Genomic DNA, 72,089 nt, shown 5'->3' with positions numbered 1-72,089 from the left:
CTGCACAGGACCAAGCATAAAAAAATCTAAACTGAAATTTAGATTTTTCACTTCAAAGTCAAAAATGTCCTGGACTAAATGATAAAAAATTCTGATGAATTTAGTTGGAGGCAGTTATTCTCATTTATTGTATAATTTATCTCACATGTGGTAAGTTGCAGGTGCCTACAGGGGAAAAATAACAATTCAACCAGTTTTGAAAAGAAAAAACAGAACATTCTGCTCCATTGAACCTCATTGTAAATTTCAACTGTGCCAATATATTTGACCGCATCTATCTGTAAATAGCGATTTCACTGTATATTTCATTTATTCAAACATATTTTAACCAACAAGCTGTCAATGTATTATTTAATTTAATTTTGGATTTAATTTAGGATTTTTTGTTCAAGCAGGTAGCCAATTGTTTTTTATAAAAAGGCCAAACGTTGTCCAACTTACTTTCGGTCTTGCTGTATTTGTTTTGAGGGTGGAAAAACATTAACGTTGATCATTGGCTAGGCCTACTTCTTACCTGATAATGTTAAAGGGAAAGAAAAATTCTACCATTTGTACAAAAAATCATGAAAAATAAAACACTAATATATCTTGATAAGATAAGCATTCTTACTTACTTACTTGCTTACTTACTGACTTTCAACTCCCTGAGTCAATACATGTTAGAATGACCTTTGGAAGGGATCACAGCTGTGAGTCTTTCTAGGTATATCTCTAAGAGTTTTCCACACCTGGATTGTGCAACATTTTCCCATTATTTTTTAGAAAATTGTTCAAGTTTTGTCTAATTGGTTGTTGATCATTGCTAGACAACCATTTTCAGGTATTTTTTTAGATTTTCAATCAGATCATAACTGTAACTCGGCCACTCAGACACATTCACTGTATTATTGGTAAGCAACTCCAGTGTAGATTTGGTCTTGTGTTTTAGGTTATTGTCCTGCTGAAAGGTAAATGAATCTCCCAGTGTCTGGTGGAAAGAAGATTGAACCAGGTTTCCCTCTAGGATTTTGCCTGTGCTTATCTCCATTCCATTTCTTTTTTATCCTGAAAATCTTCCCAGTCCTCAACAATTACAAGCATACACATAACATGATGCAGCGACCACTATGCTTGAAAATATGGAGAGTGGTACTCAGTAATGTGTTGTATTGGATTTATCCCAAACATAACACTTTGTATTCAAGCCAAAAAGTTTGTTGCTTTGCCACATTTTTTGCAGTATTACTTTAGTGCTTTGTTGCAAACAGGATGCATGTTTTGGAATATTTTTATTCTTTACAGGTTTCCTTTTTTTCCCTATGTCAATTAGGTTAGTATTGCGAGTAACTATAATATAGTTGATCCATCCTGTTTTCTCCTATAGAAGCCATTAAACTCTGTAACTGTTTTAAAGTCATCATTGGCCTCATGGCGAAATCCCTGAGCGGTTTCCTTCCTCTCGCAACTGAGTTAGGAAGGATCAGTGGTGTAAAGTACTTAAGTAAAAAATACTTTAAAGTACTACTTAAGTAGTTTTGGGGAGTATCTGTACTTTACTTGACTATATTTTTTACAACTTTTACTTCACTACATTCCTAAAGAAAAGGATGTACTTTTTACTCCATACATTTTCCCTGACACCCAAAAGTACTCGTTAGATTTTGAATGCTGAACAGGACAGGAAAATGGTCCAATTCGCATACTCATCAAGAGAACATCCATGGTCATCCCTACTGCCTCTGATCTGCCAGACTCATTAAACACAAATGCTTAATCTGTAAAGTATGTCTGAGTAGTGGAGTGTGCCCCTGGCTATCTGTAAATTAAAAGAACATGAACGTTGTGCTGTCGGATTTGCTTAATATAAGGAATTTGAAATTATTTATACATTTACTTTTGATACTTATTAAGTATATTTTAGCGATTTACATTTACTTTTGATACTTAAGTATATTTAAAATCAAATACTTTTAGACTTTTACTCAAGTAGTATTTTACTGGGTGACTTTCACTTTTACTCAAGTCATTTTCTATTAAGGTATCTTTACTTTTACTCAATTATGACTATTGGGTACTTTTTCCACCACTGGGAATGATGCCTGTATCTTTGTAGTGACTGGGTGTATTGGCACATGATCCAAAGTGTAATTAATAACTTCACCATGCTCAAATGGATATTCAATGTCTGCTTTTTTGTTTTTACCAATCTACCAATAGGTGCCCTTCTCGGAGGCATTGGAAAACCTCCCTGGTCTTTGTGGTTGAATCTGTGTTTGAAATTCACTCCTCTACTGAGGGACCTTACAGATAATTGTATGTATGGGGTACAGAGATGAGGTAGTCATTAAAAAATCATGTTAAACATTATTATTGCACACAGAGTGAGTCCATGTAACTTATTATGTGACATGTTAAGCACATTTTTTTACTCCTGAACTTATTTAGGTTTACCATAACAAAGGGGTTGAATACTTATTGATGCAAGAAATGTCTTTTTTTCCCTCAATTTTTAAAATAATTTGTAGAAATTCCACTTTGACATTATGGGGTATTGTGTATAGGCCAGTGACAAAAGAAATCTGTAATCTATTTAAAATTCAGGCTGTAACAAGACAAAATGTGGAAAGAGTCAAGGCGTGTGAATACTTTCTGAAGGCACTGTACTTAGGCCTATTTCATGATCTCTAGCATTGTCTTAGGTCAGATGGCACGATGCCTTTCACGTTAGAATAACACCACCTGTCAGAAGACAGTGGATCTCTAGCTTATTCGTTTTTTCCCTTAATGTTGCATCATTTCAACTGTCAAGTGGTGAACCACAACATTTTTCTTTACAGGTTGACAGTTTGTTTTTTCTCTTGAAAGAAGAAGTCTCAAATCTGTCTTCAATGGAAAGCCTGACCAAAGAAATAACTAGCCAAGTTTGTTGTTGCTTATCAATCTTCAGAGCACATTCATTGTAAAGAAAAGTTTGTGATCATATGCTCTTTCTTAAAAAAAGTAGGTGCCTGGCTAATGAAGTATACTTAAAAATAACAGAAAGTCCTGCACACTGTGTATGCGTCCAATTACCACCTTTATTGATGATGTTTCCATCCACAAAAATCTTCTACAGGTCAAACGGGCTGAGTGCTCACATAAACAAATATACACATTTCACCCATAGGTTAGAGTGTACAAGGTGGAAAATTGATCAATGTGCCCTTGAGCAAGGCATTTAACCCTAATTTGCTCCAGGGGCGCCGTACTATTATAGCTGACTTGTAAAACAACACATTTCACTGCACCTATCCGGTGTGTGTGACAGTAAAACATCATATTTGTTTTCATTCAGTTTAACCTTTACATAAGAGAGAAAACATGCAGCTTGCCAAAGTAATACAGACAGAGATGTTTAATTAAATGACGAAGGAAAATCTCCATGTATGTTTTGCAGCTGACATGAAAAGAATGATGACCCCCCCGAGCGATGACAGTGACGTCAGCGATCAGCGCCACCCCATGAAGTCACGCTGCGCTGGTGGCCAGGGAGGAGACAGCCCCGGCATGGACCCGAAAAAATGGATCACCTTCAAAGACCTCCATGACCAGGTCACGCAGCTGCTCTCCACTAAGCTCAACCCCTGTAACATCAAGCAGTGCAAGTCCAAACTGGACATCCTCAATAAGTGCTCCTATTACCTGGAGGTCATGCGCCAGGACACACTCCACCAACCAGACCCACAGCAGCAGCAGAACTACCTGTCCAACTCCACCATCCTCCACCTCATCGATCCCTGGAAGTTCCAGCGGATGAAGAAGCTGGGCCACAGCCAGGTGCAGATCCAGCTGAGCCTGCTGGAGGAGCTCTACGAGCAGTTCTGTAAGGGCAAAGTGGAAATGGAGGCCATAGCCAGCCAGAGCGACTATGGCGATCAAGAAGTCGCCCACATAAATGGGAGGATAGCGCATCTCATTAAGGCGTTCACGGACTTTGACTCGACACTGATGCCCGGGGAGCTGCACACAAAGCACCGGCTCATCTCCGAGACGGGCAACGCCAAGGTGCCCCAGATCCATTTGAGGCTGTCCGTCAAAATGCCCGTGATGTTCGACACGTCACGCTCGGAGGCTCTGACCGACTGCGCCCGGCTGCACTGGGAAATGGCCGGGCAGGAGCAGCAGGAGCCTGGGGAACAGTTTGAGATCCGCTACAAGCTCCTCCAGCCGACCAACACGGAGGAAGGGAACCAGCTAGGAACGGTGACCTGCAACTCCTACTGCATACAGGTCAACAACCTGTTGCCGCAAAGGTGCTACGAGTTCACAGTGAAGCGGGCTGACGCCTGCTGCCTGGTCTACGGGCTCTGGAATGACACCATGGTGCTCAGAACCATGCCACTATCCCCAGGGGGCTTCACCGGGAGCCAGGAGAAGAGGAGGAGGCTGTTCCCCTGGTAATGGGCTAGCGTGGCGTGAGTGCATAGCAATATGAAAATAAAGACATTTTAATTTTTTTAATCTCTCTAATAAAAGACATTGTCAAGATTTTGGGGATGCGAGCCTAGTCCTTTAATCATGATACAGAGCAAAACAAATATTGTTCTTGAGAATGTGTCTGATATGTTGTTATGGCATTGTTATGTCTGCCACCTAGCCATATGGCCATACCAGACATAACACCTACAACTGTGGAGAGAGTGAAGAAGGTTTTACATTTCCAATAGCAGCATAAACATAGACATTTCAATACAATAGCGGATGTCCATAATTATGGCGGCCCCCATGCACTTGTCACAAATGCCTTGTTCGCGGTATTGTACATTGATCTCCTTTTTTTTTCATTGCATTGTCTTTAGCAGAGTATACTGTACATTATCCCAATTTTAGCTCCAAGACCGTGGAAATTTGGAAAAAAAACGATACAGTATTTTGGCATATTGAACCATGTTGTACACCGTAGTTTCATAACTCTGTGGATTGTGCTAAAACAATGAAGTCATATCTGAATCCCGCCATCTTTATGCAATTTTGCAGATGAAATACATTGTTGATAATTTGCGTTCAAGCAGTGCTTTGACGGTGAAGAAAACAATTTTTTTGTGCACTGTGTGTGGTATAGCATCTGTGTGGTCAGGGTTACTCACAATCAAACAATCTGACTGTCACGTCCTGACCAGTGAAAGGGGTCATTTGCCATAGTAGAATGGTCAGGGCGTGGCAGGGGGGTTGTTTTGTGTGTTTTGGTGTTTGTTTGTTTCTAGGGGAATGTGTTCTAGTTTTCATTTTCTATGTTTCGTTTTCCAGGTTTGGCCGAGTATGGTTTCCAATCAGAGGCAGGTGTCTTTCGTTGTCTCTGATTGGAAGCCATACTTAGGCAGCCTGTATTTTCTTGTTTTGTCAAGTGTCGTCATTAAAAGCATTGAAAATGAGCACTATCCACGCTGCGTCTTGGTCTCCATTTCACGACCCCTGTGACACTGACGTTTAACTTAATACACTGATGTTTAACGTAATACACTGTTTAACTTAATACACTGATGTTTAACTTTAATACACTGACATTTAACTTAATACACTGATGTTTAACTTAATACAATGATGTTGTCACGACTTCCGCCAAAGTTGGTGCCTCTCCTTGTTCGAGCGGCGTTCGGCGGTCGACGTCACCAGCTTTCTAGCTGCCAACGATCTACTTTTCTTTGTCCATTTTTTTTGTCTTGATTGTACACACCTGGTTTCCATTACATTATCATTTATTCCCTATTTAACCCTCTGGTTCCCACATGGTTTTGTGCGTATTTGTTCTTTGTTAAGTGGTCGCTCTTTTGTGTTGAGCTGGATTGTTTTCCCTGTATGGAATTAGTTTGTGATTTATTTCGAGTAAAGTACGTTTTTACTCAGTTCTGTGTCCTGCGCATGACTCCGTCCTACCCGCTGCACACTGACACTTGACTGATGTTTAACTTAATACACTGATGTTTAACTTAATACACTGAAGTTTAACGTAATACACTGAAGTTTAACGTAATACACTGAAGTTTAACGTAATACACTGCTGTTAAACGTAATACACTGTTGTTTAACTTAATACACTGTGCTTATGCAATTGTCATGACGTTGGCCTCTTTTGGTACAGGGAGGACAGTTGACCCCCTTCCTTTTGCACCACCACCCAACCTACCTTCCCCCCAATCCACCCGGTGTGTAAAGGGTTGTAAAAACTCTAAAATTCCAGGAGAGTCTCTGGCCGCATGGCCCATAGAGAGACAAAGGAAATTCTTCCAACTCATAGAATTGGAGAACCGAGCGACATGTGTGTGCTGGAGAAGGTATGGAAGATTGGTGAAGAATCCAGCTACGAACTGATCCGCTTGGTACAATTTTGTGATACTCAGAAGAGACAATATAGCCATATTACCATAAAACTGTTTATATAATAGCATCAGCTTGAGACATGCAACATAATGGTTGTATAGAATGTATTAATAAGGATAAAGCTTTTATAATACACATGAGATGCTATTGTACTGATGTAATGTGATAGAATTGTATTTCTGTAACCAAATCTAACTCAGTCATAGGCACGCCCCCAGGGACCCATACAGGACCAGGCGTCATTTGACAAGCCTGTTCTATGGGCACTATAAAACACCCCCTGATTTACATTTCTTCAGACCAGGCCTACACTCCGTGGCCACATAGGTTTTACCATCTAATTCCTCTACTGAAAGTGAACCATACCACGTGGTTAACTTTTAGACTATTGATACCGACAGAATAAGAACAAATCTTTGATATTAATTATTAGTCTGCAGCTAAGTAAATTATATCATCGAACGCGAAGACCAACGAAACAACCACTCTATGACGACATTAATGAATGTCGCTCTGAAAGATCCATTCTAACCGAGAGAGAGAGAGAGAGAACGCGGACAAAACTCCCCAACAGAACAGAACTCTCGAACAAGGATCACGACGACACATGAGCGTAAATATGTATTGATTGCAATTGTTCCCGAATGAGTGAGCCTTCAATTGTCAATTGTTAATATTAATGAACTCTGTGTAACTTCTCAGCTGACCGTTTATGACCCATTGTCTAACAGACCAGCCATGCTTGTTAGCCATTAGGGCACATTACTATACCAATCCTTTGTGACGATAATTACTGTTTGTATGTTTTCTGTTTAATTACTTAGTGTAGTAAATAAATGATTTTAAGACAATTGATGTATGGATGATTTTAGTAAAGACTGGGTTCGTGCAGATACAACAATTTACGACGTTTGGAATGAGACTGGACTAGAGGTAAAATACACCAGAAGATAATCGGCCTATACTATAATAGAATATAATATTATAGTGCAGGAAAGTTATATTAGGAAAATTATAGTTTTGTAATCTGAATATTCTCCTTGGTGCCCCGATCTCCTAGTTAATTACAATTAAACGATTAATCAATTTAATCGCGTGATAATAATTACAGGGAGCTAATTGATAAACATATCTAAAGTTTAATGGTAACCCCCAAAGACACGACACAATCATATAGGTTATTGTTGTACTAACAATGACCTATATTAATTGGGTAACTAATGACTATGACCAGCTCGCTCAGCTACTCACTGGACCCAATGATCACTCGGTTACGCATGCCTCTCTCTAATGTCAATATGCCTTGTCCATTGCTGTTTTGGTTAGTAATTATTGCTTTATTTCACTGTAGAGCCTCTAGCCCTGCTCAATACTCCTAAGCTAACCCTTTAGTTCCACCTCCCACACATGCGGTGACCTCACCTGGTTTAAATTATGTTTCTAGAGACAATATCTCTCTCATCGTCACTCAATGCATAGGTTTACCGCCACTGTATTCGCATCCTACCTTACCTTTGTCTGTACATTATGCCTTGAATCTATTCTACCGTGCCCAGAAACCTGCTCCTTTTACTCTCTGTCCCGAACGTACTAGATGACCAGTTCTTATAGCCTTTAGCCGTACCCTTATCCTACTCCTCCTCTGTCCTGGTGATGTAGAGGTTAACCCAGGCCCTGCAGTGCCTAGCTCCACTCCCATTCCCCAGGCGCTCTCATTTGTTGACTTCTGTAACCGTAAAAGCCTTGATTTCATGCATGTTAACATTAGAAGCCTCCTCCCTAAGTTTGTTTTATTCACTGCTTTAGCACACTCTGCCAACCCTGATGTCCTAGCCGTGTCTGAATCCTGGCTTAGGAAGACCACCAAAAACCCAGAAATTTCCATCCCTAACTATAACATTTTCCGACAAGATAGAACTGCCAAAGGGGGCAGAGTTGCAAACTACTGCAGAGAGAGCCTGCAGAGTTCTGTCTTACTCTCCAGGTCTGTGCCCAAACAATTTGAGCTTCTACTTTTAAAAATCCACCTTTCCAGAAACAAGTCTCTCACCGTTGCCGCTTGCTATAGACCCCCCTCAGCGCCCTGGACACCATATGTGAATTTATTGGCCCCCATCTATCTTCAGAGTTTGTACTATTAGGTGACCTAAACTGGGACATGCTTAACACCCCGGCCATCCTACAATCTAAGCTTGATGCCCTCAATCTCACACAAATTATCAATGAACCTACCAGGTACAACCCCAAATCCGTAAAAACGGGCACCCTCATAGATATCATCCTAACCAACCTGCCCTCCAAATACACCTCTGTCTTCAATCAGGATCTCAGCGATCACTGCCTCATTGCCTGCGTCCGTAATGGGTCTGCGGTCAAACGACCGCAGACTTCCCTGAAAAGATGAGGGGTCATCACTGTCAAACGCTGCCTAAAACACTTCAGCGAGCAGGCCTTTCTAATCGACCTGGCCCGGGTATCCTGGAAGGATATTGACCTCATTCCAACAGTAGAGGATGCCTGGTTATTCTTTAAAAGTGCTTTCCTCACCATCTTAAATAAACATGCCCCATTCAAAAAATTGAGAACCAGGAACACTCCAGACCTGACTTCCCTTGACCAGCACAAAAACATCCTGTGGCGTTCTGCATTAGCATTGAATAGCCCTCGCGATATGCAACTTTTCAGGGAAGTTATGAACCAATATACACAGGCAGTTAGGAAAGCAAAGGCTAGCTTTTTCAAACAGAAATGTGCATCCTGTAGCACAAACTCCAAAAAGTTCTGGGACACTGTGAAGTCCATGAAGAATAAGAGCACCTCCTCCTCTTGGCCAGGTCGCAGTTGTACTTGAGAACTTGTGTAAATGAGAAAATGGAAAATGGAAAATGCTAATATTTATGTGTTTATCTACGAAAACTCGTGTGAGGCCTTAGTAAGCCCTAGACAAAACAATGTCTGCATCCCAAATGGCACCCTATTCCCTATAGCTCTCTATTCCCTATACTGTTCCCTATAGCACTCTATTCCCTATACGATTCCCTATAGCACTCTATTCCCTATACTATTCCCTATAGCACTCTATTCCCTATACTATTCCCTATACTATTCCCTATAGCACTCTATTCCCTATACTGTTCCCTATAGCACTCTGTTCCCTATACTATTCCCTATAGCACTCTATTCCCTATGCTATTCCCACTCTGGCACTCCAGACTGAATTTACGAACGCACCCTTAAACTGAACATGCCATTATTGTACTAAGAATGACCTATATTAATTGGGTAACTAATGACTATGACTTATGATAACCAACCAATAACAATTCTTATGAGGCCTTAAGAACACAAACTTTCATAAACAGCATAATACTGAAGACACTAACACTTAGTAACAAAAGCAACATGTACAGGTATGCTGAGACAGAAGACCAAATTGTATAAAATAGGCAGAAAGCAATATAAACAGATCATTGATATGCAATTCACTCACACTGGTGAATCTCAGAGAATGTATCTCTTCACATACTGTATATTTCCCAGAGCGAACAGACTTGTTTTGAAGATCCTTTAAAATACTCCATTGGTCATTATTATCAAGCAGCTGCAAACTGCTTTTAGTTTTATTCGACAAATCCCATGGTTTAGCCTGCCTGTTATCAGACAGCTGCAAGATTGATTCGTTTCAATGATTCATTTTCCAGACATGATCAATCTTCTCCTGTCTATGTAAAAACATAATTTCTATTTTGCATACTGTCTACCCACCGTTCTATATTAACCATTCAAGTAGCAGTCTTGTGTGACAATCAAAGGAGGAACTCTCTACGACCTTCTCCTTAATCTATGGGTTTATAATACTCTGTCATATTCTCCTGTGTACATCATGACATTAAAGAAGTTGAAGTGAAGTTTCAATTGTCGCCCTCTCCATTCTTTCACAGCCAATCTTATATCCGGCCTCCCACGTACCAGACAGATAGATGGTATTGTGAAATACGTGCATGTTTATAGTGCATAATAACCTTGCAGCATTAAGCCCAAGAACACACCCATACTTCCTAGTTTTTACATTGTGTCATATTGGCTATGTGTCAATTATTTGACCAGAAGGGAGCTGGGCACTAACGCAGAGCATTGTGGTGCGGACATGTCTCCAGTTCATTTGAAGTTCAAGTTCTTGAGTCCAGGGGGTTACTCTGTCTTTCCCTAGCCTGATCCCATATCTGTTTGTTCTATCATATCACATCCTCCTCTTCAACTGTGTAATCCTGTTTACTGCTGTGTTATGAGCCAAAATGCAAACCAGAGAGGAAGTGCTGTGTGTCATGGACTCCAGATTAATGAATGAGCAGCTTCCAGACCCTGTTGATCACTGCAAAGACGGGACAGGTTGACCACAAGGGGCCAGAGCTGGTTGTGACTAGATGGAGTATAGCCAAGACCAGAAGTACATTTACGTAGCAGGTTAGGAGACCATTTTAACTCATCCTAACCCTAATTCCCCTAACCTGCCATGTTAATTCTCCTAACCTGCTGCGTAAATTCTCTTAACCTGCCATGTTAATTCTCCTAACCTGCTCCAAAAAAGTAACTTTAGGTCATAGCTGTATACCACATACAGATGTAAGATCTTGATTTGAGCCAGTTTGCTACAGCAGGCAAATAATCCTGCAGCAACAGGAAATGTGAATTATTCTGGGGATTGTAATTAATAGACATTTTTGTAGGGGTTGATACATTTTTCATTAAACCCTTAAACCCTGAATAGAAACACACGGTGAGGCGTGGTTTAACGTGACCATGCCCCCATGTAGCCTACAGCCATAGGGTACTCCTGTTACTCCCATGTAATTAGCCTAACTTTGGCATCATCTTAAACTGGGACTTTTTTGTTGTTGTTTCAATAAATGCTTTCAGCTGCTTCACGCGTCATTATTAACATACTTGGATGTTACAACAACAAATTATTTGGATGACACTAATTTGTTACCCGACCTGCTAACACTGACAGTAAAGCTGTCGCATTATACTGACGTCACTGTTTGTTTACCTGTAGCTTTTTTGCCGATTAGCTGACGTTAGCTAGAGAAGTTAATCTTGTTCTAATTCGTGTAACTACTTGGATCTCGATCAACTGGTCGATCTCCAAGCCATTCCTAGTGACTCATCAAACATTTCTGTAAAAACAACGAAAAAACCTTGCGTCCCTATTTATTAAAATGTTTTCTGCTGTTGGTGGGAGGGGCGCTTGATTCAGCAGCCATAGTGCTGGGAAGGCGAAGTATTCCCATTTTGAACCATTTCATGTGTCTTTGTATTTATTTTATTTAACCTTTATTTAACTAGGCAAGTTAGTTAAGAACAAATTCTTATTTACAATGACGGCCTACCAAAAGGCAAAAGGCCTCCTGTGGGGACGGGGGCTTGGATTAAAAAAAATATTATAATAAATAAATATGGGACAAAACACACATCACGACAAGAGAGACAACACAGCACTACATAAAGAGAGACCTAAGACAACAACATAGCAAGGCAGCAACACAACATGACAACAACATGGTAGCAACTCAACATGGCAGCAGCACAACATGGTAGCAGCACAACATGGCAGCAGAACAACATGATAACAACATGGTAGAAACTCAACATGGCAGCAGCACAACATGGTAGCAGAACAACATGGCAGCAGAACAACATGATAACAACATGGTAGAAACTCAACATGGCAGCAGCACAACATGGTAGCAGAACAACATGGCAGCAGCACAACATGATAACAAATGGCAGAAACTCAACATGGCAGCAGCACAACATGGTAGCAGAACAACATGGCAGCAGAACAACATGATAACAACATGGTAGAAACTCAACATGGCAGCAGCACAACATGGTAGCAGAACAACATGGCAGCAGCACAACATGGTAGCAGAACAACATGGTAGCAACTCAACATGGCAGCAGCACAACATGGTAGCAGAACAACATGGCAGCAGCACAACATGGCAGCAGCACAACATGGTAGCAGCACAACATGGCAGCAGCACAACATGGTAGAAGCACAACATGGTAGCAGAACAACATGGTAGAAGCACAACATGGCAGAAGCACAACATGGTAGCAGCACAACATGGCAGCAGCACAACATGGTAGCAGAACAACATGGCAGCAGCACAACATGGCAGCAGCACAACATGGTAGAAGCACAACATGGTAGCAGCACAACATGGCAGAAGCACAACATGGTAGAAGCACAACATGGCAGCAGCACAAAACATTGTACGAACATTATTTGGCATAGACAACAGCACAAAGGTCAAGAAGGTAGAAACAACAATACATCACACAAAGCAGCCACAACTGTCAGTAAGAGTGTCCATGATTGAGTCTTTGAATGAAGAGATTGAGATAAAACTGTCCAGTTTGAGTGTTTGTTGCAGCTCGTTCCAATCGCTAGCTGCAGCGAACTGAAAAGATGAGGGACCCAGGGATGTGTGTGCTTTGGTGACCTTTAACAGAATGTGACTGGCAGAACGGGTGTTTTATGTGGAGGATGAGGGCTGCAGTAGGTATCCCAGATAGGGGGGGAGTGAGGCCTAAGAGGGTTTTATAAATAAGCATTAACCAGTGGGTTTTGCGACAGGTATACAGAGATGACCAGTTTACAGAGGATTATAGGGTGCAGTGGTGTGTCCTATAAGGAGCATTGGTGCAAATCTGATGGCCGAATGGTAAAGAACATCTAACCGCTCGAGAGCACCCTTACCTGCCGATCTATAAATTACATCTCTGTAATCTAGCATGGATAGGATGGTCATCTGAATCAGGTGGGTTGAAAGAGGAGCGATTACGATAGAGGAAACCAAGTCTAGGTTTAACATTAGCCTGCAGCTTTAATATGTGCTGAGAGGACAGTGTACCTTCTAGCCACACTCCCAAGTACTTGTATGAGGTGACTACCTCAAGCTCTAAACCCTCAGAGGTAATAATCACACCTGTGGGGAGAGGAGCATTCTTCTTACCAAACCACATGACCTTTGTTTTGGAGGTGTTCAGAACAAGGTTAAGGGCAGAGAAAACTTGTTGGACACTAAGAAAGCTTTGTTGTAGAGCATTTAACACAAAATCTGGGGAGGGGCCAGCTGAGTGTCTGAAGGTAGAACTCTGCCTACCCGGCAGGCCAAGAGGACAAATCAAGTGCCCCTATAGGCCTACCGCTGGCCAATCAGATAGCTGTCTGCACAGTTTCGTCACACCATAGACTTTGAAAATAAGTCTTGAACACACAGGAAACTTTTAAAACCATGAATAGAGAGAGACTCAATTAATACAGCATCGAGCTGCTGTTTATATGAGTAAGTTAATATTTAACTTGTTATTCAGCACTGTCAACACTTTGTTCAACAGTTTTATAAGCCATAAAATGCGTGTTCTCCCTTCTTCCATTCACGCTACAACTAGAACTGCAGGTGCTATGAATAATAGCAAAGTGTTTCAATAAGCTTGCGTTGTTATTATTTGTGTCTTGTCTTTTTTTATATCAAGGAATATTTTACTTTCTCTGGTAATAGGAGTAACAACATGAATTGGTGCACGAGGCAGAAATAATGCAGCGCGACTAAGTTTCGCTATCAGCTGGGAGACTGTGTCCCTTCAGCGGAGGGAGGGAGAGAGGAGGGGGTCGGTGAGTGGGATGAGAGGCAGCCCCACCGCTGCTCCCTGCTCCCTGATGCAGGCCATCAGTCCAGTAAAAAATAAAGGGAACACTTAAACAACACAATGTAACTCCAAGTCAATCACACTTCTGTGAAATCAAACTGTCCACTAAGGAAGCAACACTGATTGACAATACATTTCACATGCTGTTGTGCAAATGGAATAGACAACAGGTGGAAATTATAGGCCATTAGCAAGACACCCCCAATAAAGGAGTGGTTCTGCAGGTGGGGAGCACAGACCACTTCTCAGTTCCTATGCTTCCTGGCTGATGTTTTGGTCACTTTTGAATGCTAGCGGTGCTTTCACTCTAGTGGTAGCATGAGACGGAGTCTACAACCCACACAAGTGGCTCAGGTAGTGCAGCTCATCCAGGATGGCACATCAATGCGAGCTGTGGCAAGAAGGTTTGCTGTGTCTGTCAGCGTAGTGTCCAGAGCATGGAGGCGCTACCAGGAGACAGGCCAGTACATCAGGAGACGTGGAGGAGGCCGTAGGAGGGCAACAACCCAGCAGCAGGACCGCTACCTCCACCTTTGTGCAAGGAGGAGCAGGAGAAGCACTGCCAGAGCCCTGCAAAATGACCTCCAGCAGGCCACAAATGTGCATGTGTCTGCTCAAACGGTCAGAAACAGACTCCGTGAGGGTGGTATGAGGGCCTGACGTCCACAGGTGGGGGTTGTGCTTACAGCCCAACACCGTGCAGGACGTTTGGCATTTGCCAGAGAACACCAAGATTGGCAAATTTGCCACTGGCGCCCTGTGCTCTTCACAGATGAAAGCAGGTTCACACTGAGCACGTGACAGACGTGACAGAGTCTGGAGACGCCGTGGAGAACGTTCTGCTGCCTGCAACATCCTCCAGCATGACCGGTTTGGCGGTGGGTCAGTCATGGTGTGGGTTGGCATTTCTTTGGGGGGCCGCACAGCCCTCCATGTGCTCGCCAGAGGTAGCCTGACTGCCATTAGGTACCGAGATGAGATCCTCAGACCCCTTGTGAGACCATATGCTGGTGCGGTTGGCCCTGGGTTCCTCCTAATGCAAGACAATGCTAGACCTCATGTGGCTGGAGTGTGTCAGCAGTTCCTGCAAGAGGAAGGCATTGATGCTATGGACTGGCCCGCCGTTCCCCAAACCTGAATCCAATTGAGCACATCTGGGACATCATGTCTCGCTCCATCCACCAACACCACGTTGCACCACAGACTGTCCAGGAGTTGGCGGATGCTTTAGTCCAGGTCTGGGAGCAGATCCCTTAGGAGACCATCCGCCACCTCATCAGGAGCATGCCCAGGCATTGTAGGGAGGTCATACAGGCACGTGGAGGCCACACACACTATGGAGCCTCATTTTGACTTGTTTTAAGGACATTACATCAAAGTTGCATCAGCCTGTAGTGTGGTTTTCCACTTTAATTTTGAGTGTGACTACAAATCCAGACCTCCATGGGTTGATAAATTGGATTTCCATTGATTATTTTTATGTGATTTTGTTGTCAGCACATTCAACTATGTAAAGAAAAAAGTATTTAATAAGATTATTTCTTTCATTCAGATCTAGGATGTGTTGTTTAAGCGTTCCCTATATTTTTTTGAGCAGTATATATTAATATATATTATGCTCACTCAGCTGTGCCTCACAAGTAATATAACAAATGATCTATTACCAGTGTGATCATATACCTAATATTTTTAAATATCATTTCAAAATGGTCTGAGAATAACAACATTGGCAGGGCAATTCAAGCATAACCAATATGCAGTGATAATGTAGTGATAGCCTACTGCGCAAACCTCATTGCTGCAGAACTATTTTTAATTGGTTAATGTTGCATAGGATTACATTTTTTAAGTCCTCTTTTTAAGAAAATCTGAGCGATAGATCTCGGCTTGCATTTTGACCCAGAAAGTGATCTTAAATCAGAAAAGGTTGGTGACGCTGGTCTATGTACAGTCATTTTAATATTTTTTAGAATAAAACAATGGCCAGTTTGGGTCGCAGTTGCACATTCTTTTGTAAAAACAAATAGGCTATGTCTGGCCCTCGAATTAGTTATGTTTTTTTCAATATGGCCATTGGACTGATTGAGTTTGACACCCCTGGGCTAGCGTATATATTTATGTATCAAGCTATTTATTTAGCAAGCTAAAAACACAGAGCCTAACATTAGCTAGCTTGCTATCTGCTGGGAGGATGTCATGCCATTGGAGGAGTGGGTAAGTGACCGACTTTTTCTATGGCGCACCGGTCTGCATAGACTCCTGTCCTGGACAAGACCAATGTTTTTATTAGGTTTTATTTACTGCGGTGTCTATTAATTGTCCAAACGCACAGCCACTTTCCCACTCTATATTGCTATAGAATTTTCACAAATACCTTACTATACATCATTCCCAAACATTCTATGAATTCATAAACACATGAAAATGACCAGATCTCAGTTCTCGCTTGTCAGAGAATGTAAAAAAAAGGTGTAATATTCTTCCTGGGGGTGTAGTGTTGCTAAAACCCTGTCAGTTCCACTTTAAGACGAAACAGAAGTATGTTAAAAATTACCAACCAAGCATATCCAAAATGTTTGACAAAATGACAAAATGAATGACAAAAAAAAGAATACAGACATTGTTCGGGTTATGAGTAAAGTAGGAAATTTAACATTAGATCCCTACGGCTGTACCCTACTCGGGGGCGTGATCACGTTAAGTCACGCCTCGCTATGTGTATCTATCTATACACTACAAATTTGCATTTCCTGCTGTGCAGGAACATTCTCAGCAACAAAAGAGAGAACAAATTAAGATCCTACATCTGTAGTCAAAACTGCCAGGGCTGGACATCAGACCTGGGTTCAAATACTATTTGAAATCATTCAAAAACTTTCAAATACTTTAACTGTGCTTGATTTTCAAATAGCATTTGAACCCAGGTGTCACGCCGTGTGTGTAGGTGGTAGGGAAGTCAGGCGCAGGAGAATCAAACTTGGTATAAATGGAGTAGTTTAATAACGTAAAACAAAATCTCCAAAACCAAAGTACATAATAAAATAAACGTGGGTAGAAGAACCCGTCGCGCACCAATCGAATATCACGAGCATAACAACAAACAATCTCTGACAAGGACATGAGGGGAAACCGAGGGTTAAATACACAACATGTAATGAATGTGATTGGAACCAGGTGTGTAGGAAGACAAGACAAAACCAATGGAAAATTAAAAATGGATCAATGATGGTTAAAAGACCGGTGACGTCGACCGCTGAGCACCGCCCGAACAAGGAGAGGCATCGACTTCAGCAGAAGTCGTGACTCCAGGTCTGCTGGACGGGACAAAGGATATGAGGTATGAGATACTGTAGAAGTCAAAAACAATTAATGAGAATTTTGCAGTCATTGTGGGTTTCCCCCCTCATTATCTCCACACACTTTACTGTTTTACTTCGGGTGATTAATGGGTTTTGGAGGGAAGGGTGGGGTTGCTTGTTTTATTTACCAGAAACAGCTGTTGTGAGGGGAACAGATTTGATCAGGTCTGTTCTTGTAAATGGTGGGTGTTTTAGTTTCAGATGAAATGAAAATACCATCTTGACTTTTATTTACAGTCACCGCTAGAGACAAGCAGGTGTTTGGAGTTTCCCTTGTCTTGCATGGCCAGCCCTGATCATGAAGCACGTAGAGTCATAACACTGTACACACTCTACAGCATGCATCTGTCCTTGGCACTTGTCCAGTGTATTATTGAAATTGGTGTATTGTGGTAAGGCTTTAAAAGGGCAATCAGCAGTTGCTACATACATTTCTGGACTTAAATTAACGATATGTAGCCACCGATTCTTGAAGAATATAACTTATAAATGCCTCATGAGCTTAGTTCAACTGTCGAACCCCGTCAAAACCCCAAATATAAGCTTCTTACTCCAATGTTTACACCAAGTAAATGTAAACAATCACAATATAGCCTCAAACATGGTTAAAAAGACAAGTTTGATATCATGGATGGTCAGTCCTTGCATCCATAGCTATGTCTATGAATTTAAGAGTGGTTACAGTAAGTTAAACATTTGACTTAGTCTACACCTGTTGTTTACGAAGCATGTGACAGACAAAATGTTCTACAGCAACATCCCTCAGCTTTTTACCAAAACAGGGGCGTGGAGTACGCTTTGTTATTGTTTCTACTGCTGATCGCCACTTTAACAAGTGTTTTTTAGATAACTGAGTACATTGAACTCTGTTGTACAGTAGAAGTTCCTTAGCCTGGTCACAGATCTGTTTGTGCTATCATGTCAACTCCTTGTCACTCATTGTCATACTGTTATTCTTAGCTGATCTTGTGTACATTTCCTTGGTGTACATACAGTATCAGTCAAACGTTTGGACAGAGAGTGTGCAAAGCTGTCATCAAGGCAAAGGGTGGGTGCTTTTGAAGAATCTCAAAAATAACATCTAATTTGATTTGTTTCACACTTTATTGGTTAAAACATGATTCCATATGTGTTATTTCATAGTTTTGATGTCTTCACTATCATTCTACAATGTAGAAAATAGTAAAAATAAAGAAAAACTCTGGAAGGAGTAGGTGTGTTCAAACTGTTGACTGGTACTGTACATGTATAGTATTACTGCTACAGTGTATTTGGGTTGTTAATCAGCTTGGTCCTTCCGTTTTTGATGTTTTTCCCCCCCTTCATTTGAATTGTTTGACATTTTACTGGATTGTTAGCAGATAGTAATATAATCATTTTTCTGCACCCGCTATAACACCTGCAAAACTGAGGACACAACCAATAAACTTTGATTTGATTCAATAGCAAATCGTAGGTTGACGGTTTTCTTAAACTGCTGACCTCAGCGGAGTGCCTGGTGAGGTCATTCCCTAGCTATAAATGATCAATGCCGTAGATTCAACTCATTGCGCTGCAGACTTAAAATTAAATTAGACTTATTTTGGCACCGTTTTCTCATAACACAAACAGTCATCCACTAGGCCTGCACTAATGTCAACCCCAGCGTCCTCAGAAATTCTCTCAGTGGTCTGTGAAAGTAACAGAGCGGAGAGAAATATCACTGCATGCTTTTGCTGCTGGAGAATGAGACTTCTGAATACGCCTGGGTGAATTAAATTAGATTATTTATCATCAATCTCTAACTTTGACTTGGAGGATTCAGTCATTCCCTATTTACTATTACTCCTGCTCGTAAGTCTAAGTGGACGATGCCACTAACATTAGCCTAAAAAACAGACTTGTTTTGTGCTGATAATCCACTCCTTGTACTCGAATGCTAGCAGACTTGTGGTTTGTTTTGTTTTTATCAACTGTTCTTACATGAAAGTTATTTAGCCAGGGTATAAACTGCTATCATCCTAGCCAGTCAAACAGTCCCCCTCTTGTATGTAAGGATGAGAGAAAATGTTTCTGTGTCTGCTAAGAGAGAGTAGACAGATTTTTATATAAGATAGGTCTGGAAACTAGTAGTTGTTCTCTTATTTTCACTGCTCTATTTGCCATTAGGTTTTAATTTTTGTCCCAAAGGGCACCCTATTCCCTATTTAGTGCACTACTTTTGACCAGAGCCCTATGGAGGAATAGGTTTCCATTTGGGACGTAGCCCTATGTTTGCACAGTCCCGTTCTGTGACCTGCACCTGAAAAGCAACTGACCAGTCATATGACATTAATAAACATATATATATATATATGACATACATTTCCAGTGTATGTTTGTGTTGAGGGATTGTTCCCCTTAAGGGAATGAGTTCAAATCTTCTGTTTCCCCTGGGAAGACAATAAGTGTGGAGGAGTAGATATTATCTCAAGCACAAGGTAAGATGGACAGTCCTTTGAGCTTGATACCTTTTTATTATTTATGGACAACAGAGATAAATAATTCAGCTAGTAGGCTATGTGTAATAAGCTGCTGGAATGCCTGTAATTCTTATGCAATATCTGAAATGCATATTGAGTTTATGTTTGTTTCAGTAACATAGCCCTGCATATCACTCACTAAATGAATGGAACAGTATTTCACTTTACACATGGGTATTTACACATTTTTTATCTAAGATAGTTCTGGAAACCAGTAGTTAGCCCTGCATATCACTGACTAAATGCATGGCACATTATTTCACTTTACACAAGGGCATTCAACCACAAAAAGGATCTCACGTTTACACAATAAAATACTCTGAGAATGATTCATAAAGTGTAAAGAATAGCATATTTACATACTTACAGGCCTTTGGTACAATAATGGCGTAGACAACATCAAATACTAGAATAGCTGACAGTCAAGTTGTGGGTTTAAATAACTAGCTGGTCAAAGTTTACTGGTTAAGATTCTTCTGTTGCTGGATCTGCCTCCGGTGTATTGCGGTAAATCACAGCACCAGTCCATTGTACAAGAGACATCCTGGCTTGTTTGCTGAGATTGTGAAATCGCATGATGAAATCATCATTTCCAACTAAGTAAATTAACGGATTGATTGCGCTATTCATGCAAACCAGGCCGCGGCTGATTTGATGAGCAACATAAATATCATCGAAGCTTGCTTTGCAGGTGCCTTCCATTTTCAAAATCCTTATTTTCAAATTTAGATTTCTCAAAACATGGTAAGGGATAAAGCAAATTGAGAACAACACAGTCAAGATGATGACTAGTTTTAGACATCGTTGTTTCAACAAAGTATTGACATTGGCTTTGGTGGCAAGGACCACTACTATATGTCCATAGCAAGCCAGAATGATCAGTAATGGTATAACGAATCCGGTAATGGTCCAGCCAATACTGTACGAAAGGTAATCCTTGATAAAGTCGTTGGCTGTTGAGTCATAGCACGAATATGGGGAATTTTGCGCTGTCTTGTCAAAGAACATATCAGGAAGTATCTGAATGAAAACCAAAATCCAGACAAGAAAACTTATTGCCACGGAGTGGCGAGTGTGGATTTTCCCCATCACTTTCATTGGGTGCACAATACCGAGGTATCGATAGATACTGATGCATGTCAGGAACCCAATGCTGCAATAGAGATTCAAATTGAAGCAGAATCTGGTGATCTTGCAGAATGTTTGTCCAAATATCCATTTACTGTTTAGCGCGTAATAGACAACCAAAAATGGTAAGGTAAATAAGTACAGCAAGTCAGCTACTCCAAGGTTGAGAATGAATATGTTTATACTCCCAATTTTCTTCCAGCTTGTACAAACAGTTTTTAACCCACAGAAGTTTGCAAATGTCCCGACGACAAACACCAGCATGAACACAGCAGGTAAAAAGCTGTGCGTAAAAGGAAGGTTAATTCCTTCACATGCGGTCATGTTGAGAACGTGTGTGCTGTTGTCATCTGACATTTTCCCCGTCTTTCTTTTTGATCAGTGAAGTTTAAACACAAGCTATAGAATATGAATCGATGACGCCCAGAAGTGAATGAAATCAAACTTGGTCATGGAAACACATCGTAAATCGCAGCCGTCCACCATCATGTTGAGCATGGTGAAACCAAAGATATACACCCAGTGAGTACAGAAGTCCATGGACGTTGAAAATACATAGACATTTGGTCCGTTGGCCCTGGCCTTGATTTTAACGTCCACAAATGTAGTTTTTTTGGTCCGGACCGGCCTTGATTTCAAAGTCCACAGCCTTCCGGACAGGACCAAATCTGAAACCAATTATAGACGTCTATATTTGGTTCAAATTTGGTCTGGACCAGCCTTGATTTCACCCACTTGGGAGCAAGGCTCACCCACTGGGGAGCCAGGCCCAGCCAATCAGAATAAGTTTTCCCCCACAAAAGGGCTTCATTACAGAGAAATACTCCTCAGTTTCATCAGATGTCCAGTTGGCTGGTCTCAGACGATCCCACAGGTGAAGAATGTGGATCCCACAGGTGAAGAATGCGGTTGGGAGGCCGGTTGGATGTACTGGCAAATTCTCTAAAACGACTTTGGAGGCAGCTTATGGTAGAGAAATTAACATTAAATTCTCTGGCAACAGCTCTGGTGGACATTCATGCAGTCAGCATGCCAATTGCATGCTCCCTCAAAACTTGAGACATCTGTGGCATTGTGCTGAGTGTCCCCAGCACAAGGTGCACCTGTGTAATGATCATGCCATCTAATCAACTTTGTGATATTCCACACCTGCCAGGTGGATGGATTATATTGGCCTAAGGAGAAATGCTCACTAACAGGGATGTAAACAAATTTGTATGCACCAAATTTGAAACAAAAAAGCTTTTTGTGCATCTGAAATATTTCTGGTATCTTTTATTTCAGCTCATGAAACATGGGACCAACACTTTACATGTTGCGTTATTTTTTTTGTTCAGTATAGATATAAGTGAATGTATGTATGATTTAAAGATGGCCATAGAAACAATGACCAAAAAAGGACGTCTTTGAACATCCGTAAAATACCTATTTTCAATGTCTGTAAAATATGTCTCTTCAACATCAGTAAATTACATATTTTCAATGTCCGTATAACATTCAGAACCTAAAATGAACCTGATTCAAAATTCTATAAATTAATTCTAAAATATGTATTTTCAATGTAATTTTGCTCATTGAGCGCCCACTTCCTGCGTGGGCACTTCCTTAATTCCATAGTTTACTGGAATCAATGTGATACTGTATCCAAAAGGAAATTAGCAGAGATAGAGTACAGTTATTACTGCAAGATATAAGTAACAATAGGCTATAAAGGCTTGAATGTGAGACTTTCAATATTTTATTGGTGATGTTTTAGTTATTATCGATACCGATCTACAAGACAGTAATCCAGGTGTCTTTTTGGTCATTGTATCATAACATAATAACAATATTACTTAAAATATAATATACAGTTGAAGTCAGAAGTTTACAAACACTTAGGGTGGAGTCATTAAAACTTGTTTTTCAACCACACCACAAATTCCTTGTTAACAAACTATAGTTTTGGCAAGTCGGTTAGGACATTTACTTTGTGCATGACACAAGTAATTTTTCCAACAATTGTTTACAGACATATTATTTCACTTATAATTCACTGTATCACAATTCCAGTGGGTCAGAAGTTTACATACACTAAGTTGACTGTGCCTTTAAACAGCTTGGAAAATTCCAGAAAATTATGTCATGGCTTTAGAAGCTTCTGATAGGCTAATTGACATAATTTGAGTAATTGGAGGTGTAACTGTGGATGTATTTCAAGGCCTACCTTCAAACTCAGTGCCTCTTTTCCTGACATCGTGGGAAAATCAAAAGAAATCAGCCAAGACCTCAGAAAGAAAACTGTAGACCTCCACAAGTCCGGTTCATCCTTGGGAGCAATTTCCAAATGCCTGAAGGTACCACGTTCATCTGTACAAACAATAGTACGCAAGTATAAACACCATGGGACCACGCAGCCGTCATACCGCTCAGGAAGGAGACGTGTTCTGTCTCCTAGAGAAGAACGTACTTGGTGCAAAAAGTGCAAATCAATCCCAGAACAACAGCAAAGGACCTTGTGAAGATGCTGGAGGAAACAAGTACAAAAGTATCTATATCCACAGTAAAACGAGTCCTATATCGACATAACTTATAAGGCCGCTCAGCAAGGAAGAAGCCACTGCTCCAAAATCACCATAAAAAAGCCCGACTACGGTTTGCAACTGCACATGGGGACAAGGATCGTACTTTTTGGAGAAATGTCCTCTGGTCTGATAAAACAAAAATAGAACTGTTCGGCCATAATGACCATCGTTATGTTTGGAGGAAAAAGAGGGAGGCTTGCAAGCCCGAAGAACACCATCCCAACTGTGAAGCACGGGGGTAGCAGCATCATGTTGTGGGTGTGCTTTGCTGCAGGAGGGACTGGTGCACTTCACAAAATAGATGGCATCATGAGGCAGGAAAATTATGTGGATATATTGAAGTAACATCTCAAGACATCAGTCAGGAAGTTAAAGCTTGGTCGCAAATGGGTCTTCCAAATGGACAGTGACCCCCAAGCATACTTCCAAAGTTGCGGCAAAATGGCTTAAGGACAACAAAGACAAGGTATTGGAGTCGCCATCACAAAGCCCTGACCTCAATCCTATAGAAAATTTGTGGGCAGAATTGAAAAAGTGTGTGCGAGCAAGGAGGCTTACAAACCTGACTCAGTTACACCAGCTCTGTCAGGAGGAATGGGCCAAAATTTATCCAACTTATTGTGGGAAGCTTGTGGAAGGCTACCCGAAACGTTTGACCCTGTCACATCCTGACCATAGAAAGATGTTATTTTCTATGGTAGAGTAGGTCAGGGCGTGACAGGTTTTCTTCTTCTATGTTTTCTATTTCTATGTTGTCAGGTTCTAGTTTTGTAGTTCTATGTTGGGGTTTTGTTTGGAATGATCTCCAATTAGAGGCAGCTGGTCCTCGTTGTCTCTAATTGGAGATCATACTTAATTAGGTTTTTTTTCCACCTGGGTTTGTGGGAGATTGTTTTTGAGTACGTGTATGTTAACTCTGCGTCACGGTTTGTTGTTTTTGTTATTCAGTTTATTTATATGTATTGCATAGTTTCACAGTGTAAATAAAATGTGGAACGACACACACACTGCACTTTGGTCCGTTCCTCATTTCGACAACCGTGACAGACCCAAGTTAAACAATTTAAAGGCAATGCTACCAAACACTAATTGAGTGTATGTAAACTTCTGACCCACTGGGAATGTGATAAAAGAAATAAAAGCTGAAGTAAATCATTCTCTCTACTATTATTCTGACATTTCACATTCTTAAAATAAAGTGGTGATCCTAACTGACCTAAAACAGGGAACTTTTACTAGGTTTGAATGTCAGGAATTGTGAAAACTGAGTTTAAATGTATTTGGTTAAGGTGTATGTAAACTTCCGACTTCAACTGTAATTGATAACATTTTATAGGAATTATGACTCACAGCTTGCAGACAAAGGTCATTTGGAATTCACAGTAACCTATTCTTACTTACAGTAACTACCTACTGTAGTTTCAGTTCCATATTTACTTTGAGGTAACTGACACAGCTGCAATAGACTTCCACCTCAGCATCCACCACCATCAATCAATTAGTTGTCCTCCCTATCTCTCTCTTTCTCTCTCTCTCTCTCTCTCTCTCTCTCTGTCTCACTCACACACAAACATTTTCTAAGAATCTTGAAGATATTTCAATTAAAGGGACCCAATCATTGGTCAGAAATTAATATTGTTATTACACATTCAAATGTATTTGAAGTAATGCAAAGAATTTGACCATGTTTACAGGGTAAACATGAATGGGGCTTTTCCAACAGTGCAGGAACCACGCAGTGCAAGTTTGATTTAATCCTACCCTTCGATTCGCTGCTTAGATCGTTGTCTAGTGTCTTCACTGACAGGGCCTGCTTACCTCTGGCGTTGGGGCTGTTTCACTCTTCATGGTCCTATACTTTAAAACCAGGGTATGGCTTTCCTGTAGGCTGTGACTGGGGACAGTTGTAGTGGTGGCAGGAGCAGGAGTCAATCATCATCACCTGCTGGTGGCTCGTCCTGCCTTGGGGGCAATGGAAGGCCATGCGGACAGTCCTGGTGCAGTACGGGCTGCAGCAGCGGCCGTCCGGACACTGTAGGCCACAGAACCGGGGTCTACAGGCCCGCGTGCTGAAACAGCCCTGGTGCTCCAGACGAATGGGTAAAGGAGACCTATAGCTGCTCTTGCAGGTAGCCGTTCCCTTGAATAGACATACTGTACATAGCCTAGTGGGCATCAGACAGTTATTGATAACTTTGAATGATTCTGATTGATCTCTCGCATGAACTTGTATTTGATCAATATGAGCTATGAAATATTTTGATAACTTTCACTACTGTTCTTCATAACGCAATTCTTCTGATGGTATAGATGTATGATCAATTGATGGTCAATGTAAGTAAAGTTAAATCTAAGTAAAGGTACAATTGTAAACCATATCAAGTAATTATTCCCATTTGCCAAAAAGTGAGGTACGAGAATGAAATGCACAAACTGTCCATCCATCTGGAGTGGCAATCCATCCTACCTGAACCATCCATCTGGAGTGGCAATCCATCCTACCTGAACCAACCTCAAAAACAAAGCCGGCAGACAGTTTGAGCAGTAACAGTATTTGCAAAGTGTTTGAGGTCAAGAAAGGCGAAGATAGCTCCCACTCACCTCATGCGACCTGCTATGCTGCAAGGCGGTGGCCTGGCATAGCCTGACCTGGCACAGTCTGGTCTGGGACTACGGGCGGCAGGCCAAGTTCTGGTTTGAGCTGCGGGTGAAGACACCTGGACCACAGCTGTGGGGGCAGAGGCTCCAGTCTGGGATCTGCTCGATGCAGTTTGGAGCTCAGGTACTGGCCCTGAGAGTGAGCTGCATCACCACCAAAGTCCTGACGCAACCTCTCCCTCTCTGGTGGTCTCTCCACTGGGTCGTGTTGAAAGACAAGGGCAATGTGGTGCCTTTAGGCCATTTGTATACTCATGGAGCTTGGCATGTGACGTTATTGTGGTTGGATATGGATTTGCTAATACACACAGGACATTTTATGAATAATTCATTAAAAACATGTATTGTTCATTAACCAGTTTAATGTAACTAAATTTAATTTAAAAAATGTAATCAAAATAATCCCCAAAAGTAATTATTTACCGTGAGAGGGCCATAAACAATAACTAGTAATGCTGCATACTCCAAGAAAGGCTGGAATCTGTTAGGGGTGTGTACGGGAGGCGAAGTCAGGTGCAGGAGATCAGAGTGTAGTAAACAGGCGCACTTTAATTCCGGTCCAATAATGACAGCACATAAAAACAATAACGTGCCAAAAACACGGAACATAGCAAAAGTATAGCGCCTGACAATATCCACATAACGATAAACAATTACACACAAAGACATGGAGGGGAACAGAGTACTAAATACATGCAGTGATAACGGAATGAAAACCAGGTGTGTAATGGAACAAGACAAAACCAATGGACATATGAGAAATGGAGCGGCGATGGCTAGAAAGCCGGTGACGTCGATCGCCGAATGCCGCCCGAACAAGGAGAGGAGCCGACTTAGGTGGAAGTCGTGACAAAATCTCACCTTTCTGGTAAAAATTGTTATAAATTGCTGAGGTGTAGTCACAGGACACAAGCTCAAGTAAACAGTACAAATATGATAAAAAATATCTAATATTTTATATGATGTATTTCCTATTCAACAAAACTGTATGAATAAGGCTTGGAATGACTTATATGCTTTCTTAATATAGTATAATACAAAAGCTCTGACGAAGGCCAAGAGGCCGATAGGTAACGCTTAATAAAGAACAGTGATACTAGCAAGAGTAGCGTGCGGGTTTCCCTTTTCTCACGTTATTCAGTTGTTTACATGTACCTGAAACAAAGACATTTTGACATTTAAATATAGTATAATCAAACTATAGAATGATTGACTAAAAGATTTCACCTTCCTTTACCAACTGTAAAATGCATATTTGTATGTTTAGTGCATATTTTCTAACATGCTGAACACACCGTTCGTGCGTCCGAGTGTGTCCGAGTGTCCGAGTGTGTCCGAGTGTCCGAGTGTCCGAGTGTGTCCGAGTGTGTCCGAGTGTCCGAGTGTCCGAGTGCGTCCGAATGCGTCTGAGTGTCTGAGTGTGTCCGTGTGTCCGAGTGCGTCCGAGTGTGTCCAAGTGTCCGAATGCGTCCGAGTGCGTCCGAGTGTGTCCGAGTGTCCGAGTGTGTCCGAGTGTCCGAGTGCGTCCGAGTGTGTCCGAATACGTCCGAGTGTCTGAGTGTCTGAGTGCGTCCGAGTGTCTGAGTGCGTCCGAGTGTCTGAGTGCGTCCGAGTGTCCAAGTGCGCCACCGCACGCATGTTGATTTTGTCCACCCACACCAGACGCGATCAGGACACAGGTTGAAATATCAAAACAAACTCTGAACCAACTATATTCATTTGGGGACAGGTCGAAAAGCAAACATTTATGGCAATTTAGCTAGCTAGCTTGCTGTCGCTAGCTAATTCGTCCTGGAATATAAACATTGGGTTGTTATTTTACCTGAAATGCAGGTCCTCTACTCCAACAGTTAATCCATAGATAAAAGGGTAAACCAATTTTGTTTCTAGTAATCTCTCCTCCTTCAGGCTTCTTCTTTATATGGAGGTTCGCAACCAACTTTAAGGTACATTACCACCACCAACTGAACTGGAGTGTGGACCTCAGTTCATCTTTCCGACACCCACGTGGGTATATGCTCCTAAAGATCAATGAGGAGATGGGAGAGGAAGGATTTGCAACACGTCAAGCATCACTAATAGAACCAAGTTCTATTTTAGCACCTGGCTACGCAGACGCTCGTTGACTCGTGCGAGCAGTGTGGGTGCAATGATTGAATAACATGTATGTGTAAATGTATTTTGCAACGCTCGCGCACACGATGCGACGGTGTAGTCAACATGTAATGGTCTCTCTTGAGCAAAGCGTCTATCCCTGTCTCTGTGGATGTCTCACAGAGCTCTAGCTTGGCTCCCTGAACTCGTTAGGAACTCGCCTTTTATCTCAAATTAACCTTGTCCGTCTATGACAAACAGAAAGGATTTTTGTTTAAAATTTAAAATGTAAAATTGCTGGCTATAAATCGATCTCTGAGTGTGCTACAGGAACGAAACCTCTCTCTCCTGCTGCACTACGATGTAAGGATTCTATTAGTGGCTTTGACGTAGGGTTCAGCCAGGAGTTGAAGAGCCAATGAAAATGGTAGGAGCGACATCCCAGCTTCAAGTGGTGTCAGATTTCACATCCTGCTGTGCCCGTGAGAATCAGGGTGACCGCTCAATGCAAGCCATTTCAATCTATGCTGTCCTCAGATCGATTTATAAGCAAAAATGCTGGTCGGAACCGGTACCGGAACCACGCAGGTCCCCAAAACAGGGTCTTTACATCTAAGAGGTTTTAAATATGAATATTGTGATTACAAATGCTTTATTACATTTGACTGCAGGATTCAATACAGCCTGTCTACTGCTGTGCTGTAACTACTGGACTCCTTGCACACACTCCACACCTTTGAAGCATCTACAGTAGGCTAGCTGCAAAAACGGGTAATACTTTACTTGAAGGGGGTATCCGTACATAATGCATTCATAACACCTTCATGAAACCAGTCATAACATGTGTTAAAAACGTTGTTATGAATGATACTGTAACATTCATAAACTGTTATGACTGCTTCCATAAAGGTGTTATGAATGCTTTATGTAAAACCTGGTTCAATTAAAGTGTTAACTAAAAACAGAGTCTCAATGCTGTTATTACTCCATTGGAATGCTACTGTGTAAATACTGCCGTGTAGGTTCAGTTGAACTGCGCCCTTTTGTCAAACAGGAAATATCTGAAATGCATCCAAATTCTTCTGTGTTGTGCGCTTCAAGATGTTTTATCATGGCAAACAAGCAGTACATGTCTTTGCAGCACCTAAGTTATTTCAAGACTTTAAGCAAGTAGTTACTACATATTTTCAACATTTTGACCAAGGGGGTTCTCTGTGTATTTTGTTGCTTATGTTTGCATCTGTGCTAGTAATACACACATATACAGTGCAGTGTCGTAAGTTACAGTATACGAATGTTTAGCTAATGTGGGGTAGCTAGTAGGCTACAGCTGTCAGTGTTCAGAAAGTTAACATTTAGCAATTTGAAATCCATTAACTCAGTTAGATTTTCGAACTTGAACTCAAAACAAACAAGTGTTATTATCAATCTGTTAATGTTACACAAAAGATTGCCACAATTTGCAGATAGCCTGTTTGCTATCGTAAAGGTGTAAGAAATTATAGCTAGCTAAGTTACTTACTGCAGAGTAGGGCTAGCCATGATCTAACTAGTAACTTAGGCTGGTAGTTGATTTTAAGGTACAGTTATGATAATGGGGATTTGTAATTAAGATTGAAATTACACTAAAATGTGGGTAATTGGATCCTTAGATGTAACCACAGACTGTCTTATTTTTGCATCGGGTCAATTAAACATGAAAAGAAAGGGAGAGATATCAGACTTTTTTTTAAAGAAGCACAAACAGGCAGATCAGGTGCAAACAGCATCACCACCGGACCCCAGAGCAGCTCCCTACCTGAGGCTAGTCAGTCAGTGTGGTCAGACTTCACAAGGACCCAGTCTACCACCACCAGGTCAGAGCAGCTCCCTTCCTGAGGCTAGTCAGTCAGACTTCACAAGGACCCAGTCTACCACCACCAGGTCAGAGCAGCTCCCTACCTGAGGCTAGTCAGTCAGTGTGGTCAGACTTCACAAGGACCCAGTCTACCACCACCAGGTCAGAGCAGCTCCCTACCTGAGGCTAGTCAGTCAGTGTGGTCAGACTTCACAAGGACCCAGTCTACCACCACCAGGTCAGAGCAGCTCCCTTCCTGAGGCTAGTCAGTCAGACTTCACAAGGACCCAGTCTACCACCACCAGGTCAGAGCAGCTCCCTTCCTGAGGCTAGTCAGTCAGTGTGGTCAGACTTCACAAGGACCCAGTCTACCACCGCCATGTCAGAGCATCTACCAAGCAGTCCCAGTTCAGAATTTAAGTTTAGCTTCAGCTTGTAATAGATGATTTTGTCAGATTAAGCCTCACTTTAAAATGTTGGTTGTTGATTCATGTGTGTTCTTGTTTTGATGGCTGTGGCATTTTTATTTTGATTATACACTAATGGTTCTTGTGTTCTTTTTTCTCCCCAATTTCGTAGTATCCAGTTGGTAGTAGTTACAGTCTTGTCTCATCGCTGCAACTCCCGTACAGACTCGGGAGAGGCAAAGGTCAAGAGCCATGCGTCCTCCGAAACACAATCCAATCAAGCCACACTGACACAACACACATCCAACCCGGAAGCCAGCCACACCAATGTGTCGGAGGAAACACCATACACCTGGCGACCTGGTCAGCATGCACTGCGCCCAGCCCGCCACAGGAGTCGCTAGTGCGCGATGAGACAAGGATATCCCTGCCGGCCAAACCCTCCCTAACCCAGACGACGCTGGGCCAATTGTACGCCGCCCCATGGGCCTCCCGGTCACGGCCGGCTGCGACAGAGCCTGGGCGCGAACCCAGAATCTCTGGTGGCACAGCTAGCACTGCGATGCAGTGTGCCACCCGGGTGCCCCTGTTCTCGTGTTATTTTAATATAATAGATGTATCAAGGGATGACACAGAGACCTCTGGCTCTGAGCAAGACAGTGAGCCAGAGCTGCCAGGAGATGTCATCGAGCCCCTCCCAACTGCATCAAGCACCAGATATGCTGTTCCAAAAGGACCCAATGGTAGGCCGGGCCTATACTTTAAAATACACATTTTAGTTAGCAGCTGTTAGTATCTAATCTTGTGGATCCCTTAATTATACATTTCCATAGAGATATGACACATTATATATGGAAATAGGTTGACGAGATTGCAGAGCACTGCAAAATAAGTGTACAAACAGTGTGTAAAAGGACAGCCTAAGGACAGCTTAAGATTTCACGATTCATTGATGATGAGCACTGTAGGACAGAAAAATAGTGACCAAAGTGATGGTCAGAGCTTCCAAAGAGCTTTCTTGTATCAGGTGCTTGACAGTCTCACAGCTGAGCTGCAGAGTCATTTTTCATAGAAGAATTGCGAGACAATGCAAGGGGTCCAGTCTCTCAACCCAAAGAGTACAACATTCTTGGATGAGGAGCCTTTGTTTGCCTTTGCTCAGACCTTTGAGTCAGATTTAGAGGACCTCAAACATGAGGTTCATCTCACCAAGCGGCTTCTTGATAGGAGAGAGAAAGGTGAAAAGAACAGACCGTCTACTCTCCTTGATTTTGTTGAACCTTATAAAGAGGTCTTCCATGAGCTATTTCGACTTTGTAAGATTTCTGTTGTTACACCAGGCAGCAGTGCTTCTTGCGAGAGAAGCTTCTCAGCTTTAAAACTGATTAAAACCCACCTTAGGACAACAATGGTTGATGACAGGTTAACTCGGAATTCTCAGTGTTGAGTCAAAGAGGGCACGCTCCCTCAACATAGATGAGTTTGTGAAACATTTTGCTAGTTCTCACCAGAACTGCAGAATTATGCTGTTTTAAATCTACCTTGGATAATTTGGCACTTAGGCGGTCCCTCTGGTCATGATTAAAACCTGCGCTGTGTACTAGCTAGTACACTGACATTCTAAAATTATAAATCCAAAGGGTATCATGTCACACAGATTTAATCTGGTCTTGATTAGGCCAATTCCAAAACTTTTTGTTTGCTATTAGTTAACATAATATATATGAGCATAAATATGATACTGTACGTTTGTCATATTGATGGGCACCAAAATTATTTTTATTTTTCAAGTCCATTTCTGCTTGATACCTGGTATGTCAAATTGTAGTGTGTTTTTTTATGTACTTTTTTTTGTAAATAAACTATGCAATTTATGTAACACACAAATGCTATCTTATCTCCTTGGTGCTTGAGCTTTATTTTCTGAAAATATTTAGGATGTTCAACACTTATAGACCCAGATTATATATTCATGAAAACAGAGTGACCCAAGTCTCTCCAGTATGTGAGTACAGTGTGTGTGTGTGTGTGTGTGTGTGTGTGTGTGTGTGTGTGTGTGTGTGTGTGTGTGTGTGTGTGTGTGTGTGTGTGTGTGTGTGTGTGCGTGTGTGTGAGAGAAAGAGAGAAATTGAGCTGCAGTTCCGAGGTACAGACACTGACTAGTCATAGTATGTTAAAGAATTCTAGTGAAGTAACTCTTTTAGACCACACTATCTGCCACATTGAACAACTCCGGGTTAAGTGAATTATCACTTCTACTTCAATTCAGCAATCATAGGATTCATTCATGCTCCTTAGATGCCAGGTTAGGGTTACACGCTCATTTTCTGTCATGGTCAATGGAACCCCTGAAGTAACCGTGGCCACCCCCTGGCCACCCCATGTATAAAACTCTAGTTCCGGCTCTGGGTGGAACACATTGGAGTAGGATTCTATTGTCCAAGACTTAGCCTGTATTCTACACAGACCGGTGCGGCATAACCAATCAGAGCTGCAGTAGGCCTATATGCAATTAGACCATTGCCATATATGGATCTAAGACATTTACTTTGAACTGGGCTGTTTTTACAGCTGTGGTGAAAGCAAGAGCTGCATGTAGCCACATGTGCACATTTTGTTCATATCCTTTGCTAGTTAGTGAGTTATTAGCCCAGTTATAAATAATTTGTAGTCAGCAATAGAGGAGTGATTGCTTCCTACAAGAGCACAAAACGTGTACATTTCTCGACATCTTTGAAAAGAAAGTCAGGTAAATAGCTTTTTTTTTGCCTTAAAGGGTCAGTGTTGTATTTTGAGTCAAGTATGTGTAAGCTAAGTAGCCAATAGGCAGAGGGTAGCCTAATTTGTCTGATTCTCTGTAATACTGGAAGGGAATAATAATGCATTTTATTTGTGGTTTCTTGCATTAAATAACACAAAAACATTTTCAGTCACCTTCTTGTCTGAACACAACACATTGGCTGCAACTGTAGGATGAATGATAGATCAGTTATTTCCATGTTAAAATGCTATGGGATGCATTTTCTCCATTGCTTTTGATGGTAGGCAACTCTGGTAGGCCTACATTATGATCAAATAGCCAAAGTAGCCTACTTAGCCACTGTTAAAACTGTAACTGAAAGCGGGTACAACCTCACTGTAAATGCGCACTGGAAGTTGCACAGAATTTTCACAATGTTCAAGTTTGCGCTCAGCAGACCAGAAATTTGCCCCCAAAAATGAGAGGGAACATTGGTTGGGAGGTGTGGCGTTTGCCAACAAGTGTGCAGTAGAATGCGTATTAGCGAATTGTAGCAGATTTGCTTGCTAGGGTTTTGTGGCAGGGTGGGTAAAGGGCGTGAACTGTGGCTTACGACTCCAAACATCGCTAGTTTGCTTCCCATGAGGCTCTCAAACATTGTTTCTGTTTTTCTACAGTATTTTAAGGTTTCCTACAGCCTTATGCAAACCTTAACCTCACAGGTGTTATGCCTTGACTGAACCCTAGAGGTTCTTGCATTCTGCAAGTTAAAGTTGGACCATGGAATGTCATGATTTTGATGAGCAAATGAGCCCTGCATCTTGGTCGTGCATTTGGAAATATGCTAATTAAGCATATGTCACCCAATTATTCATTCAAATAGGAAAAAGTTGAAGTCTTATTTGCCTTTCGCCTATTGAGTACTGTCCTACTGCTATGGTGTCTGGATAAATGTTGTTGCCTAGGCTGTCACAGACCCATTCCCTGCAGCACCTCCCTGGCTGGTGCACTAGGTGGGGGTTGGGGCAGTTGGCTGCGGCAGGCACCTGGAGGTCATTACTGCACAGTGACACGCAGGTCACCCCACCAACCAGGCAGTGGCACAGCTGTGCACACAACTGCTGGAATGTCTGGCCCTCCTCGAAGCGCATGCCGTACAGTTCACAGCCCAGCGAGTTCCGGCCTGGGCACAGAGAGAGGAGTAGATGGGTAGTGAGACGGGGAGGCGAAGAGTGAACTTTGATCAGTTTAGTAGGTGAAGCAAATGGATAGTGTATGTGGTCTAGGGAGAAGATACTGTATGGCTGCCCTCTATTAACATCATTGCTGATAATGCTTGTTGTATCCATCAGGAGATTGTGGGATTATTACCATTGGCTGCTGTTCACAATACAAGAGAATTTGGAAGTAGTTGGGGTTAGGGTTAGGGTTAGTCCAGGTGAGTCCAGTGAGCGCTAATGATGGTGACAGGTGTGCGTAATGAAGGGCAGCCTGGCGCCCTCGGGAGCCAGAGAGAGCGGGTGCAGGCGTAATACTTATAGGGTTGTAATGTAACTTTCCCAAAATTCCTTGGAATTTCTGAAATTCCGGTTCAAAACTTTCTGGAGTCAGCAGGGAATTAGCCAGCAGGGAATTTTTAACCCAGGATTTCTGAAAAACCTGAGAATTTCTGGAATGTTTTGGGAATGCTTGCAACCCTACTAATACAGTAAAAAAATTATGTTCAAACTTTTGGGGTGGTGTATTTCGATTGCAAATAATTTAATCCAGGATTCTGAACTAGATGTGCTAATTCTCATGTGAAACAACACAAAAAGATTTGCGGTAGGTTCCACCGAGCCCCGTCAATAAATTACACCATGATCATCACACAGGATGTATTGCACACGTATTACCCACATAAAACATGAACTAGTCATTTACAGCATCACTTTCACTTTTGTGCTGTTGTAATTTCCTTTAGACTGTTGCAGTTTAGAGAAAATACATAATCCCAAAGGAGTTCTGCTAATTCTGTGCAATATAACCTAGAGGTCTTCAATCTCTTGCCTCCTGCAGTCAAAGATATGTTATGCAATACACAACTCCCCAACGTCTCACCATAGAGCACCTCAACCCCCAGCATCCCTGTGACTGCAAACATCCAGCCGTGTGCTTTCAGCTCTACCACAGTGGTCTAGTTTTAGAACGTTTAGTATCCGTTTGTGGACCACCTTATACTATTCTCGCCAGCCTAAAGGCTAAACTTTCCATCAACTGTCCATTTTCTTCCAAGAACAAGATAAATCATTTTAAGATGATTGATAACTTGAATTCGTGAGGAAATTCTTGAGTTTGTCAGGCTTCGCCTGAGTGATGATACATAACAACAAGGAACCAACGAGCATAGCATCTCTTCAGTCCATCTTCAGGGGTTAGCCAGTTTCTTCTCTCTCTCTATCTCAGGAAAGCTGCGATGCCATCAATGGTGGTGTGTTAGCAAACTGCCTGCCTCTGTCCCTTCATTTATAAAGTCTGCCTTCTGATGTCACAGATGGTGGACTATAATATAAATAGTTACTGGACAGGAATCAAAAATAGTTATAATTCCATGATCCTGCTACCCAATCAATCATCAATCAAATGTATTTAGAAAGCCCTTCTTACATCAGCTGATGTCACAAAGTGCTGTACAGAAACCCAGCCTAAAACCCCAAACAGCAAGCAATGCAGGTGTAGAAGCACGGTGGCTAGGAAAAACTCCCTAGAAAGGCTGGAACCTAGGAAGAAACCTAGAAAGGAACCAGGCTATGAGGGGTGGCCAGATTATAACAGAACTGACATTTACTCCTGACATTTACTCCTGACCAGCAGGGTCAAATAATAATAATCACAGTGGTTGTCGAGGGTGCAACAGGTCAGCACCTCAGGAGTAAATGTCAGTTGGCTTTTCATAGCCAATCATTCAGAGTATCTCTACCGGTCCTGCTGTCTCTAGAGAGTTGAAAACAGCAGGTCTGGGACATGATAGCACGTTCGGTGAACAGGTCAGGGTTCCGTAGCTGCAGGCAGAACAGTTGAAACTGGAGCAGCAGCACGACCAGGTGGACTGGGGACAGCAAGGAGTCATCAGGCCAGGTAGTCCTGAGGCATGGTCCTAGGGCTCAGGTCCTCTGAGAGAGAGAGAGAAAAAGAGAGAGAGGGAGAATTAGAGAGAGCATACTTAAATTCACACAGGACACTGGATAAGACAGGAGAAATACTCCAGATATAACAGACTGACCCTAGCCCCCCGACACAAACTATTGCAGCATGAATACTGGAGGCTGAGACAGGAGGGGACCCAATTTCTCTCTCTCTCTCTCTCTCTCTCTCTCTCTCTCTGTAAAATCTTTGCCAAGGTGGCTCGTGGTGGCTCAATGCCCTATTAAGATATTTTACATTGGTGTTTCCTTTATTTCAGCAGTTACCAGTTCTACAGCTGTACCATCGAGAGCATCACCGCTTGATATGGCAACTGCTCGGTATCTGACCGTAAGGCGCTACAGAGTGTAGTGCGTACGGCCCAATACATCACTGGGCCCAAGCTTCCTGCCATCCAGGACCTATACCCCGCCTTTGTTTTTACACTGCTGCTACTCACTGTTTACCCTCTATGCATAGTCACTTTACCCTTACCTACATATACAAATGACCTTGACTAACCTGTACCCCCGCGCATTTACTCGGTACTGGACCCCTGTATGTAGCCTCGTTATTGTAATTCTACTGTGTTACTTTTTATTTTTACTTTATTTTATTTAGGAAATATTTATTGAACTGCACTGTTGGTTAAGGGCTAGTAAGTAAGTATTTCACGGTAAGGTCTACACCGGTTATATTCAGCGCATGTGTTTTCACAGAGTAGGCAAAAACCTACAGAGCAAAGACCAACCCTGCCACTGTGGACACTGTCCATTGTTCTAGATACTTTGACAATTACAACATCTGCAGGGATGTAAAATCCACACACATCCTTCGGCCCTTCTCAACGTTTTTGTGGAAAATCAGAAATGTTTTATAATTGACTTAAGTGATGGATTTTGTTAAGTTAAAGCTTTTTCAGATTTTACTTTTTTATAAAAGTCATTGCTTTAGAATTATACTTTAAAAAAAAAGTGAAATTCCATAAACATTTAGAAAGACAAACATGGCGCAAGTAACCCCCAACAACAACTGCTCCTGGGCAGTAATTGTAATCAAATGTATCACCAACAGTTTGTTAGTAGAAAAACCTGAATTATAAACCCAATATATATTTTTTTATAATCTTGAATAACATTCTATTCTATCCCCTCAAGATGAAGCAATTGTAACACTTTGAAATCGGGTTTCTACTGAATTTCCATTGGGGAAAAATAGTTATACTTTTTATGGGCCTATTTATTTTCCTGGTGCGACACTGCAAAAACATATACAACCAAAAAGTAGGCTATGATGCAAAGGTGCGTTTCAATAACTTTTATAAAATAAAATAAAATAGAAAATACGTTTCTAGTGGTCGGGGGATGGGTATCCTATGTAGGCGTATAGGAGTAGCGTCACGGCAGCAACACTAGCTGGATCCTATCCACATTCAGACTTCCGGTTTTCAGATTTTGCCTTCAAAATAAAAGTCTGTGGTAAAAAGCTATGCGTATGATACGAAATCAATGATCTTATCACTGAACCAATTGCCATTGCTTATTTTATCAAGATCCTCAAGTGGTTACTGAAAACAGTTTCCTCTTAGTTGGCTTAGAAATATCTTCATGTTGAGAGGAATCACAGTCCTTCAATTCGACAGCGCATAAGTGAATGACTTGTTTCAGACCAAAGTGTATGTGACCAATGAAATGTGATTTGATTTGATTTGAAGTGGAGGACCTCTACACTACTTATCCTGTCATATGCAACTAGACAAAATGTGTTTACGTGCCAAAGCTGGCAAGAGGCTAAGCCAGAGGGGCGCTACGAGGCCTCAAACGCTCCCCTCCACCTCAGTCTCCTCTTCCATCGTCCCTCTGTCCGTTAGGGGGTCCCGGTCTGCCCCGGCTGCTCTCGCCACCCGCAGTGGGGCCAACAGAGTTGGCAGTGCCAAGAGCGCAAGATGTTTGTTTTCCTCCATGTGTAACTCTGTGCTGTTGTATGTTGTCGAACTGCTTTGCTTTATCTTGGCCAGGTCGCAATTGTAAATGAGAACTTGTTCTCAACTTGCCTACCTGGTTAAATAAAGGTGAAATAAAAAAATAAAAAAATGTTAAAAAAAATAAATGACTTGAATGCAATTTCTCAAATGGGTATTAGTCTGAAAATGTGACTATACTGGAAATAGTATATGTATGTTTGCTAAATATGCAAGGTAGAATAAAGCTTCTAGGTAATTTGATCCTAGCCATGTCCATTTTTACAAGCAGGCTGTGGGGCATAGGTTACATAACAGCTTCAATGTTGAGAGCCCTTTGAATTCTTAGATATATCACATTCTGTTGATTTTGATTCAAACCAACAAGGTATTGGTCCATGCTGTCTGTAGAAATGTACCTCAGTTCTACTATCAGTTGTTTTGTAGTCTGGCCATACACTGCCTGGGCATCACACTTACTGGAAAGATTTTTACATAGACTCTGAATATATAGTCGATAATTTGCTAAGAAATTTGTGGGTAGAATTTCCTGAACAAAACGTTAAACTATGTCCTTTACACCACTGTAATTAAGTTGTTTATGAACCATGGATTGTGAAAATGTCCCTGAATTCAATGCTTCAAACTGTGAAATGGACTTATTAAAGTGAGGAGACTGTTTCACTTGATCACCTCTAAGTAATCACTTATGGCATTCAGAAAATGGTGATGTACAGTATACTGAAGAAAAATATAAACACAACATATAAAGTGTTGGTCCCATGTTTGATGAGCTGAAATAAAAGATCCTAGCAATTTTCCATACACACACAAAGCTTATTCCTCTCAAATGTTGTGAACAAATTTGTTTACATCCCTGTTAGTGAGCATTTCTCCTTTGCCAAGATAATCCATCCACCTGACAGGTGTGGCATATCAAGAAGCTGATTAAACAGCATGATCATTACACAGGTGCACCTTGTGCTGGAGACAATAGAAGACCACTCTAAAATGTGCAATTTTATCACACAACACAATGCCACAGATGTCTCAAGTTTTGAGGGAGTGTGCAATTGGCATGCTGATTGCAGGAATGTCCACCAGAGTTGTTGCCAGATAATTTTATGTTCATTTCTCTAGCATAAGCTGCCTCCAACGTCGTTTTAGAGAATTTGGCAGTACTTCCAACCGGCCTCATAACTGCAGACCACGTGTAACCACGCCAGACCAGTACCTCCACAACCGGCTTCTTCACCTGCGGGATCATCTGAGACCAGTCACCCAGAGTAAAACCCCAGCAACACATATTATTCAGAGCCCCATGAAATGACATCATTTTACAGACCGTACTGAGTATTCCCCACCCCACTTTAACACGGGGCACAAATAAACTTTTTTCTCTATAAGACAATAATGCATCTGTTATTTGCATTGGGGGCATTTATTTGACCTAAACCCCACATTTAATGCAAACGTCACGAAAATATGAACAAATATAAATAACTGTTAATTCTTTTTTTTTATACATCCTGAATAAATACAGGTTAAAGGCACTTTTCTACTGTTACGTGGGGGACTTTTATCTTGAACAGTTCCAAAATTCCATGACTCGGAACTACTTCTTTAGTGTTGCTGATGATATGCTGATGGGGGGCAATAGCCTGCGGGAACCAATTATTATTGCGCTTATAGTCGCATGCACTTGTAGCCTACATATCAGCTGGGAATAGGCTATTTGAAGTTGAAAAGTACAGTTGATTCCTGTCGTTGATAGTTCTTAGATACGAAATGGATGCCAATCCATCCTTCTCGCTGGCATGTCTTTACAGAAGCGATCCAATTTATTCGCTCTGTGCCTCAGATTTAATGACCGCTTCTCAAACTGTGAACAATAATTTCATAAAGGAACAGAAGCAACTTATGAAGGTAACGTTCTGCTTTTTACTGTGTTATTTTGTATTTTCAAATTGTCCTTCCGATTCGCTTGTTTGAATTTAACCCACATATTTACACTTATGTTTAACTTTATAAACGTATAGAATACAATTGTAGGCTATCTTTTACTGGGCTTGTATATTTTACAAGTAAAAAAATAAATAAATAGCCTATTCATGTTCCTGTAAGCATATATTCACTTTTCATTGGAAGTTAGAAGCATCACGTGACTTTTAATAATTCCAGTTACTGCTCTGTTAACTGTGTAAATAATTGTCTAGGCAGTGAGACTAGTTGGTGACTTATTCATTTTCAGCTTAACCCTTTACACTCGTGGGAATTAGCCAATATGTATAGGGCTAAATTGAAATGTTTCTTACAGAAGAAATATGAAAAGCTTTTGGATAACAATGTTAGCAATTGAAAGGGAACAGTTTGGAGATTATGGGGAAATTATTAGACCAAAGGTGAGGACACAACAGTTTACCTGACACAAAACAGAATCCAAACATTACACTGTTGATTTTATATGCAGTTTACATTTACTTTACCTTTTTGCTGCATTTGTTGATAGTGAAATCTGAAATACTCTGGATACACTTAGTAGCATGATAAGAATATTCCTGGAAAATGTGGGCTAGGCAAGGGTTTGAGTGAGAGGACTAACTCGTGTCTCTGTGGCCACAAACCTCTGCAAAGTGTGCACAGTTCCTAAGTAATTTCAATGCACTTGTATGACTCAAATAAGAGTCTTCAACTGCAGTGCATTTGGAAAGTATTCAGACCCCTAGACTTTTCCCACATTTTTTTACATCACAGTCCTTATGTAAATGTGATATTTCAAAAAAAAATTATACATTTGCTAAATAAAAAAAGTAAAAATATTTTTGCTTTGTCATTATAGGGTATGTGTAGATTTCTAAAGCAAGAACTTAAAAAAAAAATGGATTAGCAAATGAATAAAAAAAATGGAAATATCACATTTACATAAGTTTTCAGACCCTTTACTCAGTACTTTGTTGAAGCACTGTTGACAGCGATTACTCCCTCGAGTCTTCTTGGATATGACGCTACAAGCTTGGCACACCTGTATTTGGGGACTTTCTCCCATTCTTCTCTGCAGATCCTCTCAAGCTCTGTCAGGTTGGATGGGGACCGTTGCTGCAGAGCTATTTCCAGGTCTCTCCAGAGATGTCGGGTTCAAGTCTGGGCTCTGGCTGGGCCACTCAAGAACATTCAGAGACTTGTCCCGAAGCCACTCCTTTGTTGTCTTGGCTGTGTGCTTAGTGTCGTTGTCCAGTCTGAGGTCCTGAGTGCTCTGGAGCAGGTTTTCATCAAGCATCTCTCTGTACTTTGCGCTGTTCCTCTTTCCCTCGATCCTGACTAGTCTCCCAGTCCCTGCCGCTGAAAAACATCCCCAAAGCATGATTCTGCCACCACCATGCTTCACCGTAGGGATGGTGCCAGGTTTCCTCCAGATGTGACGCTTGGCATTCAGGCCAAAGAGTTCAATCTTAGTTTCATTCATTAATTTAGCTCTCCCAGCAGTGCTGTTGAGGAACTAGAGCAAACACACTTTTCATTATTATGTCTCGAACACAACCCTGCATCCAGCAATCACACAATTACTGTTGTTGTTTACACAATCCAAAAACGTCCATTATAAATCTCAATATGGGTCGGGTGGGCATCAGTTGATAGGTTGTTCTATTGCCAACATGACTGTTCAGAACATCCCAGGGTATGCCATATCATCAAACATAGTGATCATAAACGTTGACACTGCGTATGGCAAGAGTTTTATGATATGGAAATGTGAAGTGCGTTTCATCTTTCAAAATACATAGTCCTCTTCAATAAGCATTTCCCTCACTCAGACAACACAAAAGTGGCCCAATTAGCGTGAAGGATGGGGGCAACTTCTTGTTGCAAGAGGTGCTCAAGTTCATAACTGCTGTCACTCAAAACCCTTACAGCGCTGTAAAGCACAGAGCCAGAGTTCTAATGTCATTTATAGCATGTTACTGTATAGCAATTGCGTTCCAATTCAGGCGTTTATCAGTGCCCAAATTGGCCATGTTCAACCCGTACACAGTTACAAGTGTAAAGGGCTACCAGAATGTTTCCTAAAAGTTCAAACATGTTTACATTTCATTTCAATTTTGGTCATATTCTAGGAACGTTCTCCAACTGGTTCGATATTGGGAATGTTCTCAAATAGTTCAGAGAACGTTAAGAAAACTTTTCATAAAAAAACACGCAAACTTTGACGTTCAGAGAACATTCTAAGAATGTTATTTAAGAACATACATTCCGTTCTCAGCATCAACAAAACTCCCTCTATCCTCTATTTTGTTAAGTTCATTCAGGTGTGTTGGTTGCTAATTGACCACACCCGATCTTAATGAGTTCTTGTTTCCTTTGATATGTGGTCTGTTTGAAAAGACTAAAATGAACAGCATTGTATGTGTAAAAAACATGGCATGCTAGCTCCATCCTGGTGGTGCAGTGGACTAATTCCATGGATAGAGAGCAGAAGATTATAGGTTTGAATCTGAACTGAACTGACAAGATAAAGAACAAATATCTCATGCACTTGCTCAACAAATCAAATGACACCGCTACTTTTGTCCATTCCAACATGGCCATTTAGTGACTTCCTCCCTGGCTGTCACTTTCTCTCCTCGTTTCCCCTCTGTCCAGACTCTGAAGAGGCTGGAGCAGCAGCAGCTTACCTGCATGCGTCAGCTGAACGAGGAGCAGAGGACCTTTGCCTTCGTCATGAACAAGAGGCTAAGCCAGAGGGGCGCTACGAGGCCTCAAACGCTCCCCTCCACCTCAGTCTCCTCTTCCATCGTCCCTCTGTCCGTTAGGGGGTCCCGGTCTGCCCCGGCTGCTCTCGCCACCCGCAGTGGGGCCAACAGAGTTGGCAGTGCCAAGAGCGCCAACAGCAGAGTCAAGTTTGAGCAGTCGACTTCCAGCCTCTCGCCGTGGGCAGTGAAATTACAGAAGAAGAGTATGGAGATGCAAGACAGGGAGGCAAGGGAGGTGAGCACTGTGAGTGGTCCTCTGTTCCAAATCCTGACCTGACCATGAGCTGCATTACTCTGAGTGACCACTGTAATGGTTACCGTAATTACCTTTCTTTCTGTAAAGGTGGCCTTTTTGCTAGGATGAGAAATGTCTGTTTTGTTAATGACTTCTCTCTTTTATTAGGTTTTGAAGGAGTATGGGGCCTCGGCTGGTCAAAGGTGTTGTTGTGAATGTGGTCACACCAGAGAGCTGTTGGACAGGAGACTGAGTTGTCCAGCCATATTACAGAGGCATCACTCTTGATTCTGCTACGGTATGGGGTGTTATGGACGTACGATACAGTATATTGCTACAGGGGGGTGCGAGTGTTTCTCTTGAACATCATCTACCTACTCGTACTGGATCGATATAGCTACCTTATTTCTTGGAGGTTATGCCATGCCAATGGATATATGAACAGCATTTTACGTCATGACCGATAAATGAGTAACACTGTACGTCATGACAGCTTCATAATAAGTTACATGAACTATGTCAACATGTCATTACACCTGTAATTGTTTACAATACATGCAAAATGACACTGCCTTGTCACTTGACATTCAGTGACATAAGATGCCTTTACATCCTTTGACATTTGTTATGTCATGTTTATGACCATAATATGACACTGTTATGACGTACAGTTCAAACAAAGTGTTACCAAAGTACATTCTGTGTTCACATATATAATTTGTTTCCTGAAGATGACAACATGATATGTATATATTGTTTTTGTTTTTTTCATGAGAAGTTGAATGCCAAGTTTTATTTTTTATCAAAATGTAAATTAGATTTGACTGTTACTCAAAATAATATGTTCGTAATGTTTTTTTTTTATTGATGACAGATTTTTGTGTGTGTATTTTACTAAATAAACTGTAAATTGTAGTTTATACTGTGTGTTGAGGTTGGAATTCAAACATTTGATTTTAGACCAATTACAGCATTAAGAGAGAACCGATTGGACCGTAGCAGCAACATTGTATCGACTGTACTTATCTGAACGTAATGACATCATCCTGTGTGACGCATTGGGAAACAACGTTCAACGGAAGGAAGTCACAGAAGACTGCGCACAGTTGAGGATGTAGGCTAGCAATCGCTTGTACAGCACTACAACAAAATCATTTAGTATTTTCAAAAGTTGGTACTCAAATTGTATCTACACTGAGAGTCCAACCTAGAAGGACAGTAAAGTAACGTGTACCGTTCCAGGAAGAAAACCACTAAAGAGATTGAGTGCAATCTTGTGCCGAAATCGGAACATTATGGGAGCTGTTTTGGGGGCCTTTTCTGTCGCAAGCTGGGTAAGGTGCTTCTCGTATATCATCACGACCATATTTGTGAACAAGAACCAGGTTGACATGTATGAAATAATGGCTGAGTATCCCAGGCAAGTGCAGCTGAGTTGAGCTCATACAAGGTTGTCAGGATGTGCCGAAATCGGAACATTATGGGAGCTGTCTTTGGGGCCTTTTACGTCGCCCAGTAAAATACTAACGTTACTTGAGTAAAAGTAAAAAGTTATTTGGTTTTAAATATATTTAAGTATCAAAAGTAAAAGTATAAATCATTTCAAATTCTTTATTAAGCAAAGCAGACGGCACACTCAGACATAATTCACAAACAAATAATGTTTGTTTAGTGAGTCCGCCAGATCAGAGGCAGTAGGATGACCGGGATGGGGGGGTGATAAGTGCCAGAATTAAGCCTCGTGAAGCTACTGATGCCTCTCACCTAACGTCTCCCTTGTGCTGTAAAATATAGCCATGAATTAACATGGACTGTCAATGGAGACCAGTATTTTTCTAATACCCTGACTACACCACTCACATCACATGCGCGGGCTTTGCAAAATAAATATAGGAATCTATGTTATTCAATTATTGAACCCACACTGCTAGCATGCTCTGTGTTGCCAAGGGCTAAAATAGAAGTCATTCCTATTTCTGACGCAGATCGAGCTGCAAGTCCTGCCTCTCCCATTTCCTCATTGGTTAATAGAAGCAGGTACCCACGTGCCATCTCCTCATTGGTTATACCCACGTGGGTGATTGAAAGACGAATTGTGTTGCCGGTTGTCCTGGTAATACTATGAAAGTTTAGATGCCAATCACCATATAAGTTCAAAGATGAAAAAGCCTGGACGAAGGAGAGATGACTAGAAACGATTTGGTTGACCGTTTTATGTGTCGGAGTAGAGGACCTTGTGCATTTCAGGTAAAATAACAACCTAATGTTTATATCCCAGGACAAATTAGCTAGCAACAGCAAGCTAGCTAAATAGGACAAATTAGCTAGCAAGTGCAAGCTAACTAGCTAAATTCCCATAAATATTTAATGCTTTTCGACCTGTCCCCAAATTAATGTCATTGGTTCTGAGTTTTTTCAAAAAAATGTAGGGGTGGATCAGCTTAATATTGCGGAAAGAATATTGCTTCCATCAATGTAATTGTCTGCATCATTTCCAATCCCCCATATATTTTTGGGGTAAATATATATATCCATACACGCATGCATACATATACACATATATACATACACATACCTATATAGACATACATACTTTTTTAAAGAATATACCTTTATTATTATTCCCCGCAAACCCTACCACCGATCCCCCAATTTGAGTAAACTGATAAACACTTCGACTTTTACCTTCAATTTATTCATCTTATACACATTTTACAGACACAGTCTATTTTACAATAGTTCTTTTTTGTTTGTTTTTAGTCCTTCCTCTATTTCTGATGTCCATCCAGTTTGATTTCTATTTGTAACTGCTATTTCACAAAGGTTCTGAACCTATATACATTTTACAGACCCCGTACGTTTTACGTTGTTTATCTTGTTATTAGTCCCACCCTTCAACTCCATTCAACACCTCCCATCTATCTCTCAACATCATCCATTTCGGATATGTATTTGCCATATATTTTTCAACTGTGCTGTGATGCTTCACAAAACAATTGAACCTTTCTATTCTCATAGCTTCTACAGATTGTAAATTAAAAATATATTTTTTTGCTAAAATAATGATTATATTATTGATTGATTGACTATGGCTTTTCAGATCACCCAGTATTGCTATCTGCAGCGTTAGTTCTAGGGAAATGTTGCAATTCTTCAGCCATTCCTGGACCTGTGACCAAAAACGAGCTTCATATGGACAATACCAAAATAAATGATCTAATGACTCTGCCTCCTCACAGCAGAATCTGCAGAGCTGGGAAGATTGTATCCCCCATATATATTACATTCTATTAGTTGCAAGAATTTTGTATAGTAATTTAAATTGAAAAATTTGACGTTTTGAATCCGGCGTTGTTTTGCGTATCAATTCATAAACCATGTGCCATGGAATGGGCACATCGAAAATCTCTTCCCAACTATTCTGCAATTTATATGGCACAGCTGTCAGTTTTTTGTTCTTTAAATGAAATTGGTATATGTTTTTATTTATCACACTTTTCTTTAACCATTTATGTTCTTTAATACAGGGCCGACATACAAGTTCCTTACTTTTTCCACTTCTACTTGCCTCTTCCATTTTTGTGGTAATGCTGCAATTAATTGGTTGTAATTTTGGGTAGAGCAGACATTTCCATATGTCTGTGTTAGCTGCATGTGTGACATCACTCCACCAGTCCTATTTATAATATCATTCACTAAAATTATACATTTTTTCTTCGAAAAATTGTTTTTTTTTAATCAATTACTAATCAATTACTATATTTGAATTTAACCACAATATTTGTTTTATTATTTGTTCTGTCTTTTCAGGTGGATTAAACTGAAATTGCAACCAACTTTCTAAGGCTTGTTTAAAAAATAAAGATATTTTGGAGATTATTTCCTTTTCAAACAACCGAAAGTGGGCAGGTATAATCTGAATAAAGGGAAAAAGGCCCTTCTTGAACATAGGATGAGACATTCGTACCAATTTACTAGAAGACCAGTTTGGATTTAAGTATAACTTTGGTATGACTGATGTCTTGAGTGAGAGAGGTCTAATGCTTTAATATTTAATCATTTCTGCCCTCCGAATTCATATTCGTTATATAAATAGGCCCTTTTAATTTTATCTGGCTTGCCGTTCCAAATAAAATGGAATATTTTTTGTTCATATAATTTAAAAAGCAGGTCACTAGATGTAGGCAAAACCATAAGTAAATAGGTCAACTGTGATATGACTAAAGAGTTAATCAGGGTGATTTTTCCACAAATAGACAGGTATTTACCTTTCCATGGTAGCAAAATCGTATCTATTTTTGCTAACTTTCTATAAAAATTTATTGGAGTGAGATCATTTCTTTCTTTTGGGATTTGTATACCGAGTATTGGTTCATTGGTTCAGAGTTTGTTTTGATATTTTAACCTGCGTGTTGTGATCGCGTTTGGTGTGGGGGGACAAAATCAATTTATGCACGATGGCGCACGCTCGCAGCCGGTTTGGGTTCCGTGTAAGGCGTCAAACTGCCGACACGTTCATGTCACGTGACGCCTCTACTTGTGTTACACGTCATGTATTTGTCTGTCTAGTTTATCATTAAAGATCTCACCATGAACACCTTACAAACGTCTACATGTAAATGATTTTGTAAAAAATATTTTTCTTTGCTAGAGTAATCTAATCAATTTAATTTGTTGATTTAGCTAAAATAGGCATATCACCTCAATACAAAAATTATTAGGCTAGTTGATATTGCAGCCAGCCACCATTACTGTATAAATATTCTTATTTCTCACATCAATACAGACACTAGGGCTTCTTTGTTGGAGGTAGCCTATGTCTCTAGTGGCACATTCAAAACAACTCGGAACTCTGCAATCTCTGACTTCTGACTTCAGTGCGTTCAAGACAACTGGGAGCTTCGACTGATAAAAATAGTTTTGAACGGTCATCCAACTCGCAATTCAAATTCAGAAACTCGGGCTTCTTTCTCTGACCTGAAAATTACTGGTGTCATGATTTGACCTAATTTTTTCCCCCAGAGTTCCCAGTTTAACAGACATAATCACTGTTATCATGAAATCCTTAGGCTATACATTTATGTGGAGATGTCTTATGGTTAAAACCAGGGTTTGAATTGAGGGGGTATGTGAGGATATTGGCCTAACCCTTCTTATAGAAATGGTCAAAAAGCATATGCTACCCCTTGTTTGTGTAACAGTATAGCTTCCGTCCCTCTCCTCGCCCCTACCTGGGCTCGAACGAGGGACCCTCTGCACACATCAACAACTGCCTGCCATGAAGCATTGTTACCCATCGCTCCACAAAAGCTGCGGCCGTGGCAGAGCAAGGGTAACAACTACTTCAAGGTCTCAGAGCGATTGAAACGCTATTAGCGCGCTCCCCGCTAACTAGCTAGCCATTTCACATCGGTTACACTCACCCCCCTTTTGACCTCCTCCTTTTCCGCAGCAACCAGTGATCCGGTTCAACAGCATCAATGTAACAGTATAGCTTCCGTCCCTCTCCTCGCCTCGAACCAGGGACCCTCTGCACACATCAACAACTGCCTCCCATGAAGCATCGTTACCCATCGCTCCACAAAAGCCGCAGCCCTTGCAGAGCAAGGGGAACAACTACTTCAAGGTCTCAGAGCGAGTGACGTCACAGATTAAACCGCTATTAGCGCGCACCTCGCTAACTAGCTAGCCATTTCACATTGGTTACATTTGCTTAGCCTTAGAAGAAACAACGGTCCAGATTATGTAAAGTTATCTAGGCTATAACGATGATTAACTCCACCATTACTTCCGCATAATCTACTAGCCTATCTTAGGTCTTGCTCAGCCTTAACATCACAGGAATATGTGGTTGATTAAATGCTTGCAATTCAGAATATTAGTGGTAGGCTAAACCTACCGCGAAAGACCAAAAAGATAGAATTGGTATGGGTCTATGCATAGACCAAACAGATAAACACTTTTTATATTCAGGAGAATCGCATTGAATCAGGCTATTCATTTCAGTGCAGTTAAGCATAACCTTAGCCTAAACGGAACTGAAAACACTCCAGCCTGTTTTGATAACAGATCATAATGAAGCCTGAACATTTCAGCTGTTTGTCATTGATTTAGCCCACTGTCGCCTACAGATTTGATACACATGAAGACCTATATTTAATCTGGATTTGACAAACAATAGCCTGACTAGGATTCTGTCTTTTCCTCATGTTATATTTGTTACCAATTAGGATAAATGTAGTCCTATTAATAAGCTTTTGTTTTCCTATTAATTTGCATAGGCTAACCATTGCGATTATTGTTATTTACCATCTTATGCTTTTTATGATTTAACAGGCATTGGGAGGTAAACAATTATGTAATTTCGATGCCCCCCCCCCCCACACATTAATGTTACTTGCCTTATAGATCACAAAGTCAGTTAATTTCCACTACATGTATATGCTAATTTATTTGATTCATACACTGGCTTGTCTGGCTGGCATCTTTTCATTTTAAACAGGCCTCCCCTTATCTACACTGAAATAATATTATTTCACTAGTCCTATATTATGATTTAAAAAATCATAGCTCATAAGGACTCCCTTGTGGTATAATATATATCTATTGTATGTCCTAGGATACAACAATGAATCATTTTGAACGAACAAATACCATCAAGGGATACTTTACAATTTACAATAATGAACACCTTGTGAAACAGCTGTGAAAACCAATCTGGCAATATTTTAGATTTAAATATATAAACATCCATTTTTTTTGGTACATGTGTGAAATTTACTTTCACAGATTTTTTTGTACACACACATGGCAATCAGACTGAACTACTGAATTCTGGTGTGTAGAATAAAGAAAAGGTGGATGCTGTGTGGATGGGAGGTTCTGCCTGTCACTTGTTCTCAACAGGCAGTCAGTCTCGGAAGCGGTACTCGAAGAGGGAGACTGCAAAGTCCAGGCGCTGCTGCTCTCTTTGTTCTGAGTGTTTGCAGTGCTAGTGTTTTTAGTTAATCTGTGTATCTCACATGATGTGCCCCGTATGATAGTTTTCTTGCTCTTTCTAAGCAGATAATGACAACATGACAATAACAGTAGCTGATGTAATGAAAAATGGAGGATGGTTGATAATGGAGGACATCAGGTGGATCCATGTCTGGGTGTTGGGCAGAACCCCTAGGTCCTGGAGAACAGGAGCAGAGTAAAGGGAACAGGGTAGGAGATAGATGTAAACAAGCAAACACACAGGTTTATCAGCTATGTAAAAATACAGTTATTGAATGATTTAATGTAAATGTTTGATTAGACATGCGATAATGTTAATGGCAGACAGAAAATAAAGGATACCTCTCTGTAATGTTTTATGTCAGTGGGGTTGATGAGGGAGGTAAGGGATGGGCCATGGACAAGATAGAGAGATGAATTGTGAGAGAAACTCCAGAGTGGTGTCATGACCACTGGAGTCATGCACCTTAACAGTTCCTACCTGGAAGCAGCGGTTACTTAACCCAGTGGTTAGCCTTGAGATTGACTATTTGGAGAAACCCCTGGGCCAGTATTGGTACTGCTGACAGCATGGCTCTGCAGCCCACCACGATGAGGCAAATGGTTATCCTCAGAGATTTTTATATTCAACTTAACGGATGGCAGTGAAAGAGCAGCAAGGTTTCCCAGGTCTCGCCTTCCTTTTGTCCTTCTTCCAAGCCTAGTCATTCACCCGGATGTCAAAGCATTTAGTCCCCTTGATCCTCCTTCTGTTTCTCTCCCATGTTCAGTCTCACCTTGATAATATAAATAAATGCAATTATATTTCTTATTGTTACAAATACAGTTGAAGTCGGAAGTTTACATACACCTTAGCCAAATACATTTAAACTCAGTTTTTCACAATTCCTGACATTTAATCCTAGTAAAAGTTCCCTGTTTTAGGTCAGTTAGGATCAGCACTTTATTTTAAGAATGTGAAATGTCAGAATAATAGCAGAACGAATGATTTATTTAAGCTTTTATATCTTTCATCACATTCCCAGTGGGTCAGAAGTTTACATACACTCAATTAGTATTTGGTAGCATTGCCTTTAAATTGTTTAACTTGGGTCAAACGTTTCGGGTAGCCTTCCACAAGCTTCCCACAATAAGTTGGGTGCATTTTGGCCCATTCCTCCTGACAGAGCTGGTGTAACTGAGTCAGGTTTGTAGGCCTCCTTGCTCGCACACGCTTTTTCAATTCTGCCCACACATTTTCTATAGGATTGAGGTCAGGGCTTTGTGATGGCCTCTCCAATACCTTGACTTTGTTGTCCTTAAGCCATTTTGCCTCAGCTTTGGAAGTATGCTTGGGGTCAGTGTCCATTTGGAAGACCCATTTGCGACCAAGCTTTAACTTCCTGACTGATGTTTTGAGATGTTTCTTCAATATATCCACATATTTTCCTGCTTCATGATGCCATGTATTTTGTGAAGTGCCACAGTCCCTCCTGCAGCAAAGCACCCCACAACATGATGCTGTCACCCCCGTGCTTCACGGTTGGGATGGTGTTCTTCGGCTTGCAAGCCTCCCCCTTTTTCCTCCAAACATAACGATGGTTGTTATGGCCAAACAGTTCTATTTTTGTTTCATCAGACCAGAGGACATTTCTCCAAAAAGTACGATCTTTGTCCCCATGTGCAGTTGCAAACCGTAGTCTGGCTTTTTTTATGGCGGTTTTGGAGCAGTGGCTTCTTCCTTTCTGAGCGACCTTTCAGGTTATGTCGATTTATAGGACTCGTTTTACTGTGGATATAGATACTTTTGTACTTGTTTCCTCCATCATATTCACAAGGTCCTTTGCTGTTGTTCTGGGATTGATTTGCACTTTTTGCACCAAGTACGTTCTTCTCTAGGAGACAGAATCCCTCTCCTTCCTGAGTGGTATGACTGCTGCGTGGTCCCATGGTGTTTATACTTGCGTACTATTGTTTGTGCAGATGAACGTGGTACCCTCAGGCGTTTGGGAAATTGCTCCCAAGGATGAACCAGACTTGTGGAGGTCTACAATTATTTTTCTGAGGTCTTGGCTGATTTCTTTTGATTTTCCTATGATGTCAAGCAAAGAGGCGCTGGGTTTGAAGGTAGGCCTTGAAATACATCCACAGGTACACCTCCAATTGACTCAAATGATGTCCATTAGCCTATCAAAAGCTTCTAAAGCCATGACATAATTTTCTGGAATTTTCCAAGCTGTTTAAAGGCACAGTCAACTTAGTTTATGTAAACTTCTGATCCACTGAAATTGTGATACAGTGAATTATAAGTGAAATAATCTGTCTGTAAACAATTGTTGGCAAAATTACTTGTGTCATGCACAAAGTAGATGTCCTAACCGACTTGCCAAAACTGTAGTTTGTTAACAAGGAATTTGTGGAGTGGTTGAAAAACGAGTTTCAATGACTCCAACCTAAGTGTATGTAAACTTCCGACTTTAACTGTATGTGGAGCGATAGTCATCTCATACAGTGTTTTTTGTCATATAGCCTAGGGCCTTGAGCAAAATATCATATTGTAACAACAAGCGGACAAAAGAGCGTTGGTCCTCTTTTGGGCACAGCTCAGTGATAAGTTATACAGTCGTTCTTTGTCTCAGGCCCATGTAATATGTGTTGGCCAAGGCCAATATGCTATACTACCCATAAAACCCACACCACAACTACCACAACCACCACACAATCAACACCGCCAATTAAAAAATATATATATTATATATATATTAGCATTTGAGGGAGTTGACAAGTTTGTCCTCAGATTTTAGACCTCTCAGAGAAGATAAAGCACATTTCTCAGACTAGCACCCAGGGCAATTTGAAATAAATCCCGAAAGAAAACACATAAAAATGATTGATTGGGTTGTTTTGATTGCGTTTTGAATTTGGTTCCTGTCTACTACCACATTGCTGCAAGTGCCAATACTAAGGTTAATCAGTCTGCATCGACTGGCTTGTCCCTAACTGGCCTAGTATGTTTTGGGAACGTTTGGCAATGGTTTTTCCCTATCTCTTTCCCTCTAGGTGCCGTGTCTATGTAGCAGTGCGACATGCTTGCTGTGCAGATGCTGTCCCCAGAGCAAGAACTCCACGGTGACGCGAGTCATCTACGCCTTCATCCTGTTGCTAGGGACCATTATAGCCTGCATCATGCTGTTACCGGGAGTGGACGAGCAGCTAAAAAAGGTACGAGGCGTGCCAATCAATGCGTTTTTTCAATATACATACTACCATACTTCTGTAATCGAAAAAGCCTTGGTTTCATGCATGTTAACATCAGAAGCCTCCTCCCTAAGTTTGTTTTACTCACTGCTTTAGCACACTCCGCCAACCCTGATGTCCTTGCCGTGTCTGAATCCTGGCTTAGGAAGGCCACCAAAAAGTTTGCAAAGTTCTGTCATACTAATTTTAAAAATGGATCTCTCCAGAAATAAGTCTCTCACTGTTGCCGCCTGTTATAGACCCCCCTCAGCTCCCAGCTGTGCCCTGGACACCATATGTGAATTGATTGCCCCCCCATCTATCTTCAGAGTTCATTCTGTTAGGTGACCTAAACTGGGATATGCTTAACACCCCAGCAGTCCTACAATCTAAGATAGATGCCCTCAATCTCGCACAAATCATCAAGGAAATCACCAGGTACAACCCTAAATCCGTAAACATGGGCACCCTCATAGATATCACCCTGACCAACCTGCCCTCTAAATACACCTCTGCTGTTTTTAATCAGGATCTCAGCGATCACTGCCTCATTGCCTGCATCCGCTATGGGTCCGCGGTCGACCACCCCTCATCACTGTCAAACGCTCCCTAAAATACTTCTGCGAGCAGGCCTTTCTAATCAATATCCTGGAAGGATATTGACCTTATCCCGTCAGTCGAGGATGCCTGGTCGTTCTTTAAAGTAATTTCCTCACCATTTTAAATCAGCACGCCCCTTTCAAAAATGTAGAACTAAGAACAGATATAGCCCTTGGTTCACTCCAGACCTGACTGCCCTTGACCAGCACAAACACATCCTGTGGCGGACTGCAATAGCATTGAATACTCAAAGCAATATGTAACTGTTCAGGGAAGTCAGGAACAAATACACGCAGTCAGTCAGGAAAGCAAGGGCTAGCTTTTTCAAACAGAAATGTGCATCCTGTAGCTCTAACTCCAAAAAGTTTTAGGAAACAGTAAAGTCCATGGAGAACAAGAACACCTCCTCCCAGCTGCCCACTGCACTGAGGCTAGGTAACACGGTCACCACCGATAAATCCATGATAATCAAACATTTCAATAAGCATTTCTCTACGGCTGGCCATGCTTTCCTCCTGGCTACCCCAACCCCGGCCAACAGCTCTGCAACACCGCAGCTACTTGCCCGAGCTTCCCCAGCTTCTCCTTCACCCAAATCCAGATAGCAGATGTTCTGAAAGAGCTGCAAAACCTGGACCCATACAAATCAGCTGGGCTAGACAATCTGGACCCTCTCTTTCTAAAACTATCCGCCGCCATTGTTGCAACCCCTATTACCAGTCTGTTCAACCTCTTTCGTATCATCTGAGATCCCTAAAGATTGGAAAGCTGCCGCGGTCATCCCCCCTCTTCAAAGGGGGTGACACTCTAGACCCAATCTGTTATAGACCTATATCCATCCTGCCCTGCCTTTCTAAAGTCTTCGAAAGCCAAGTTAATAAACAGATCACTGGCCATTTAGAATCCCACCGTACCTTCTCCGCTGTGCAATCTGGTTTCCGAGCTGGTCATGAGTGCACCTCAGCCACACTCAAGGTACTAAACGATATCATAACCGCCATCGATAAAAGACAGTACTGTGCAGCCATCTTCATCGACCTGGCCAAGGCTTAGCCTTGGTTTCTCAAATGACTGCCTCACCTGGTTCACCAACTACTTCGCAGATAGAGTTCAGTGTGTCAAATCGGAGGGCCTGTTGTCCGGACCTCTGGCAGTCTCTATGGGGGTACCACAGGGTTCAATTCTCGGGCCGACTCTTTTCTCTGTATATATCAACGATGGCGCTCTTGCTGCGGGTGATTCCCTGATCCACCTCTACGCAGACAACACCATTCTGTATACATCTGGCCCTTCTTTGGACACTGTGTTAACTAACCTCCAAACGAGCTTCAATGCCATACAACACTCCTTCCGTGGCCTCCAACTGCTCTTAAACGCTAGTAAAACCAAATGCATGCTTTTCAACTGTTCATTGCCCGCATCCGCCCGCCCGACCAGCATCACTACTCTGGACGGTTCTGACCTAGAATATGTGGACAACTACAAATATCTAGGTGTCTGACTAGACTGTAAACTCTCCTTCCAGACTCATATCAAACATCTCCAATCCAAAATCAAATCTAGAATCGGCTTTCTATTTCGCAACAAAGCCTCCTTCACTCACGCCGCCAAACTTACCCTAGTAAAACTGACTATCCCACCGATCCTCGACTTCGGCGATGTCATCTACAAAATAGTTTCAATTCTCTACTCAGCAAACTGAATGCAGTCTATCACAGTGCCATCCGTTTTGTTACCAAAGCCCATTATACCACCCACCACTGCGACCTGTATGCTCTAGTCAGCTGGCCCTCGCTACATATTAGTCGCCAGACCCACTGGCTCCAGGTCATAAGTCTATGCTAGGTAAAGCTCCACCTTACCTCAGCTCAGTGGTCACGATAACAACACCCACCCGTAGCACGCGCTCCAGCAGGTATATCTCACTGGTCGTCCCCAAAGCTAGCACCTTCTTTGGCCACCTTTCCTTCCTGTTCTCTGCTGCCAGTGACTGGAACGAATTGCAAAAATCGCTGAAGCTGGAGACTTGCATTTCCCTCACTAACTTTAAACATCATCTATCTGAGCAGCTAACCAATCGCTGCAGCTGTACATAGTCCATCTTTAAATACCCCACCCAATCTACCTACCTCATCCCCATATTGTTTTTATTTACTTTTCTGTTCTTTTTCACACCAGTATCTCTACATGCACATCATCATCTACTCATCTATCATGCCAGTGTTAATCTGCTAAATTGTAATTACTTGGCTACTATGGCCTATTTATCGCCTTACCTCCTCACGCCATTTGCACACACTGTATATAGACTTTATTTTTTTCTATTGTGTTATTGACTGTACGCTTGTTTATTCCATGTGTAACTCTGTGTTGTTGTTTCTGTCGCACTGCTTTGCTTTATCTTGGCCAGGTCGCAGTTGTAAATGAGTACTTGTTCTCAGCTAGCTTACCTGGTTAAATAAAGGTTAAAAAAAAATACAAAAAATATTCCACACTCTCATGCTCCGAGGACATTCTCTTGAGTCTGTTCTTGTGAGGGCGAGTGTGGAGCGCATAATACATTACATTTGAGAAGCACTCACACTCCCTCTAAGGTATTACCTCACACACCCTGCACCTCCCCATTCACTGAACCATCTTCTAGCCAGGACAATGACAATAGAGACGAAACAAGATATACACAAAGCTAACATTTACTTCATAACTATCAGCTAGCTATATGTGAATCATAATAATCTAGTTAACCAGATAGTTTAACAGGCAAACATGACAAAGTAATGTTATGCAAGGGAGATGTCAATTATGTGTGGCTAGCTAGCTAACAGTAGTAGCACAGATAGAACAATGGGTTAGTTATAAAAACAATATTTGGTAGTAGTTAGCCAGTTGGCCCTATTGACTTACTATGGGCTTGCAATCTACGCACACTACAGTGGGTATTGTAAGCAGGTAAACATGCCAAAATTAACACAGCATGAATTTATTAATGTTTTCAAGATACAATATTGTAGTCAGGTAACATGAGATTTGATTGAGCAACATTTCATTCCGAAAATCAGTTTATTTTCTCTCACTTCAGATCAAGTAATGGCCGCCATTAATGTCAACAAGTGTTGTTGTTTTTTTTGTTATTGGTTGCGTCATATTACTGTTTGTTCAAATCAAATTTGATTTGTCACATGCGCCGAATACAACAGGTGTCAATGCATGCTTCGAAATGTGTACGCATCCGAGAAGTGCCCTCCGTGCTCCGTTTTGCGTACTTTGATTTGGACTCATGCTCCGACACTCCCGTGCTCCAGATTGCATGCTCGTAGCGCGCTAGTATGCATACTGAGAAACACCCAGTGTGTGTGTGCATGAGATGATGAGCCATGATGTGTCATAGTAGATGTTTGTGTACATGGTGAATGGTTGCTTTAATAATGCTTGAATACCTGGGGAGGCTATCGGTGGGAAGAGTTAAGTCACACAAAGTATAGAACAGTAGGGGCCTACAGAGATACAACTTACTGCATATTGAGGCTGCATTAACATTGCAACTCTGTGTATACTGTCATTCTAAATTGAAACATTGACATATACAGGTAACTGACAAAATAACGGAAACGCCAACATAGTGTTTTAGTGGCGTTGAGACGCCAGAACAGCTTCAGTGCGCCTTGGCATAGATTCTACAAGTGTCTGGAACTCTGTTGGAGGGATGCGACACCATTCTTCCACAAGAAATGACGTAATTTGGTGTTTTGTTGATGGTGGTGGAAAACGCTGTCTCAGGCGCCGCTCCAGAATCTCCCATAAGTGTTCAATTGGGTTAAGATCTGGTGACTGAGACACACAAACCCTTTAAACCCTCTATGCACCCTCCTAATCATATTTAATTTACAGTTAAGACCTGAAGCTAGTTCAATTGGACACCTCCCTCTACAGCCGTCAAATTCAACTCTGAGTCACTGAGATCTCTTCTTCTAGTCATGGTAGCCAAAATAATGGGCTGCCCAGCATTTTTTATACATGACCCTAAGCATGATGGGATGTTTTAATTTCTTAATTAACTCAGGAACCACACCTGTGTGGAAGCACATGCTTTCAATATACTTTGTCTCCCTCATTTACTCATGTTTCCTTTATTTTTGCAGTTACCTGGGAACGTTGAATGACTTTATAACAGTGTTAATTTCGTCAACAAAAATAATGACAAAAATATTCGTCAAACACATATTTTTCCGTGGCAGTTGCCGTGACAATAACTGACTAAATAGACCCAGAAAAAACTATAGCTAATCAAAGAAAAAAATAATTTCAGTTGAGCCACACCGGCCTGCATTTTACATCCATAAGCCCCCGTTCTTTTGGACAACAATGTGGCTGCAGCGCCTGGAACGTTGATAACAATGGTAATGACGCGACCGAGTGAAGGAAATGCAAAATACTACTGTACTTTGCCAATACTTTGCAGCACCATCTGGTGATTGTGCTTCTCTCTCTTGTCTATTTGTTTGTTATGTAATGTGTAATATCTATGTAGGCTGAATTAGGAATTTACATGGCCAGATAATTCTTCTGTAATTTATTATTATTATTGCATATGTTTGTCATATTTCTGCGTTGGGAAGAGAATAGGATGTTATGCAGAAAAATATATTGGTAAGACAAGGCTATGTATGTTTGTGCTCATGGAAGTCAGTTCTTTATGTTCACTATAGGTTGAGGCAATACAAATATGATGGAACTAAAATGAAAGGGCATTTAGTTGATAAAAAATGTCCCACTGTTTTCGTCATTTTGACAATAACTACACTAAATCATTATTCAAATGACAAATGTGACTAAGTCTTAGTCATTTTGACTATAATATAATTAATACTTAACTAAATGAGCACTGCTGTATGAATGGTTATAATACTGTATGTGAAAAGTTGACTTTTGTGGTACAGTCTCTCATGATGGTAGCCAACTTGTTGACCAAAGTGAAAATATAGGGTTATTGAATACAGAATCGCACAGCTAGACTATAGTAATGCTGTCTACTCTGTACAGTAGATTAGACTGGCCTGAATGGTTTGTGAGAATGTCTATGTGTGCTTGTAGATTCCTGGGTTCTGTGAAGACGGAGCAGGCTCTTCTATCCCAGGAATCCATCCCAACATGAACTGTGAGATGTTTGTGGGCTATAAAGCCGTGTACCGGGTGTGCTTCGGGATGAGCATGTGTTTCCTGGTGTTCGCTCTGATTATGATCAACGTGAAGAACAGCCGAGACCCGCGCTCTGCCATCCACAACGGGTAACCACCCATCACATGATGCACCCCCTAAAAAAAATACATGAAAGAAAAAGTAAAGGCCTAGATGTAATCATCTTTATTACTACGCCAACTTTGACTTAAAAGTCAGTATTAAGGTGAATAGTCTTTATTATTAACTGAAAATAACATGTACACTGCTTGTAACTTAACTAATGTCATAATGGGGTACTGGTAAGTCACCCTTGTTTGTTGACTATTTTCTGTCATACAGTATGACTATCACACTGCTCCAGGCACTGTCACAACAACCATTGGCAATATTAGTAAAATAATCTATTACACAACAGGTCTCTGAGCTAACGTGCTTTAGGCCATCGTGCCTCTCTGGAACAGAGGAGAATAACTGCACTAGACTTTTTAGTAACAGCAATACATCATAAGCCTATTCATATACAGTGCATTTGGAAAGTATTCAGACCCCTTCCCTTTTTTCACATTTTGTTACGTTACAGCTAGGGATGCACGATATATTGGTGAGCATATCGGAATCGGATGATATTAGCAAAAAATGCCAACATCTGCATCAGCCTGATGTCTAGTTTATTAACTCCGATATGTAAAACCGATGTCAGAGCTGACGTGCATACCTATATAACATAGGTAGATGATGTAATGACGCCACAAAAAATCCAGCGCTACACAGAACAAAAGCAGAAAAATACTAAGTGCACACTTCCAATAACTAAACAGGTTCAAGTCAAGCAGTCATTTGAAAGACTAAGAATATTTCAGCGAGACAACTCAAAGGCGAAATCCATTAACGTAAAGATAATAGAATTCATTGCCCTCGACAATCAACCGTCCTCTGTCGTGGATGATGTTGGCTTTCACCGACTGGTCGAGCCCCGGTACACACTATTTTTCAGATGTTGCCCTACCGGAGTTACACAGTATTGTTGACACTCGCATCCATGAGCTACTTGCTATGGGCGTCACTGCTATTAGCTTCACGACTGACATTTGGACCAGCGATGTCAGCCCCATGAGCATGCTGAGTCTGAAAGCACAGTGGGTCGACGAGGATTTCGTACTGAGGAAAGCCGTATTGCGTGCTCAAGAATGTGCTGGTTGTCATACCGCTGCTGCCATTTCAATGGCATTTGAGAACATGTTTGAAACTTGGAAACATGAACACTCTGTTTGAACAACTGACTGGAGAAACAAGCTAATCAACTGCATCTGCAGCAGATGTGATGCCCTCTGTCATGGCATTGAAACGCCTGCTCAACAAAACTGCCCACACAGACCGTCTGGTTGAAACTTACAGAAGTACTCCAGGCTTTGAACAAGCGATTCGGTGGCATTACCTCTGAGCCTCTTTACTGTGTCGCCACCAGGCTCGATGCTAGGTACAAGGACCACTACTTCGATGCAGACAAGAAACGGGGTTTACGTGAAATGTTACAGACATGGCTGGACAAGATGGAAATGGACACAGTGATTGTCCGTGGCCTCTCTTCCTCGGTGCGCACTGACAGCTGAAACTTCACTGCTTGATATGTATGATGAAATCCTGTTTGAGAAAGAAACGCCAGAACAAATGAACAACGAAACAGCACAGAAACTAAGTGAAAGAAATAGGTTTTGATTATGTTTTACTGGTAATGGGGACATATGTAAATGCCAACAAAATTACTTTTGGTGTAGTGTGTGTGTGTAACCTTTTTAACGAGGCAAGTCAGTTAAGAACAATTTCTTATTTACTATGACGGCCTACCAAACCCGGACGATGCTGGGCCAATTGTGCACTGACCTATGGGACTCCCAATCACGACCGGATGTGATACAGCCTGGATTCGAACCAGGGACTTTTGTGACACCTTTTGCACTGAGATGCAGTGCCTTAAGAATGCTTAGAAGGCTGCTAAAATTGTAAATATCGGTTATCGGTAACGTTATTGTTTTTTCGGCAAGGAAAATATTGGATATCGATATCGGCCCAAAATAATATTGGTGCATCCCTAGTTACAGCCTTATTCTAAAATGGATTAAATATTTTTTCCCCCTCATCAATCTACACACAATACCGCATAATGACAAAGCAATAACAGGTTTTCAGACATGTTCATCATAAGCCTATTCATGTATATTTACTAGGTATACCTATGCAACAAAATAACCATGTAATATGTGCGTTTTGAAAAATGCTGATACTGTCAATATATATTATTTTGTATTTTATCTGTACACCACATCAAAAGGGGCATTATTTAAAGATCATACTATAATTTTTTTATTTCATTGTTATTTTCCATACTTTTTATCATGATTCATGAAGTCTATCAAAAGGGATTCGGGTGACGAATGACTTCCTTCCCCATGCAGGTTTTGGTTCTTTAAGATTGCCACCATGGTTGCAGTGACAGTCGGTGCCTTTTATATCCCTGAGGGGCCTTTCACTCACCGTAAGATTCACCCAATTTAAATAAAGCATTTGTCATAATATCTGTCTATTATTATGATTTATCGATGTAGCACTTGACCATGCATACCATGCACAATCCACATAAACATGAGTGATATACTTTTAATTGTTGATATTACAATTTGTTGTATTATTAAGACAATTCATTGTTGATACACACAATTAATAATTGAATTAGTAATTGTAATATCCTAGTAACTTCATACTTAGCAGTGCTTGTGGATATTTGTGGTACGATGATGGTCTCTTTGTGTGTGTGCAGTGTGGTTCGTGGTGGGTATCTGTGGGGCGTTCTTCTTCATCCTGATCCAGTTGGTTCTGCTGGTGGATTTTGCCCGCTCCTGGAATGAGTCCTGGGTGGATAACATGGAGAGCGGGAACTCCAGGGGCTGGTATGCAGGTGAGTCTGCCTGACCCTCTGCTAAGGAAGTCAAATCAAATCCAACTTTATTTTAAATCCACTTACAATCGCAACACACTTAGTTAGCAGTCAAATAATACGATGATGGACAAATAAAGGGCAGAATAAAAGAGCATCAACACACAAGTGTTTATGATTGGCTAAATTATTTTGCTGATTAGAGATGCTGATATGACGTTTTATTTGAAGTTGTTGGGGCTGTATTTCTAGACCTAAGGAAAGCTTTTGATACTGTTAACCATAAGGTTCTCATCACAAAACTGCCTAAGTTTAACTTTTCCCCCAATGCCTTGAGATGGATGAAATCATACCTGGAAGGCAGAACTCAGTGTGTCAGAGTGGGCAATAAGCTGTCGCCCACTCTCAGCTATGATGTGGGCATGCCCCAAGGGTCAATACTGGCACCCCTCCAGTTAATTCTATACATTAATGATCTGCCTTCTGTCTGTACTGGGTCTGAAGTTCAAATGTATGCAGATGATACAGTGATATACAGTACCAGTCAAAGGTTTGGACACACCTACTCATTCAAGGGTTTTTCTTCATTTTTTACTATTTTCTACATTGTGTAATAATAGTGAGGATGTCAAAACTATGAAATAACACGTATGGAATCATTTAGTAACCAACAAAGTCTTAAACAAATCGAAATATATTTTAGATTCTTCAAAGTAGCCACCCTTTGCCTTGATGACAGCTTTGCTTTTCCAACTGTCTTGAAGAAGTTCCCACATATGCTTAGCACTTGGTAGCTGCTTTTCCGTCACTCTGCGATCCAACTCATCTCAAACCATCTCAATTGGGTTGAGGTTGGGTTATTGTGGAGGCCAGGTCATCTGATGCAGCACTCCATCACTCTCCTTGTTGCTTTTATGTATTTTGTTTTGTTGCTTTTTTTGTGCTATTACTCTGTCTGCATGCTACGTGTTGCTTGTCCTATGTTTCTCTGTCTGCATGCTACGTGTTGCTTGTCCTATGTTTCTCTGTCTGCATGCTACGTGTTGCTTGTCCTATGTTTCTCTGTCTGCATGCTACGTGTTGCTTGTCCTATGTTTCTCTGTCTGCATGCTACGTGTTGCTTGTCCTATGTTTCTCTGTCTGCATGCTACGTGTTGCTTGTCCTATGTTTCTCTGTCTGCATGCTACGTGTTGCTTGTCCTATGTTTCTCTGTCTGCATGCTACGTGTTGCTTGTCCTATGTTGCTCTGTCTGCATGCTACGTGTTGCTTGTCCTATGTTTCTCTGTCTGCATGCTACGTGTTGCTTGTCCTATGTTGCTCTGTCTGCATGCTACGTGTTGCTTGTCCTATGTTTCTCTGCATGCTACGTGTTGCTTGTCCTATGTTATTCTGTCTGTGTGCTACGTGTTGCTTGTCCTATGTTATTCTGTCTGTGTGCTATGTGTTGCTTGTCCTATGTTATTCTGTCTGTGTGCTATGTATTGCTTGTCCTACTTACCTCTGTCTGCGTGCTACGCGTCGCTTGTCCTACTTTGCTCTGTCTGTGTGCTACGTGTTGCTTGGTTTATGTTTGTTTCTCTGTCTGCGTGCTACTTGTTGCTTGTCCTATGTTTCTCTGTCTGCGTGCTACTTGTTGCTTGTCCTATGTTTCTCTATCTGCATGCTACGTGTTGCTTGTCCTATGTTTCTCTGTCTGCATGCTACGTGTTGCTTGTCCTATGTTTCTCTGTCTGCGTGCTACTTGTTGCTTGTCCTATGTTTCTCTGTCTGCATGCTACGTGTTGCTTGTCCTATGTTGCTCTGTCTGCATGCTACGTGTTTGCTTGTCATATGTTGCTCTGCATGTGCTCACTGCTCATTGTTTGTCTGTATTGTAATAATTTTTAATAACCTGCCCAGGGACTGCGGTTGAAAATTAGCCGCTGCTAAAACCCACACTTTTACTGAAACGTTGATTCATGTGCACTGTCCCTGTAAAAATTTAAATAAACTCAAGTCCTGTTTTAGCACGTATTCACTTGGTACTTTTTAGTAAAGTATGTGATATCAGCAGGTAAATACATGGTGAACTGTAACATAAGGTCAGGTGTCAATAGTGCTGACACTATATAATGCTCTACGACAAAATAAAAACAATGCAACTAGAATCTGATTCTCTCTATCCTCTTCTGTCCAGCCTTGCTCGCTGTAACTGGACTCAACTACATCATGTCCTTTATCGCCGTTGTCCTGATGTACCTGCTCTACACTCAGTCGACGGGCTGTCTGCTCAACAAGTTCTTCATCAGCTTCAACATGATTCTCTGTGCTGTAGCTTCTGTCGTGTCCATACTGCCCAGAGTACAGGTAAGCCCTCGTTCGGTGTTCATTAAACGCTCATTTAACATTCATATTCATTTCATTTGTAGGTCAGTTTTTAGCATTTGCCCCTGTAGTGGTTAAGGTTAGCGTTTGGGGAGCGTAGGCTGAACCCAGATCTGCTAAATGTTTATGGTATGCTTTTGACATTTAACTTTAATCATATGAATGTGACCCACCTGTGTGTTGATTATCTGGTGACTGCTGAGATAAACTGCCTGTAGTGACACTTTCATCAAGTTTTTTATTTATTTATTATATATATATTATATATATATATCCACCCCCCCCTCTTCGGAGGACAAATATCTTTTAGTTTTTTTTACAGCTTTTCTGCTACATTTACATACACATTTTACATATACACTATTGTTCAAAAGTTTGTGGTCACTTAGAAATGTCCTTGGTTTTGAAAGAAAAGCACATTTTTTTGTCCATTAAATAAAATTGATCAGAAATACAATGTTAATGTTGTAAATGACTATTGCAGCTGGAAACGGAAGATTTTTTATGGAATATCTACATAGGCGTACAGAGGCCAATTATCAGCAACCATTACTCCTGTGTTCCAATGGCACGTTGTGTTAGCTAATCCAAGTTTATTATTTTAAACGGCTAATTGATCATTAGAAAACCCTTTTGCAATTATGTTAGCACAGCTGAAAACTGTTGTCCTGATTAAAGAGGCAATAAAACTGGCCTTCTTTAGACTAGTTGAGTATCTGAAGCATCAGCATTTGTGGGTTCGATTACAGGCTCAAAATGGCCAGAAACAAATAACTTTTTCTTCTGAAACTCGTCAGTCTATTCTTGTTCTGAGAAATGAAGGCTACTCCATGCGAGAAATTGCCAAGAAACTGAAGATCTCGTACAACGCTGTGTACTACTCCCTTCACAGAACAGCGCAAACTGGCTCTAACCAGAATAGAAGGAGGAGTGGAAGGCCCCGGTGCACAACTTAGCAAGAGGACAAGTACATTAGAGTGTCTAGTTTGAGAAACAGACGCCTCACAAGTCCTCAACTGGCAGCTTCATTAAATAGTACCCGCAAAACACCAGTCTCAATGTCAACAGTGAAGAGGCGACTTCGGGATGCTGGCCTTCTAGGTAGAGTTCCTCTTTCCAGTGTCTATTATTTTGCCCATCTTAATCTTTTCTTTTTTTGGCCAGTCTGAGATGTTTTTTTCTTTGCAACTCTACCTAGAAGGCCAGCATCCCAGAGTCGCCTCTTCACTGTTGACATTGAGACTGGTGTTTTGTGGGTACTATTTAATGAAGCTGCCAGTTGAGGACTTGTGAGGCGTCTGTTTCTCAAACTAGACACTGTAATGTACTTGTCCTCTTGCTAAGTTGTGCACCGGGGCCTTCCACTCCTTTTTGTATTGTAATCTGTATAAAGACAAAAAGGCCATTTTTGTACAAAGGATGAGCCTTTCTTAATAATCTACTGGAGAAACATTTTGCATTTAAGTATAACGTATGTATGAGTGAAGCTTTTACTGAGGGGTTTAAAGCTTTAATATTTAATCATTTTAGCCCCCCCAACTCACGTTCATTATATAAGTAGGCATGTTTAATTTTGTCTGGCTTAGCATTCCAAATAAAATGAAATCTTTTTTTTGCTCATATGATTAAAAAAAATGTTTAGTCTGGAGTAGGCAGTGCCATTAGTGAGTAAGTAAACAGTGATAGGACCAAAGAGTTAATCAATGTTGATTTTTCCATAAATAGACAATGTCATCATGTTCAAGTGTTCACGTTTATTTGCCACATGCACAGCAGACAACAGGTGTAAAACAGTACTGTGAACTTTTTTCTCGAGAGCGCTTTCCCAACAACGCAGTGATAATAATATAGAGAAGAGTTTCCCAAACGCGGTCCTGGGGCCTCCCAGGGGTCCCTAGCACTATACAGCTGGTTCAAATAATCATCAAGAATTGATTATTTGAATCTGCTGTGTGGTGCAAGGGCAAAAAACAAAATTGCCCCAGGACCGAGTTTGGGAAACCCTGATATAGATCATAATAAAAAAAATCAGTTTGTAAATCACAGTTGTTTTGAATAATTATTTTTAGGAATTCCAGCCCCGATCCGGTCTACTTCAGTCCTCCTTCATGACTATGTACACCATGTATCTGACCTGGTCGGCCATGACCAACGAGCCTGGTAAGAGACACTGTTATAGCTGCTACCCCAACAGCACCCTTTACCTGTTCATCTATTGTTCATTATTCATTCATACTTAATTAACCAATAGTTTAAATGCTTCTCTATATGACTAATTACTGGGTACTATCAAATAAATTCTCAATTACAAACACGTACTTGCTTAAACTCTACATTGCCCGAGCAAATTGTAAAGTCACCTGTTCAGCTCGAGTCAAACTGAAAAATCTCCACCCCTCCCATGGATTAATGGTATGATGCTTTACAACTAATTCATTAAAATATATATATAAAAATGAAAGGGAGAAAAATGTAATCTCAAAGTCTTACATTTTTTTCCCTGTGGGGCAACCACCCCCCGGGCCCCCTTTAGACCGTACATGCAACCCCAGCCTGCTGAGCATCTTCCAGCAGACACTGGTGCCCACGCTGGCCCCACTGGAGATTGAGAACCAGACGACTGTGGTGATCATCGGCACCAAAGAGCCCATCCTCTCCTCCCCCTATCTGCAGTGGTGGGACGCCCAGAGCATTGTGGGATTGGCCATCTTCATCCTCTGCATCCTCTACTCCAGGTGTGATTGGTCAGCAAGGCAGACTTGGGTACAGCTACAGCACATCGTGGTTTGGGGAATAGAAGTAATGTACATTTGTTGGTGCCACACAGTATTAGTGGATGTGGTGACTCCCTCGTTCACATAATTAGAATTTCAGTTTGCAGAAAGAGCACTCTGAAAAGCGCTAATGCAATCCACTTTGGTTATATTTTATTAAAGCATTACAATAATTAGAAATACTTATAAATGCTTACCCATGCTTATTGTTAGATTCTAAATAAACAGAGTAAAACGGACAACTAGGAAAAGCTCAAACCAATGGGTCGGACAGCTGAACAGACAAAAACACATTTACACAAGAACTGGTATTTAAACCTTCCTCGTATGGTGAGACAGCCAATACATCTCTGTTGCTAGGCAGGAAGTTAAGTGATATGGGTAATAAACTGTTCCTTCATGTGACCTGACCTGACCTCGGCCCCCATTCCTCACTAATCCAGAGCTATCCACCCTTATCAGTGACCGCAACCATGTGATTGCCTTTTCATTTACTCAGTAACATTCCAAGCTCCTGGCTCATATCCAACCTCCATTGACCCCACCATATACATTCCTCCTACAGATAACCATTAACCTCTGGTGTAGCAAGTATTTAGAATTACAACCCAACAACTGAAACCAGACTGTGGCCCTTCTCCTCTCCATAGGATACCTAATATCTAACAATAACATGTTCTGACAGAATGTTAACTCTCTGCATTCCCCTCTCTCCCTCAGTAACATGAATAAGGATATTTCATATTTCAATTTTTAAAGTCAGAACCCATCATTATAAATGCTTTACGTGTTATAATTGCTAATGAAATTATAGTGCTTATTATAATGCCTATAAATGTGTACTTCCTTGCAGCATCCGCTCGTCCAACACCAGCCAGGTGAACAAGTTAACCATGGCCTCTAACGACACAGTGATCCTAGAGGAGAGTAAAGCAGACACCCCGGACGAGGAGGGAGGGACGGGGCGCAAGGGTCCCAGGCGTGTGGAGGACAATGAGAGGGACACGGTCCAGTACAGCTATTTCTTCTTCCACTTCATGCTCTTCCTGGCTTCGCTCTACATCATGATGACTCTCACCAACTGGTACAGGTCAGTAAGGCCAAACTACACAGATGACCAACGTCGTGAAGGGCTGTGTCTGAATACGTTACTAGCTGTCACGTCTTTGCTTCCTCCGTCCTTGTTTCCTTAATTCCCTTTGAGGATTTGTTCTTGGTACACCTTGGAGAGGATCCAAGGTTTTGTCACTCTGAGAACCTCCTCCAATGAGCTTTGAAGGTAATTGAGAAAATAAGGACAGAGGGAGCAAGGATTTGACAGCTAGTGACATTTTCAGACACGGCCATGTTGTCAAGCTTGGTCATGCACGGTTTGACGTGAAGTTGAACTCCTCTTTTGTGATCCCATTGTGTACGTCAAAAATAGGGAGGAACCACAATGTTTTGACACTAAAGAGGAAATAACATTAATTACATATTGTGTTCTTTTATAGTTCAACATTTTATATGTCAATGGAGACAGCTCCATCTCTCTAAAATGAAAGTGACCACAAAGCAATGCTGCAACTCAATACTTTTACCATGGATATTTATCTTACAGATTCACATCGTAACAATTGTTCAGATATGACTATATGTACAAATCTTATTTTTTTCCCCCATACAGTCCTGATGCAGACTACAATACCATGACCAGCAAGTGGCCGGCGGTTTGGGTGAAGATCTCCTCCAGTTGGGTGTGCCTTACCCTCTATACCTGGACCCTGGTCGCCCCAATGATCCTCACCAACCGGGACTTTAGCTGAAAACGGTTCCACCAACGCAGTATTTTCTTTTCACTTTCCTTATTGTCATTCCTGACTTAGTAAAAAAAAAGAGTGTGCGTTTTACATAGACATTGACCACATTGCCTACATTTCAAATGATTTCCTGTCAAAATGAACTGTTTTGTTTTGTGTATTAGATGTTGATGGTTTCTCATAAAAACTCTACAAGGTGTCGAAAGCGTTGTGTTGTGACAAGGTAGGGGTGGTATACAGAAGATAGCCATATTTGGTAAAAGACCAAGTCTATATTTTGGCAAGAACAACTGAAATGAGCAAAGAGAAATGACAGTCCATCATTACTTTAAGACATAAAGGTCAGTCAATCCAAAAATGTCAAGAACTTTGCAGTCGCAAAAACTATCAAGCGCTATGATGACACTGGCTCTTATGGGGACTGCCACAGGAAGGAAGACCCAGAGTTACCTCTGCTGCAGAGGATAAGATCATTAGAGTTACCAGCCTCAGAAATTGGCAATTAACTGCACTTCAGATTGCAGCCCAAATAAATGCTTCACAGAGTTCAAGTAACAGACACAAATCAACATCAAGTGTTCAGAGGAGACTGCGTGAATCAGGCCTTTGTGGTCGAATTGCTGCAAAGAAACCACTACTAAAGGACACCAATAATAAGAAGAGACTTGCTTGGGCCAAGAAACATGAGCAATCGACATTTGACGGGTGGAAATCTGTCCTTTGGTCTGATGAGTCCAAATTTGAGATTTTTGGTTCCAACCGACTGGTAGTGTATATTTATCACTTATAATTACATATATATCGACTACGTCAGATTAATTGCTTCATATGAGTTGAATTATTTGTTTCAAAGCATTGATTCTGTCATGACTGTCCACAAGAATCCAAATAGGTCAGATCAGGTTTGCAATGAATAACTTAAATCAGACCCCCTCTCACCTGCTGTGAGTGGGAAGGAAAGAACTAGGGGGGGGTTAACAACTCATGACCTGTTGTTAATCAAGGAGAGAAGATTCAGGTCCCTCTCCAAATTCACCAAAGGAATGTGCCTTTTTTTTCCCCAAGAGACTTTTCCAGACGAAACTAACACGTTCAAAAATGAAATACTGGAACAATATTTCTAACATGTAACTTGGGGAATGTTCACTTTGTTATTTTGTGATGTCATTAAAATTGTTATAAAGGAAATACTGTAACTTGGAAAGTATACCCACTGCATATATGACGTGTCCATCCTATGCGTTGTGCATGTAATATGAAAAATTATGAAAGTATTTTTGTTAAGAGAGGGATTTGATTTTTAGGAGCCATTCGAGATCATTGTTTTACATCAACTTTGCACAGTGATAAGTCATGCATTCATAAGTAAGGCTTAGGTTTTGCAGACTAGGCGGTTACGACTGTTCAGAATGATATGATACACGGTTATGATTAATAAGTTGACTGTTTATAGATGTGATAGGTAAAGACCTTTTAGAGTTTAATTCAGGAGATGGTAACTCTAAAGAACTGCTCTCATGGTGCCCCAGATCCTAATGAGTTAATTATTATTTTAAAATCAGGTAACAATTAAACATAGTTAGATAAATAAGTCTTCTGATTAATGTTAGTCAAGTCACGACAATTCCCTTTACTGTTATATTTAAGTCGCTTAGTATGAGATTAGGTAACATGATGTTCAGCAATTGTTTTGCTTCCACTTATATCCTCAGTTCCGTATTACAGACGCTTATTTAGTTATAGCCAACGCTGTTCAGCAGTAATTGAGTTTGCATAGGTTTATCCTAACATGATTTAAGTGTAGTAAGCTGCCATCCCCCTTCCAATGCCTTACGTACTGCATCTGTAAATTGTGTATTATGAATCTTTGAATTGAGAGCAACATGAAAGTGCAGCTATCAGTGTTTGTGGATTGCTTTCCAAAAACATCTATTTCAACAATCTACTTCAAGTGTTTATGCTTCTGCCAAGTATTTGTGTAATCTTTGTAATGTTTGTTTAGTGTCTTGGAAATTGATGAATGACAATCAAAAGGCTGAAGGCATGCTTTCTGAAGCATATTTTGCATGTTGCTATCGTGAGTGAAAATAATGGTATCTACAACCAAAACCCCAACATAAAATGTAGGCCTTTTATACTGTAAGCCCATCTACTTATGTTCATTAAATGTATGGTTTGCATTTAGGCCTATGGTTCAGTTCCAAATAGATTTTGTGTTGTATGCACACACCACAAATTGTTACCCAATATTTGGTGAATATGACATAATTATGACCATAAATACGAAATATGTTGATGCAACTGATTGGAACATGATTGTTTATAGGTTAACATTGCCATTGTGATATTCATGTAACTTTTTTAAAAATTTGTTTTCCGTTCAAACTGTAGTTGTGATGAGGGTTTGCTTGTGGAACATGCTTCAGTTCCCATTTGAACTGTGACTCTTTAAAAATTATTGTATGATATGTAGGATAAATAAAGAGAATGTTTTGTTACAAAAGTTTGGTGCAACTGTACGTAATATTTCCTGTTTAACAGTAATACTATTTCACCATTTTGCTGTCAGACACACTACCATGTGCTATGGCAAGTATGACTGTATTTCCAAATGTAAAGTGAATAGTGAGGTCGCGGAGTTCAATAAATAGTATATATATAATATATGCCACTGAGCAGACAAGTTTTTCTAAAGCAACTTATAACAGTGAGTAGGCCTACATACATTGTTTGTATTGGCGACCTCAGCAGGAATGAAACACAACCCTGGAATTCCG

General features: G+C 41.1%; 4 protein-coding genes across 7 annotated transcripts in view; 3 read left to right on the top strand and 1 right to left on the bottom strand.

The window, feature by feature from the left end:
• Positions 1-4,419, top strand: part of LOC106583618 (fibronectin type III domain-containing protein 11) — a 7,197-nt gene extending 2,778 nt beyond the window's left edge. The window contains exon 2 of the mRNA XM_014168007.2: positions 3,416-4,419. Within this exon, the coding sequence (XP_014023482.1) occupies positions 3,421-4,419 (999 nt within the window). The 5' untranslated portion in view covers positions 3,416-3,420. The remainder of the gene's footprint in view (positions 1-3,415) is intronic.
• Positions 4,420-17,098: 12,679 nt separating this feature from the next.
• p2ry1 (P2Y purinoceptor 1) lies at positions 17,099-21,584 on the bottom strand. Of its 3 annotated transcripts, none has more exons than XR_006761271.1 (2): positions 20,283-21,584; positions 17,099-17,369 (listed from the first exon to the last, which is right to left on the bottom strand). XR_006761271.1 is itself a non-coding variant. In NM_001141458.2 (1 exon segment), a coding segment is annotated over 1 exon segment (1,020 nt). In that variant the 5' UTR covers positions 21,401-21,548; the 3' UTR covers positions 19,895-20,380.
• An 18,521-nt stretch (positions 21,585-40,105) lies between these two features.
• On the top strand, positions 40,106-44,368 carry LOC106583623 (uncharacterized). 2 transcript variants are annotated; one of them, XM_014168012.2, is made up of 3 exons: positions 40,106-40,391; positions 43,104-43,448; positions 43,617-44,368. In XM_014168012.2, exons 1-3 carry the CDS (start codon positions 40,254-40,256, stop codon positions 43,734-43,736), a joined length of 603 nt encoding a protein of 200 aa, XP_014023487.1. In that variant the 5' UTR covers positions 40,106-40,253; the 3' UTR covers positions 43,737-44,368. The 2 variants fall into 2 exon arrangements, with proteins under 2 accessions (XP_014023487.1, XP_014023486.1); XM_014168011.2 differs by having other exon boundaries at positions 43,104-43,457.
• A 131-nt stretch (positions 44,369-44,499) lies between these two features.
• On the top strand, positions 44,500-71,815 carry LOC106583622 (serine incorporator 3). The gene is made up of 10 exons (XM_014168010.2): positions 44,500-44,782; positions 53,487-53,648; positions 59,355-59,548; positions 61,895-61,974; positions 62,257-62,394; positions 64,552-64,721; positions 66,809-66,899; positions 67,273-67,474; positions 68,367-68,603; positions 69,180-71,815. The coding sequence occupies exons 1-10, from the start codon at positions 44,744-44,746 to the stop codon at positions 69,316-69,318; spliced, it is 1,452 nt and encodes a 483-aa protein (XP_014023485.1). The 5' UTR covers positions 44,500-44,743; the 3' UTR covers positions 69,319-71,815.
• Positions 71,816-72,089: the final 274 nt, after the last annotated feature.

Source organism: Salmo salar, chromosome ssa22 (genome assembly GCF_905237065.1).
Source record: "Salmo salar chromosome ssa22, Ssal_v3.1, whole genome shotgun sequence".
Classification (NCBI taxonomy): Eukaryota; Metazoa; Chordata; class Actinopteri; order Salmoniformes; family Salmonidae; genus Salmo; species Salmo salar.
The sequence above is the reverse complement of the archived record's forward strand: the minus strand, read 5'-3'. Positions and strand labels throughout refer to the sequence as shown.

Excerpts from the sequence above, each read along its gene's own strand:
- LOC106583622 (XM_014168010.2), top strand. The coding sequence starts at position 44,744 with ATGGGAGCTGTTTTGGGGGCCTTTTCTGTCGCAAGCTGG. Across the intron at positions 44,783-53,486 it reads CCTTTTCTGTCGCAAGCTGG|GTGCCGTGTCTATGTAGCAG; the intron begins GTAAGGTGCTTC and ends CTTTCCCTCTAG. Across the intron at positions 66,900-67,272 it reads GGCCATGACCAACGAGCCTG|ACCGTACATGCAACCCCAGC; the intron begins GTAAGAGACACT and ends GGCCCCCTTTAG.
- LOC106583623 (XM_014168011.2), top strand. The coding sequence starts at position 40,254 with ATGGATGCCAATCCATCCTTCTCGCTGGCATGTCTTTACAGAAGCGAT. Across the intron at positions 40,392-43,103 it reads AACAGAAGCAACTTATGAAG|ACTCTGAAGAGGCTGGAGCA; the intron begins GTAACGTTCTGC and ends CCCTCTGTCCAG. Across the intron at positions 43,458-43,616 it reads AGGCAAGGGAGGTGAGCACT|GTTTTGAAGGAGTATGGGGC; the intron begins GTGAGTGGTCCT and ends CTCTTTTATTAG.